Source organism: Hyperoodon ampullatus (assembly GCF_949752795.1).
Source record: "Hyperoodon ampullatus genome assembly, chromosome: X".
NCBI classification, from domain to species: domain Eukaryota; kingdom Metazoa; phylum Chordata; class Mammalia; order Artiodactyla; family Ziphiidae; genus Hyperoodon; species Hyperoodon ampullatus.
The window spans coordinates 105157292-105229380 of NC_136913.1; the positions used below are offsets into that span (position 1 = coordinate 105157292).

General features: G+C 35.2%; 1 pseudogene across 1 annotated transcript; it reads right to left on the bottom strand.

Annotated features, from left to right (window-relative positions):
- Positions 1-20437: 20437 nt before the first annotated feature.
- Positions 20438-34642, bottom strand: LOC307069784 (ferritin heavy chain-like; annotated as a pseudogene). Its single transcript has 2 exons — positions 34379-34642; positions 20438-21154 (listed from the first exon to the last, which is right to left on the bottom strand). The product of its transcript is annotated as a ferritin heavy chain-like (transcript).
- Between the last annotated feature and the right edge of the window lie 37447 nt (positions 34643-72089).

Below are 72089 nucleotides of genomic sequence, written 5' to 3' on the forward strand. Positions count from 1 at the left end.
GTTTTGGTAGAAAACCTTATGGGCTTGGTGTTTTCTCTTTTGGAAGGTTATTAATTATTGATTCAGTTGTTATAAGTAGATATAGGCCTATTTAGATTATCTGTTTCTTCTTGTGTTTTGTTGGTTTATGTCTTTCAAGGAATTGGTCTATTTCATCTGTTTATCAAATTGATGGACATAGAATTGTTCATAATAATTTTGGCATGACAGTTTGCCCTGCAGCCTCGGTTTTCTGCTGGGTCCAAGTAAAATTATTGATTTTCAGTTTGCTCAGCCTTTTTCTTTTAAGGACTAGAGTAAAACTGGAAGTCTATTTTCAAGTCTTTAAAGTACCAATCTTTACAACAGTGATTTGTGACAACTTTTTTGATGCCACAGTAATCTGATGACGTCTATAAACCCTCATTGCAGTACAAAATGAATAAAACTATTATCCCGATATTGAATACAATTCAACACTGAACCTGCCCTGAGACCCATTCTTGGTGTCCCTTATACTAAGGCAGTATTTTCCAAAATTTCATACCCATGGCCATTTGTAGCAAAATTGCCTGGGGTTCTTGTTAAACTTGTAGAACTATTGACCTGCCCTAATCCTACTGAATAAGAGTATTTTGGAGGGAGCTTGGAACTCTGTATTTAAATAAGCATTACAGATTTTGTGTGCCATAATAAAATATAAGGACTACTTCTCTCTCCAACCTGCTACACTCAATGTAGCATTATCATTGCACTCTTTCTCAGTAAAATTCTTGGCATTAATATCCTATCCATATTTTCTTTTCACATTGTTCTTTGCACATTTCTTTCTTGTCTCTGATCCCTAAGTTCTCCGTACTTTTCCCAACATCTCCATTTTCCCAATTTCTACCATTATATGAAGACTTCATTACCTTTCTGTTTTTTACAGGAAGTTGTCTTCTGTTATTCAAATGAAGTATCATCTTTATCTCCTCACAACCTTTAGTAGTGTAATAATATTGTGCTCTAGTTCTGTTTTTTTTTTTTGATATATCCAAGTATTTTTATCCCTGAACATTTTTAGCTGGGTATCAGGAATAATACGTTTTTCCTTCTGAAGGGATAGAACATCACCATCATTAATTTAGATTACCAGTCATGAGTACAAATATCTTTAGATATGGCAGATCTAATATCTAGGTTTACCTAAATATATCTAGATATAAATAAATAGGGTATATCTAAATATATATATCTGAATATCTTTAGATACTAGGTATCCAGCTCATATGTTGCAGCACTTTTGTACCTTCTTCCTAGACATTCAGTTCTCTCATAACATGATAGATTTCATTTTCCCTCTAGCATTCACTAAGAAGCACAGTTGGCTTTGCATTATTCTCTAGTTTATACATTTTCTTATAATTCCATTTTTGTATTGGCAATGTTTTTCCAGCATGTTTCAACAAAATTTAATTTGGGAGACCAAGATTTTAGTCATTCTGATTTAAAATGTAAACTAAAAAAATAGAGGCGTACTGTGTTTAGTACAAAGTGACTATATAAATTAGCTGGCAAGAACTAACTTTTATATTCAATATAATTTACACATAGAAAATCATGATGGGGTGAGTGTACCAATCAATGAAGTTTTACAAAGTGAATATGCCCAGATAAACATCACCTGGACCAATATATAGAAAATTGCCAGCATCTTAGACACTTCATCCCAGCCAACAGATCCTCTTTCCCAAAGTACTCTTTCAAATTGTATAATCTAAGATAAGGCTTTTATATTTTTGAATTTGATATACATGTTATCACACAATGCACTCTTTTGTGTCTGGTTTCATTTGCTCAATATTATATTTAAGATTCATCCATATTGTTGTATGTAATGGGTTGCAGTTATTTTCTCCCAATGCTGAAAAGGCTTGACTTTTCATTCTTTTCATGGAGATTTGTTTTATGAAATCATTTTTAAATCTTGTTGTCCAATTTATCAACTCTCTTCTTTATGGTTAGTGCTTATGACATCTTCTCCAACCCCAAGGTCATGAATATATTCTCATGATTATCTTTTAGCAAATTGGGTTATGTTTTAGAAGGCGTACTCCTTTACCTCTTTATGTTGCAATCTACAATCCACTTGGAATTTAATTTTGTGTATGCTGTGAGGTATGAGTCATGATTCTTAATTTTTTAAAATATATGGGTATACGATTGACCCAGCACCATTAATTTTTCCTTTTCTACTGTTCCACTATACTTTTTCCAGAAACAAACTGTCAAATTTAGCAATATCCCTGTTTTTTCTAGTTTGCTAACAGTTTTATTATTATTATTATTATTATTATTATTATTATGTGAGAATGTTGGTTTTTATTAAACATTTTGCTGCATCCAGTGAAAGGATCATATGATTTTCTCCTTTGTTCTATCGATGTGAGAAATTATATAATTACATGGATTGAATTTTTAATTGTTGTAAAAATACATAACGTAAAATTTTCCATTTTAACCATTTTTAAGTGTACGATTCAGTACCATTAAGTACATACACATTATTGTGCAGCCATCACCATTATCAATCTCCAGAACTTTTTATTCATCCCAAATTGGATTGATTTTTGAGCAATAGTTATACATTCTTTTACTATTTTTTAATTGCTATTGTAACAATTACAAGATGCATTCTTAGCTTAGTAAGCACAATATAAAGTAGAATATTTCAACTTTATTGACAATTAAAAACCATTAGAATAGGTGAACTCCATTTAGCACCTTCTTGCATTCTGTGCTATCTTTGTCACACATTTGAATTCTTCATAATCTCCAAGTATTTTGTACCCCACAGAATATCATTATTATTGTTTCATTTATACAATACGAATTTAGATTTTAACTCCACATTTACTTTTTATTTTTCATTCTTTCTTGCAATTCCTTGTTACCATCAAAGATCAGTTTTATTCTGTGTGAACTCCTCCCTTAATATTCCCTTTAATGCTGGTCTACTGATAGTGAATTTTCTCTCTTTTTTTGGTCTTAGAAAGTTGTTATTTTTACTTCATTTTAGAAACTACTTTTTAGATGTAATTTACATATGATTAGATGCAAAAAATTAAATACACAGTTTGAAGGCTTTAACAAATATACACACCTATGTAACACTAGTTAAGAGGTATAACATTTCCATCACTCAGGAAAGTTACCTCACACCCCTTTGCAAGATAACCACCCACCAAGGTAACCAGCATTCTGGTGTGTATCACAGCAACTTAATTTTATCTACTGTAGAAATTCATATGCATGGGATTGTACAGTAAGTACTCTTTTGTTTCTAGCTTCCATAACCCAAAATATTCTTTTGTTATCATCCATACAGTTGCATATTCAAATAGTTTGTAATTTTCGTACTGAGTACTTTCCCATTGTATGGATATATCATAGTTCATACAATCTCTTCTTAATAGATGTTTGTATTTTTCCAGATTTTAGTTCTAAATAGAGAACCTCTTCTAAATAGAGAAGCTATGAAATTCCTGAATAAGTCTTTCTGTAGATATTACTTTTTTATTTACCTTTGGAAAATAACTAAGAGTGATTAATAGGTTAGGTCTATATTTAACTTGTATAAAAATTGCAAAATCTGTTTCCCAAAGTGATTTTTACCATTTTACACTTACACCAGCAACATATAAGACCTCAAGCTGCTCTGCATCTTCACCCACACTTGAAATTGTCATTCATTTTAATTTTATTCTAATGAGTGCAGAGTGCTACCTTTCATGGTTTAATTTTCAATTTCCAAATGACTAATGATGCTGAACACCTTTTTGTGTTTTTTCAGCCATTGCTATGTCTTCTGTTACTTTCTAAGAAGATGTATTGCCTACTTTTAAATTAAAAATGTGTCTTTTAATTATTGAATTGAATTCTATATATATTCTGTATACAACCTCTTTGTCAAATTTATGTATTATGTTAATTATCTCCAAGTCTACGCTCTTTTATTTTCATAATAATGTCTTCAAAAGAGCAAAAGCTTTTAATTTTGATAAGGTCCAGTATTTTTCAAAATGTAACTTTTGTTTATTTATTGAAATAAAGTTGACATACAATATTATGTTAGTTTCAGGTGTAACTACATGATTTGGCATTTGCATACATTAGGAAATTATCACCACAATAAATCTAGTAACCATCTGTCCCAATGCAAAGATACTACAAAATTATTGATCACATTCTTTGTGCTGTATTATATCCCTATGACCTATTTCTCATATAACTAAAGGTTTATCCCTCTTAATTCCCTTTACCTATTGACACCCCGCCATGCCCTCCCCTCTGTCAATCGCCCATATTTCTCTGTATCTATGAGTCTGTTTTGTTTTGTTTGCTTATTTTGTTTTTTAGTTGCCAAATGTGAGATCATGTGGCATTTATCTTTCTCTGACTTATTTCACTTAGCATAATACCCTCTAAATCCATCCATGTTGTTGCAAATAGCAAGATTTTATTATTTTTATAGCTGAATAATATTCCATTGTGTGTGTGTGTGTGTATACATACCATGTCTTTTTTATCCATTCGTCTATTCATGTATATTTAGGTTGTTTCCATGTCTTGGCTATTGTGAGTAATGCTGCAATGAAAATTGGAGTGCATATATGTCACAGGATTAGTGTTTTTGTTTTCTTTGGGTAAATACCCAAAGTATTTTCACCAAAGTGAAATTGGTGGATCATATGGCAGTTTTATTTTAATTTTTTGAGGAACCTTCATACCATTTTCCATAGTGGCTACACCAATTTACATTCTCACACACAGTGCACCAAGGTTCCCTTTTCTCCACATAATTGGCAATACTTACTATGTGTTGTCTCTTCGATGACAGACATTCTGACAGGTATGAGGTGGTATCTCCTTGGGGTTTTGATTTTCATTTCCCTGATGATTAGTGATGTTGAGCATTCTTTTCATGTGTCTCTTGGCCATATGTATGTTTTCTTTGGAAAAATGTCTATTCAGGTCCTCTACCCATTTTTAATTGGGTTTTTCAATGTTAAATTTTATGAGTTTTTGTATATTTTCTATATTAACTTGTTATCAGATATATTGTTTGCAAATATCTTTTCCTGTTCAGTAGGCTGTCTTTCTTTTTGTTGATAGTTTCTTTTTCTGTGCAGAAGCTTTTTAGTTTGCTGTAGTCCCATTTGTTTATTTTTGCTTTTGTTTCTCTTGCCTGAGGAAACATACCCAAAAGAATATTGTTAACATCCACATCAAAGAGGGTACTGCCTATGTTTTCTTCTAGGAGTTTTATGGTTTCAAGTCTTAACATTGAAGTGTTTAACCTATTTTGAGTTTATTTTTGTATACACTATGAGAAAGTAGTCCATTTTGATTCTTTTCCATGTAACTGTCTACTTTTCTTAACACCATTAATTGAAGACACTATCTCTTCCTCATTGTATATTCTTGCCTCCTTTATCATAGGTTAACTGACCATATAAATGTGGGTTCATTTCAGAGCTCTCTGTTGTGTTCCATTGACCTATGTGTCTATTTTTGTGCCAGTCCCATACTGTTTTGATCACTGTACCTTTGTAGTATAGTTTGGAATCAGGGAGTGTGATACCTCCAGCCTTGTTCTTCCTTATGATTGTGTTTACTGTTTGGGGTATTTTGTGTTTTCCAATGTATTTTAGAATTATTTGTTCTAGTTCTGTGAAAACATATGTCATTGGTGTTTTGATGGGGATTGCATTGAATCTGTAGATTGCCTTGAGTAGTATGGTCATTTTAATAATGTTAGCTCTCCCAGTCCATGAGCACAATATATTTTTCCATTTGTGTCATCTTCTATTTCTTTCATCAATGTTTTATAGTTTTCTGAATATAAGTCTTTTAGTTCCTTTTATTCTTTTTGATTCAATTATAAATGGAATTATTTTCTAAATTTGTCTTTCTGATAGTTTGTTCTTAGTGTATAGAAACACCGCAGATTTCTATATATTAATTTTGTATCCTGCAACTTTGCTGAATTCATTTATTAGTTCTAATAGTTTTTTAGTGGCATCTTTAGGACTTTCTGTAGATAGTATCATGTTGTCTGCAAGCAGTGATACTTTTACTTCTTCATTTCCAATTTGGCTGCCTTTTATCTCTTTTTTCTTACCTGACTGCTATGGATAGGACTTCCAATACTATGTTGAATAAAAGTGGTGAGAGTGGGCATCCTTGTCTTGGTCCTGATCTTAGAGGACATACTTTCAGCTATTCACCATTGAATATGATTTTTCTGTGGACTTGTCATATATGGCCTTTATTATGTTGAGTTGTGTTCCCTCTATACCCACTTTGTTGAGAGATTTTATCATAAATGAATGTTGAATTTTGTCCAAAACTTTTTTCTGCATCTGTTGAGATGATCATATGATTTTAATTCTTTAATTTATTAATATGGTATGATATGTTGATTACTTTGTGGATATTGAAATGTCCGTTGCTTTCCTGGGATAAATACCCCTTGATCATGGTGTTTGATCCTTTTAATATATTGTTGAATTCAGTTTGCTAATATTTTGTTGAGGATTTTTACATATATGTTCATCAGTGATATTGGCCTGTAATTTTTTGTGATATTTTTGTCTGGTTTTGTTATTAGGGTGATGATGGCCTTGTAGAATGAGTTTGGAAGCATTCATTCCTCTTCAATTTTTTGGAATAGTGTGAAAAATATATGTTTTAATTCTTTAAACGCTTGGTAGAATTTATCTATGAAGCCCATGGGGTCTGGACTTATGTCTTGGGGGAGATTTTTTTATTACTGACTCAATTTAATTACTGGCAATAAGTTCATATTTTCTATTTCTTCCAAGTTCAGTCTTAGGGGATGGTACATTTCTAGCAATTTATTGATTTCTTCTAGGTTGTCCATTTTATTGGTGTATAATTGTTTGTAGTAATCTCTTATGATCCTTTGTATTTCTATGGGGTCAATTGTAATTTCTCCTGTTTCATATCTTATTTTATTTACTTGGGTTCTCCCTCTTTTTTTCTTGATGCATTTAACTAAAGGTTTATTAATTTCATTTATCTTTTCAAAGAACCAGCACTTAGTTTCATTGATCTTTTCTATTCTCTTTTTTTTGGCCTCTGTTTCATTTATTTCTGCTCTGTTCTTTATGATTTCTCTCATTCTACTAACTTTGGATTTTGTTTGTTCTTTTTCTTGTTCCTTTAGATGTAAGGTTAGGTTATTTATTTGAGATTTTTCTTGTAGATGCTTATGGTTTCCCTTATATATGCTTTATATATTTTTTATTAAGTTTTCCCTAAGTATTATATAGATCATTATTATTGTAAAGGCTATTTCTGACAACCTGGATCCCCTGTGGGTATCTTTTTGTTCATTTTTCTTCTTGATTTTAGATTGATCTTGTGATGTGGTATGCCTGTTAATTTTTAAAAATTCAGTGTCAGATGTTATATATAGAAATATAGAGATATTTTAAGGCTTTTGCATCTGGCCTCTAAGCTAGGGGGAGATCACTTTAATTCAGCCAGAGTTTGGGCTGATTATATAGGCTGAGTTTCGGTCTTTACAAAAGCTGATCTATTTTTGGTTCATCCTTACAACCCTGTAAAGATGATCTACCTGAAAACTAAATTATTTTATGAGGGCCGACCACTTTGATCAGTCCTAAACTCCAATTTCTATCTTCTTAGCTCCAAGAGAATGCTGAGAGCTATACTCAAATTCTTAGCTTTTTGGCTATCAGTCATGAATTTGTAAATGCCTGTAGAGGAAATGCAGTACCGAATGTCAGACTCATCTCTCTGTGTTTCACTTCTCTCTGGGGTGTTGACCCCTCAAGTCCTGCCTTTATTTGTAACTTTCTGATGCCTTCAAACATTTTTTTACAAAAAACTTTTTGTTTTAAAATAAATCATAGTTTCACCAGAAGTGACGAAGTAGTACAGAGAGGTACAGTGTACCCTTCATCCCAGTTTCCTCTAATAGTTACATTTTATATAGTTTTAACATAATATCAAAATAAGGATATTGACATTAGTACAATATGCGTGTATAGTTCTATGCCATTGTATCCCATGTGTACATCCATGTAACTACCATTTCAATCAAGCTGTAGTATTCCACATTAAAAAAATGCTTTAAAAATATTTTATCCAGCTTTTCTGTCGATTCTTGGAAGTAAGATTGATCTAACCTAGCTTTTCCATCATGACCAGAAGCAGATGTCCTAAAATTACCTTTATAATGTTTACTTTTCATATTTGCATTCGGAATTTTTCTGACTCTGAGATTGTGTATAGTATGTGAAAGTGTAAGATGTAGGTTTCAGAGTTCTCTTTTTCTTCTCCATAGTGCCTACCGTGGAGCTGGATATATGGTAGTAAAGCAAAAACAATTATTAGATGATATTTAACTAAATTTATTTCTATAGTCATAGTTATAAAGTCATTGTAGCAATGCGTTTGAGCCAAAGCCATTAGTTCTAGTTTACCTACATGGCAGAGACCTAGCTTAATTTACTTTTTTGGTACATTCAAGCTAAATGAATCATAGTTACCTTGTTCTTGCACAATTTTATCTTTGCGTATGCACACATCTAAGGTGTTCCTGTATATTTAAATACCACAACATTTAAGTTACACTGGGGTCTATTCTCCTGCTCCACTGTTGGAAGAACTTAAATTTCAAGTTAAAGAATATGGGCATTTAGTAGACAATGAATAGGTATTAGTGGCTACTTAGCAAAGTACTTTAGGAAACTGCTTCCTTTGTAAGTACACATAACGAATAAGACGTGAGAAGCAATATTTCAGGTGAAATGTCATGAATAGCCATGAAGTTGACCCAAGGGACCAGTGAGTTAGAATTTTGTATCTGTAAGAATATTAGAGTTTAAGTCCATGACTTTATATAATGGAAGGGAAAATAGAAGGAAGAGAGAAAGTGGAAAGGAAATATAGATAGCACAGTGTTAAAAAAATGAGTTCAGAGGCAAATAAATTATTTAAAGTACCAAGTTTTGGGCTTTCACATATTTTTTAATAGGAGTGTCATATAAAAACAAATCCAGGCTTAGATAAGGAGAGGCTTTACTGAGAAGAAAGACTGTTGCAGTAAGGAAAGGGCTCAGATCTCAGGAATGTGCAAGTGTCTCAAAAGCAAGCAAAAAGGCTTTTCTTTTATAGAGAGGGTCAGCTTATTCTTGGGATAAGCTGATAAGGGGATATTTTTGGCATTTCAGTGCTTGCTTAGGTTTGAGGACAAGCAGAATTCAGGGACCTTTAGTGAAGAGAAAAAACTGACAGAAATTTGGTCAAGACAAAGCAGAGGGTAAGACGTGGGCAACTGTGAACACCTGATCAGGAGCCAACACCACACAGGGATATACTGTTACTAAAGACATTCCAGTGAATAATAAATAGCCTCTTGGTAGTTATGCTATAGAAGAAATTTGTTGTTTTAATCTGGTAGGAATTTGGCCTAAGTGACCTTCAAAAATTTATTCTAACTTGAAGAACAATTCTTTGTATGATTCAGTGAGTTAGTATTTTTACAGAAAAACCAAAGAGGTCCCCTTAGTGTACATTCCTGGACAATTAGATTTGCTACATCATCTAGTCAATTCATATAGTATCATTCAATGAAAGTTAGTAAAATCCTTTAAAAGCAAGCTGTGTAATCATCATTTTGTAGATTGCATAAATGAATTATTCAGGACTAAGTATTTCAGAATACCTATTATTTCAGATTGAACAAAATTGCTGTGTACAGGATATGCATTTCTTCCCTAGGAATACAATAATAGTATGGAAAAGATGTGCAGTATTAACATTTAGATAGGTATCATTGGAAAAGCAATGCTTAAAATTTACCTAGTGTGGAGAGAAAAGAGGAAAAGTTTTGGTTAAATCTTATCAGACTTACCACTAGTCCATCAATTCAAAGTCAGCTTGGGGAGTGATGTTGCTTTTCAAGCTCTCATGAAAAGACTTCCTGATTTGTAAAGGAGGCAAATTTATTTATGTAAATTGACTATTTGGCAGTACTTCTGCTTCTTTTAGTGTTGACTAGTCCCACCTCTGATAAGACAGATCTAATTTCATTTCCATTAAAATGCAATGAAAGCACATTTATGAATTTAATAATTTCTTGCCTGAGTTTGATAGCTTAAAATGGTTAGCTATGGAGTATTATTAATAAATATTGCTTTTTAAAATTAAAATAGAAACACCTAGCTGGTCAGGGATTTTTTTTTCTATAGATTATGACAGAAATTAAGTTGGTAAAAGAAATAGTAATTTGCCAAAGGGTTTGTTTAATTGGACCCTCTTGCTTATCTCCTTGTCAAATTATTTTCAAACCTAAGCTTTTCTATGTAATTTAAATATTGGTGTACTTTGTTTTGCATAACTTATTCATCTTCCTGAAAGGAACATGAAGCAAATATAAATTTAGGCTTTTTAACAAAGCATGAAAAGAGGAATGTGACATCGTGAATTGTTATTCTAATTTGTCTTTCAGAAGGCTTTTCTAAAATCTTACGTTTTTCTCATACTTTCTGATCTTGGATGGCCTCGGCCTGTAGCAGCTTGAAGCATGGTTTTGGTTCCAGGCCAGAGATTGAGGTCAGGTCAAGGCAGTGAGAGCACCGAATCTTAGCCACTAGACCACCAGGAACAAGTAGCCAGTGACAAGGCCCTGGCCCTTTGGCTTTGCAGAAAAGAATTCCCACAAAGACGTAAAGTAGTGAAACAAGTGTCCATTAGGAGAAGAAAAGAGTACAATACGTGTGGATAGACACACGGGCAGACTCAGAGAGAGAGTTGCACCCTCATGGTAGTTTTAATCACTTATATGGGACATTTCTTCCAGGTTTCCTTTGACCAATCATTTTGATTTGCCTGGTTCAGAATCTGTATTTGGTATATCTCAGGATCCTCCCATGTGCACATGCATCTCTTAGCCAAGATGGATTCTACCGAAGAGGCCTATGGGTAGTTGGCATCACTTACTATGGGGTGGCGCCCCCTCCCTTTTTGACCTTAAGGAGCTTTCTAGTTGGGAAGGTTTCCTTGACTTTGAGAATGAGAAATATGTGGTCTCTTATCCTCTATCTGGGCAGGGCCCAGCCTCTTCTCTCAATTGCCCTGCTATTGTCACCTTGGAGTATTGGTCCACAGGGAATGAATCTTCAATTGCTTACCCTGGGGGGGGAGGGGCATCTACCTCCTGCCTCACTTTCTACATTTTTATATGAACTGCCTATGTAAATGTCATTATTTCTGATAACTTTGTGTGCCTACTTGATCCACAGTTCTTCCTGATGAAGTAACATTTAGCTGAAGTTCCTCTGCATAATCTGCATAGTCAACAACCATTTGTGCTTTAACAAAAAAGGGAAGATATGTGTGAAAATTCGAAAAAATACAAAAGGGTTTTTTTTAAAGGGTTTTAAAGATTATGAGAATCACTGGTAGCAGAGCTGATCCTATTTTCCTGTCTAAATTAAGTTTCTGACTTCCCCTTCCCAAGAGGGTGAGGGGAGGGGAAGCTTCCCTTTTTTCACTTAAAAATCACTTGATTGGGGCTTCCCTGGTGGCGCAGTGGTTGAGAGTCCGCCTGCCGATGCAGGGGACACGGGTTCGTGCCCCAGTCCGGGAAGATCCCACATGCCGCGGAGTGGCTAGGCCCATGAGCCATGGCCGCTGAGCTGCGCGTCCGGAGCCTGTGCTCCGCAACGGGAGAGGCCACAACAGTGAGAGGCCCGCATACCACAAAAAAAAAAAAAAAAAAAATCACTTGATTGAGTTGTTAGTTCATATGAAACAAACAACTTTCTTGACATCAAGAGACATGTATATTGGGGAAGAAGACTGAGAAAATCTATGTGACAAAGTAGAAACAGTGGGTTGCATGGATTCAGAATACTGAAACAATGTGGCTACAACTTAAGAGTTTCTTATGCATGGTTACTTAAAATAAATAAATGCTGAATTTACAAACTCGTAATTTCCTTGACAGTATTGCACACCTGTCAGTCATTTCCAGCCTATCCTTTATTAAATGACAAATAAATCTGGATTGGAGTAGAAAATATTATCTTGTGTCAAACATTTGTAGATGCCTTACTATGACTAGAACTAAAGACATAGACCTACTAGAGAATGGACTTGAGGATATGGGGAGGGGGAAGGGTAAGCTGTGACAAACTGAGAGAGTGGCATGGACATATATACACTACCAAACATAAAATAGATAGCTAGTGGGAAGCAGCCGCATAGCACAAGGAGATCAGCTCGGTGCTTTGTGACCACCTAGAGGGGTGGGATAGGGAGGGTGGGAGGGAGGGAGACACAAGAGGGAAGAGATATGGGAACATATGTATATGTATAACTGATTTACTTTGTTATAAAGCAGAAACTAACCATTGTAAAGCAATTATACTCCAATAAAGATGTAAAAAAAATTTTTGGGGTCTATTAATATTGCTATACTAGCTTCCCTTTTTATTTTATATATGTACATTAAATTTAAAATGATAGTTGTACCATTTTCTAAACACAATCTAAATTTATCATGCTATTTAAATTTCACAATCAGTTTTCTGTGCAGACCTGTGTAATGTTTTGTGTATGGAATGAAAATCTGTTTTAATCAAAATATATTGATTTAGATTATAAAAATAATATAAAATGAAATAAATTCAATAGCTATCAGTAAATATTTGAACTATCATCCTTATGCATATTAAAAATTCATAGCAAATTAAGAAAGAAGAAAACATCATTAGATAAATGTACCAAACCTACTGCAAAAGTCATACTTAATAGTAGAATATTAATAATTCATCCCAAATCAGCAATAACACCATTGGTGCTATTATTTATTATTTTACTAGAAGACCTAACCATTAAGACAAAGAAAGAGATATAAATATTGGAAATTGATACAAAACTGAGGATGCTTTCAAATGATTTGATCTGATTATCAAATAATTCTATTAGATTAGAAGCAGTGTTTTAATACATCAGCAATATCCAAATGATATATTGCCAACAGAAAAATAAAGATACATATTAAAATAGACAAGAGCTTTAATTTTATTTTGGAATAAACTTAACCAGAAATGTGAAAGACCTATACAAAAAAAATGGTAAAATTTATTGATAGACATTAAAGTTTCAACTAGGAAGACCAAACATTTTCCTTTTATTCTAAAGATTCATGAGTTTCAACTTTTGGAAATTTACTTATACTACTTCTTTAATAATCTTTTCTTCTTCATTTCCTCTATTTACTCTTTTTAATTTCTAATAGTAAAATATTGTCTCTATGAGATTGAATCCCTGTGTCGCCATCATTTCTTTCACATTTTCTTTCTCTTTTCCTTTCTCTCTACAAAAATACATTTATTTCTTCAGCATTTTTTCCCCAGTAATTCTATTGATATACTTTCATATAACAGTCATGTTTTGTTTTCTGATGCTTTTTTACAACATTCAATTTCAGTTTTTAGTTAAGTTTTTCCTTTTTGAGAAAGTTAAATTCACATGCAGTTTTAAGAAAGAATACAGATCCTGTATACACCTTACCGAATTTCTCTCGGTGATAATATCTTGCAAATCTATAATATCACAACAGAGATATGACAATTGATACAGCCAAGATATAGAACTTTTCTATCACCAGAAGGATCCTTCACATTGCCCTTTTATAGTTATGCCTATTTCCCTCCCACCCCACCCTTTCCTTAATCCCTGGTGACTGTCAATCTGTTTTCCATTTCTATTATTTTGTAGTTTCAAGAATTTCATATAAATCTTATACAAATATAGCATTTATATAGTGTGTATTTGGCTTTGTTCACTCAGCATAATTCTCTGGAGATTTATACAGGTTATTGCATGTATCATTAGCTCATTGCTTTTTATTGCTAATTAGTATTTCATGGTATGGATGTACCACAGTTTGTTTAACCAATCATCCATTGAAGGATATCTGCATTGTTTTCAGTTTGGGGCTATTACTATTAAAACTAGTATAAGCATTTATGTACAGGTGTTTGTATGAATATAAATTTTCATTTCTTTGGAGTGTAATTGCTGGTGTATGGTAGTTGCATGTTTAGTTACTCAAGAAATTGTCAAACTGTATCCCAGAGTGACTGTACCATTTTACATTCCTACCAGCAATCTATGATGTACTCATATTTCTCTGAGAATACTAATTAGATTATCTTAAAATATCTCTTCTCTTTCTTGAACTATATTTATTCTGGGCTCAGTATTCTGCTTGTTGTTTTTAAACTTACTGTCTTATTCTGTTGATTTTTATCGTATGTGTTAAATTTTTGTTGCCTGTTCATATACTTCAGAATGAAGTATTTGGTTGATTATTGTAGGTAAGTTGAAATTGGTTTTCTTTGCTATTGTATAGGCAGGTGTGTTTCCTGATAGGTTTCTCACCTGATTGGGAAGCCTAATGGAAGCTTTGTTTCTGGAGACTAGGCTGGACATTTTGAATGGCAAGCTTCATTTTAAGATGCCTATATGAAGAGTTAGAATGTTTGGCTTGGGAATCCCCAAATTCCAGCCTGTGGAATGCTTTAATTTAAGTGTTAAATTCAATATTTGAAGGCCTAACTACACATAGAGTTAAGCACTCTAGTTTTGGGGTGGTGTGTGTGTATATATGTGTGCATGCTCACGCACACATGTATATGTGAGTGTTTTGAACATGGAGCAGGAGACAGGGAAATGGCCTTCCCATCTCATCTCTCTGTATGGAGGATTAGGGAAGGATAGAATGAAGACAGAGACCGATCAGGATTCCATAGATGGTCCTTAAAATTAATACCCTTCTAGCCTCACTTTTTACCATCTCTCTGTGTGGAAGAATTGGACAGGATGGGCTGATGGCAGAGACTTGGCACAAGTTTTTGGTAATCATTCAAATTAACACCTCTATATCCCCCTGTAAATACTTACTTCAAGAATAGATCCTCACTGGGCTTTTCCCATGAATATCAGCTTGTACTTCTTTTCTAGGTACCATATTCATGTATTCGGCACCACATTTATAACAGGGCAGGAGAGTAACCTGTCCTGAGCTCCATGCTTTAGATGATCCCAATTATACACACAAAAAAATTAAACTTACTAAAGTACATATAGCAGCTTTTGTCCCTTAGCATCTGCCACTCAGACCTGCAACCCTAAGCAAGCTGTCTTGTGACGAATATTGTTTGGATCCAGGAGAAAACATTTTCCCACCTCTTGCCCTGTGCCCAAATACTAAGGAGTTTCATGTGTTGGATACTGCTTCAGGATACTGCTTCAGGATGTGAGAAACATTTAAATGCCTTATGTAACAGAAAACACAAATTAATTAACTTGTTCAATATCTTTTCTCTCAGATGATATAAATCCCATAGATTCTTGCTTAAGGAAGTATTATTTCACAGTAGTGACAGGCATCCCTTTCCTTCCTTTTCTTTATGTTCCAATATTGTTTCTGAAGAGACACACATGGTTTTTATAACCAGTACAAAATGCAGCTGAGAAATATTTTGCTACATTTAACAATTCGTATTCCTTTTAAATGTACATATATAGCTCTTTATGTTGGAAAGTAGGTGGGCATTAAAAGGTAGTATTGTGAATATCTTTATATTTATAATCATATTGATAAGATCTGAGTAAATTTTCAAAAAATACTATACATTTCAGCTTTATTTAAAATTTTAACTAAAATTTTGAAATTCAATAATTAAGGTATATATTTGGCTTTTAATTTTAAAAGTTTGAATATTATATAAGGTAACTGAAAGTATATGTGAACATAGCTATGTTTTAATATTTTATAGTAATTTAATTTTATCAATATAAATTCAAAATTTGTATATTTTGAACATGATCACCTTTTACATTTTAATCTTTTATTGCATTAATATGAAAATCTTTATTTTAACATTAAAGAAAAGGAAAAATAACTTGTATGGAATGAATATTCATAAATATGAATTATATATATCTATATTTTATTACTCAACCAAATATCACTGACATTAATAATTAACAATTTTTAATATTCTTCCAAAATTGTCATATAAAAACAGTCAACCAGGCTTTTAACTTTTTTCAAGGCAGGATAATATATATGTTTTATGTAACAGATTTTTAGCTTGACTCAGAAGTCTTATACTCTTGCCAGGTCCCCAAATTGTTAAAGGTGTGTCCAAGCTCTTATTTGATTTCTGGTTCCAAAAATGTGTTTAAATCTTTTTGCTATTTTTTCCTTACTCTTTTAGTTCAGATATTTACTATGATGTTTTTAGAAAATATCACACACAAACAATTCTGCCCAGTCTTCAGTAAACGCTTTCACCTCAAAATAAGTGCCTTCTTCTGTTGTGCACTTGATTGCTTTTTACTCCTCCAAGACTCCATGTTTTCCTATGGAACTCCTGTTGTATAAATGCTGTGTGTGTGTGTGTGTGTGTGTGTGTGTGTGTGTGTGTGTTGTATGTGAGAATAAAGATATTCTTCCATATTTGCTCTCTGTATCCTTGCTGTTTAAAGTAAGGTCTGCTGATCAGTAACTTACGCATCTCTTGGGAACCAATGAGAAATGCAGAATCGCAGGCCCTACCGCATATTTACTCATTCAAAATGTGCATTTTTAACAAGATCACCTGGTGATTTATATCCACATTAGTGTTTGAAGGACACTGCTCAGTATCTTGGCTATCATAATTTCTATGGTTTTCCTTTAATTCTGTATTTTGAGAAGATTCTCTGATACAGTAACTAAATTTTGCTAATTCAGATCTTTATTGTTATGTATGTGATTCAGTGCCACTAAGGGCTATTTTATTATTGTTATTATAATCTCTGATATATTTTTATTTCTATGGAAGTTATCTTCTATTTTTATTGTCTCATTATACTTGATTTCCCCTTTTACTTGTAATTCTATAAATTTATATATTTTTTTTCAGTTATATAAATATGTGCATAGATTTATAATTGTGATATATTCCTGAAGGATTGACCATTTTGTCATTTTATGAAATCTCCCTCGTTATCACTGGAAATGTTGCTTGCCTTAAAGTCTACTTGATTTAGTAACAGTCCTGTTAAAGTAGCTTTCCTCTTAGTATTTTCATACTGAATGTTTTCATTTTTTTTACCTTGAACCTGATTGCTTTTATTTAAATTGTGTTTTTTGGTAAATAGCAACCATTTCAAAATATGCCATAACTGTTGTCCAAAACAAAGGGAACTTTGTAAGGTCCTTGTATGACCTTGTTGTGTCTCCTTTGTTGACTCTAGAATTCCTTAATTATTCCTACTTGGATAAAGTCTTTGTTATTCAGCTCTTTTCACTGTAAGCCACTGTTACACCAATCCCTCTTGGTATGGTGGCAAGGTATGGGAGAAGTTTCTTTCAATTTATGATTGAATCGCAGTCGTTTAGTGGGCCCATGTCTCTGAGCTGTGACTGGCATCAATGTTTCTTAGCCTTAATTTCTCCTCTTAGGTAATACAGGAAGGATTTGGGGTCGGGGAGGGAGTAGAATTGGATAAATGCTCTTCTCCCTAGGGTGTAATAAGGCTCTGCTAAAGCCTTTTCTCCTGCAAAGTTCCCTTTGTTTTGGAGAACAGTCTTGGCATATTTCAAAATGGTTATGTTTCCTTTCCCTGTTTCAGAGCCAGCAGAGGATCCTTCCAAGCTTTTCACTGTGAGGATTGGGCTCCTGAAGGCAAAGTCCATGAAAGTGTACCCCCGACACACATGCCAAAACACAGCTCTTAGGAGTTCTCCCTCATGCTAGTATACTCAACCTCAAGCAGTTTGTCAAAATTAAAACTTAAGTGTTCCTAGGACTTTTTGTTTCCAGGTTTCAGCTGTGATTCTCTATTCACCTCTCTCTCCAGATTTCAAGAGTGGCAGTTTGCCCTGTGATCACAATTCTCTGATGGGTCTAAGAAGAGTCCTTAATTTTCATTTTGTTCAGTTTTCTTTCTGTAATGATGGAAATAACTATCTCCTAGCTGTTTACATGTCAAAGTTGAAACTGGGAGTCTCTTTTGGTTTGTTTATAACTTCTGAAACAGAAAATATTTTTAAGATCTGTTTTATTTCATAAAAGAAGTATATCATGCTGTAGGCAATCTTTGGAGACTCATTTGTCCTCAACATTTTATCACAAAGTTCTTTCATGTTTTTACATGTTGCTAGTTCATTTGTTTTGACTATTGTATAATACTGCATTTTACTGTACCACAGTTAATTCATCTACATTATTGTTTATGAGCATTTGTTTTTTTTTTTCCAGTTTGTCGATATTGTGAACAGTACTTGAAAATACACAAACCCTCTTTAGTATATATGTAGGAGGGGAATTTCTGGCTCATATATACGTCTATTGTCAACTTTAGGAGATAATGCTAATGCCTTATGAAGGTATACATATTTATATATACATATTTCATTCTGTTAGTATGGTAGATTAAAATGATTTTTTGTCAAATGGCAAACCAACTTTGCTTTTCTGGGATAAAGCCCAACAAGTCATGGTGTATTATTCTTTTTGTACATTACTTTAAATTATCTACTGATATTTTGAAAGGGAATTTGCATCTATATTTATGAGGGATATTGGTATAAATTTTATTTTTCCGTAATGCTTTTGTCAGTTTTTGGTATCAGGGTTTTAATGTCCTGGCTAGCTGATTTAGGAAGTGTTTCCTCCACTTCTATTTATGAAAACAGTTTATTTTAGATATGGCATTATTTATTGCTTAAATATTTGATTAATTAATTAATGAAACTGTGCCTGGAGGTTTTCTTCCTTCCCTCCTTCCTGCTTTCTTTCCTCCTTCCCACCCATTCATCCTTATGTTCTTTCTTTCTCTTTTTTTTCCTCCCTCTTCTCCTCTCTTTCTATTTCTCTCTCCTGATCTTGCTCTCTCCATTTTATTTTCTGCTTTTCTTAGGTGGTTTCTGATTATGAATTGAATTGCCTTAATGAAAAGTATTTTTCTAAATTTTTATTTCTTCATCTGTCAGTTTGGGTAATTTATGGTTTTCAATAAATATCTCCAGTTAGCTAGGTTGTTGAATTTAATGATATAAACAGAATTATAATATTATTTTATTACCCTTTTAATGTCTGTAGTCCTTTTAATATGTTTAGTGATATTCCCTTTTTAACTACTGCTCTAGGCAATATGTATATCTTTATTTCCTTAATCAGTCTGGTTAGTATCTACAACTTTTATTATTTTTCCCCCAAAACCCCATATCTTAACTTTATTATCTATTGTTATCTGTTTCCTATTTCTTGATTTATGATCTTATTTTTATTATTTACCTTCTATTATTTTAGGTTTAATTTGCTCTTTTACTAGTGCTCTTATGGTACAAGCTTAGGTCATTAATTTTTAAATCTTTTTTCTAGCAGTTATTTATATTTATAAAATTCTAAGCATTGCTTTGGATACATACCACAAAATTTGATACTTGGATATCCACTATTGATATATATGGTAGGTGTTCAGCTCACAATATTCACTATTTTTTCTTATGATTTCTTCTTTGACCCATGGATTATTAATACATGTTGCAGAAATTCCAAAATTGAGGGAATCTCTCCATACTATTTGGTATGGGTTGAGCTATGTTCCCACCCGAAAAAAAAGATATGCTGATGTCCTAACCCCCAGTACCTCAGAATGTGACCTTATTTGAAAGCAGAATCAATGTAGATGTAATTAGTTAATATAAGGTCATATTGGAGTCGGGTGAACCCTTAATCCTATACAACTGGTGTCCATATAAGAAGGCAGCCATGTGAAGATAGGCACAGGGAAAAAGTCATGTGAAGGCAGAGAATCAGAGTGATGCATGAACAGGCCAAAGAATGTCAAAGATTGCTGACAAACCACCAGCAGCTAAGAAAATGCAAGGAAGGATTCCACTACAGGTTTTAGAGGGATGTTGGCTCTGGTGACACATTGGTTTCAGACTTCTTGCCTCCAGAACTGAAACAATAAATTTCTGTTTTGTTTTAAACTCCCCAGTTTGTGGTACTTTGTTATGGCAGGCCTAGGAAACTAATACACTATTACTGTATGGTTTCAATTCTTTTAAATTTGTTGAGGATTTGGTCTTATGGCTCAGCATACCTTCTACCTTGGTGAATGTTCCCTGCACTTGTACATATATGCTGCACTTGTTGGTATAGCGTTCTTATTTTGGCGAGAGGAGTAACAAATTACTCTATTTGAAGGAATGATACTAAGGAAAGAACTTGTAGATGTTTTGGTACAACTTATAGAAAAGGTAAAGGTAACCCAAACATGCGTGCACTGCCTTGGTGACCAGGGAAGTCATCCCCGTGGCTATGGTAAGCCAGCCTAAGGCTTAGCTCTCATTATCACTGTTTCCCAGGATGTGCTTGTCAAAGCGATACTCTGCCATGCCAGATTTGGGGGCCCCCATCTTGCGTTAGTTGGTTACATGGTCACGCAATTCTTTGATGGATTTCACCTGCTTGTTCAGGTAAAGAGTCTCAATGAAGTCACACAAATTGGGGTCATTTTTGTCAGTGGCCAGTTTGTGCAGTTCCAGTAGTGACTGATTCACACTTTTTTCCAAGTGTAGCGCACATTCCATTGCATTCAGCCCATTCTCCCAGTCATCACGGTCTGGTTTCTTGATATCCTGAAGGAAGATTCGACCACCCTGTTGGTTCTGCAGCTTCATCAGTTTCTCAGCATGTTCCCTCTCCTCACGAGACTGGTGAAGAAAGTATTTGGCAAAGTTCTTCAAAGCCACATCATCATGGTCAAAATAGTATGACATGGATAGGTAGACGTAGGAGGCATAGAGCTCCAGGCTGATCTGGCGGCTGATGGCAGCCTCCGAGTGCTGGTGGTAGTTCTGGCACACCTGCGAGGGGGATGCGGTCGTCGTGGCTGGCGGCTGAGGAGAGGCGGTCGGAGGGCACTGTGAGGTGGTGGCGAGGGCTGGCTCTGAGTGGCCAGCCAGAGCGGGGGACGAGCGCGGGGTTCCGTCCAAGCACTGTTGAAGCAGGAAACCTCGGTGACTCTCCGCGAAGACTGTGGCCAGTATAGCATTCTTTAAATGTCAAATAGATCAAGTCGGTGGTTTTCAAATCTCTTGTATCTTCACTGATTTTTTTTTCTACATTTTTTATCAGGTACTGGGAGAGATGTTTATTCTCTATGAGTGCTGATTTTTCTATTTTAGTCTGTCAATTTTTACTTAATATAGCTTTTTACATCCACTTTAATATGATTCATATTCAATTTTTATAACTTTCCTTAACTATTTACTGTCACTCTGTGCCTTTTTTATTAAATTGTTTCTACCCAACACCATAGAGTTTAATCTTGCTTTTAAATCTAGTCTGACAATCTCTGCTTTTTGATTCTAGCGTTAGACCATTTATTAATTGAATCAGTACAAGTGTTTACTTTGTCTTTACTGCAGATCCAATTTTCTGTCATATATAATTTCTCTACAGTCTGATGAACTTCTTTTATCAGTTATTATATTGTATGTCCATTTGGGACAAATTCAGCTTTCCCTGCTGAGAAAGTTTTTATTTCATATTCATAGATTGCAAAGATATTCTTCTATGTTTTATTCCAGCAGGTATATAACGTTTTTACACTTATGTCTATGATCATCCTGAAATGAAATTTTGTGTGTGGAGTAAGATAGCATCCAAGTTAATTTTTTTCCCCATAATCATATCCTGTTGTCCCTGTACCATTTGTTGATAAGACAGACTTTCTTTTCCCCATTAAATTGTAGAAATATATTTGTGGAAAGTCAAATGACCATATAAGCTTAAGTCTCATTCTGAATTCCCTATTTTATTCCATTTATTGATTCATCTATCCGTATATCAATACCATTCTGTCTTAGTTAATGAAGCTTCTTTGTAAGTCTTGATATCTGGGACTAAATGTTGCACAATATTACTGTCCTTTTGAAAACTAATACTAGCTCATCTGTAGCATAAATTGTAGAATCCAACTGTCAGTTTCTTCAGTATCATAGCAATATTCTCTCAATTAATGAACATAAATAATCCCTCCATTTATTTAACCATTCTTTAATATTCCTTATCTATGTCATGGGGTTTTCAGTCGTGAGCTCTTGGAAAATTTCATTAAATTTATTCCTAACTCTTTAATATTTTCATGCCACTTTAATGATATTTCAGAATTAAAATTCTCAATATTTTGTTGCTAGTATATGTTAATGCAGTTGCTTTTTTATATTTTAACTTATATGAGTTAGAGTTCTAATATTTTTATTAATAGATTCCTGTAGATTTTTTCTAGCATATAACCATACTCTCTGAAAATAACAGTAGTTTTACTTCTTATCCAATATTTATGTATTTATTTACTCTTTTGTCTTATTGCTTGGTTAAGACCTACTTCTAATGTTGATTAGAAGTAATGAGAGCAGACACCCCTGACTTTTCCCTATTTTAGTTGGAAACTTCAATATCATAACAGTAAGCTTGATGTTAGCTATAGATCTTTGCTAGAAGCATTTTAGCAGACTGAGGGAGTTCCCTCCTACTTACAGTGTGCTGAAATTAGTTATTATGATTTAGTGTTGAATTTCTTTAAAAAAATATTTTCTATATCTATTGAGATCATTACTTTTGCTTCTTATTTTTTAAATAGATTTGTGGTGATTTAGATGGATTTTAGAATTTTAAACCAACCTCACATTCCTGAGATAAACCCACTTTGTTATAATCTATTTTCCTTTTTTTAAAATATTGATGGGTTCAATTCATAATGTTTTCTTAAGGAATTTTGATGCTATGCTCCTGAGTAGTTTTGAACTATAAATTAATTTTCTTATAATGCCCTTGTCAGGCTTTTGTATCAAGATCACATTGTCTCATACAATCAGTTGTGACATGTTCTTATTTTTGTTATTTTCTAAAAATGTTTGTGCGAGATTGGTGTTATTTCTTCCTTAAATGTTTGATGGTATTCACCAGTAAAATTGTCTGGGTGTGTAATTACCTATCATTATTGTGCACACTTCATGCCAGGGAGGGAAAGTGTAGCTTCATGCATCGGGACCCTGTCTTTTCCAAGGGGGTTTCTCAGATGACTGCCTTCTGTTTTGGAGCTCTGATGAATCTGGCACAATCTAGCCACCACAGGGAGAATAGAAGTGCACATTGGGATGGTAGAATGCCATTGATCTTATCTCCTGCTCTGCACAGTGAGCAGACAAAAAATCTCAGCTCTCAGCTTCCCCCTTGGGAGGGAAAGAGTTGATCCATGCATCCAGCAATCCATCCTCTCCAGGGCTGCACAAAGGAATGGAATCTGTACTGTATAGCACAGGGAACTATATTCAGTATCCTGTCATAAACCATAATGGAAAAGAATATAAAGGAAAGAATGTATGTGTACAACTGAGTCACTTTGCTGTACAGCAGAGATTGGCACAACATTGTAAATCAACTATACTATAATTGAAGAAAAATAAAAATTAAAAAAAGAAATAGCATCTGTTTCACTAGTTCTGAAGTTCTGATGGACCAGTGGCAGCTCGTGTGTAGATGCCATTGTTTCTCTCTCATGATCAACACAGGGTTAATGGATAAAAAATCCCAGTTTTCAGCTTGCCCCTGAGAAGGAAAAGAGTTGATCTGTATGTCCAATGCCCCCACTTTTCCAGGGCTGACCAAAGAACTAACATTGATCTCACTAGTCTTGAAGCTCTGATAGATCTAGCACAGTCTAGCCACCTGGTGAAGAATGGAGGTAGCAGCTTGGTCTGGTAGATGCCATAGCTACCCCTACCTCCTGGGCTCAGCATGGAGGGAACGGACAAAAGCCGCAGATGCCTGCTTTTCCCTGGGGAGGGTAAGAGTTGGTAGAGGTCCCCCAAATCTCTGGCCAGGCTGATTGGCAGGGGTCTTCTTCTGTATGAGGCAAGTCAGTGAAGACTGAAAGAGGTGTCTGCTTTGTCAAATGTATAGACACCAACATGGAAAACCTATGAAAATGAATCAGATAAAGATGTTCCAAACAAAGGAAACAGAGAAATCTCCACAAACCAACCCTAATGAAACAGAGTTATATGATTTTCCTTATAGAGAATTAGAAATAGCTCTTATAAAGATGGACAATGAGGTGGTGGGTAAATCACTTTTTAATTCTAGTATAAAAGTTAAAGACAAAAGGATTTTTAAAAACTATACCTAATAATGTGTTAAAGGATACACAATATGAATACTTTCAAATTGTGACATGTATTCATGACACCCACTCTGAAAGATTTTTTGAAAAAAAAAAAAAACTACAGTGAAAAGTTTCATTTAAATTCTTTCCAAACCCAAGGATCCTTAGGCAGTAAGCAAACTATAGCAGCATTATCAGAATCCTCCACAAGTTTGCAAATGTTTGAATGTCAGGCTTGAGACGTAGAGTCTCTCCACGTTAGATGCCTTCTCTTGCGGGAAGTAAGAGGAAACCTAGAGGTTGTATGTTGCCTGTCATGGCAGGAGAAAGCTGACTTCTGGAGATAGTAAATTCTGACGATGATAATATGGACTGGAGAGGGGAGAAGTTAAAGTGTAGAGCATTTGTATGCAGTTGAACTCTAGTTATCAGCTTAAAAAAAGACTGTTATAAGATATATCATATTCTTATAAAATATAATAATATTATATATGTATTACATAACCCCAAAGTAACCAAAAAATACCTATAGAAATTATACAAAAGAAAAAGAGAAAGGGATGAAAGTATATCAATTCAAAATATCAAAAAAACACAAAGCAAGATGAAGGGGAACAGACAGACGAATTAAAAGACTAACAGAAAACAACGAATGGCAATAGTAAATACTTTCCTAAGAATAATAATTTAAATGTAAATAGATTAAATTCTCCAATTAGAAGACATAGAATGGCTGAAGGGATAAAAAGCAGGACTAACTATATGCTATCTACAAGAAAATCACTATTTTTTTAAAATTGAAGTATAGTTGATTCACAGTATTGTGTTAGTTTTAGGTGTACAGCAAAGTGATTCAGTTCTATTCAGTTAAATATATATATGTATATTTCAGATTATTTTTCATTATAGGTTATTACGAGATACTGAATATAGTACCCTGTGAAAAAGGATGAAATATTGAAATATTGCCATCTGCAGCAACTTGGATGGACCTAGAAACTATCGTACTAAGAAAATCACTTTAGATTTAAGGACACGTATAGGCAGAAAGTGTAGGGATGAAAAGAGATAATATTCCATGTCATTGGTAAACAGTAGAGAGCAGGGTTGACTGATTTTATCAGGAAAAATAGATTTTAAATTACAAACTCTCACAAGAAATAAAGAAGGATATTATATAATGATAAAGGGTCAATCCACCAGGAAGATATTTCACTCAGTATCAGAGCATACACTGGTAGAACTGAAGGAAGAAATAGATAGCAATACAGTAAGAGTAAGAGATTTCAGTACCACACTTTCAAGAAGGGATGGAATATCCAGACAGAAGATTAGTAAGCAAACCGAGGACTTCAATAACACTATAGGCCAAATGTAACAAAGTTTCTATAAACTTTCCACTCAATACCACAATACACCACAATACACATTCTTCTCAACTGAGAATGGATCCTTCTCCAGGATAGATCACATGTTTGATCATGAAACAAGTCTTAACAAATTTAAGATTAAAATCATACCAAGTATCATTTCTGATCACAGTGGAATGAAAATAGAAATCAGTAGCAGAAGGAAAACTGAAAAATTCACAAATATGTGGAAATTAAACCATACACTCTTGAACAATGATTGGGTCTAAAAAGAATCAGAGGAAACTAGAAAATACCTCGAGACAAAAATAAAAACACAACATACCAAAACGTATGAAATTGAGAAAGAGAGTACTAAGAGGGATGTTCATAGTTAGAAAAGTCTACATTGTAAAAGAAGAAAGATCTCAAAAAATCTAACTTCATACCTCAAGGATTTAGAAAAAGAAAAACAAAGCCCAAAGTTAGCAGAAGGAATTAAAAAAAGACAGAAATAAACAAAATAGAAAATGGAAAAACAATAGAGAAAAACAGTGAAACTCAGAACTGTTTTTTGAAAAGATTTTTTAAAAAGCGAAGAAACCTTTGGATAGACTAAAGAAGAGAGCAATCAGTATCAGAAATGAGAGACATTACAACTTATGCCACAGAAATACAAAGAATCATAAGGACACTACTATGGACAATTATATACCAACAAGCTGAATAGTCTAGAAAAGATGAGTAAATTCCTGGAAACATACAGCCTACCAAGACTAAAACATGAAGAAAGTCTAAACAGACCTATATCTAATATGGAGATTGAATCAGTAATCAAAAGCCTCCCAACAAAGAAAAGTGCAGAGTCAGATGGCTTCACTAGCGAATTCTTAGGAAAAAATACCAAACTTTTCCACAAAATTGAAGAGGAGGGAACACTTCCAGAATCATTTAATGAGTCCCTCACTACCCCGATACTAAAGCCAGACAAAGACCTACAAGAAGGTAGGTGAGAGAATCATAAGAATGTATAACCTTATCAAAAATAAATTGATTGTAAAAGAAAATTGGAGATAGTAAGACAGCAAGAAAGGGTCAAAACTTTCAAGTATTATTTTTATTATTGCTTTCCTTAAACATTTGTAATATATGTTTCTTATATAAGAAAGCCTTTCCTAGCCTCTCAAATTTAACTATTTACTATATCTAATACAACTGAATTTTGCATACGTTGTGAGGAAGGAATAAAAACTTATTTTCCCCATCTGGAAAATTGTTCTAGCATCATCTATATCTATCTATCTATCTATCTATCTATCTATCAATCATCTATATCTATTTTTATTTTGACATATATTTTACATAAATAATAGTGCATAAAACACAATGTAAAGAATAATTATGAAGTATGTGTAATCTGTAACAACCAAAGTGAAAAAAATAGATCATTTTTAGTATCTCAGAAATCTCTCGTGTCTATCCTTTCCCCCATTCTAAATATTTTGACTTTTATGATAATTATTACCTTGCTTTTCTTTATAATTTTACTACTTATATGAATATGTCTATAAATATATTATTTTCCTTGATTTTGAGTGTAATGCAAAGTGAGCACACTACTGTATTACTTTCTTTTTTATTTATTGCTCAACATTGTGAGAATCTAACATCATTAAATATAGCTATAGTTATTTCATTTGTTTTGCTGTATACTATTCTATTGTATGAATATCTCCAAGTTTGTTCATTCTACTATTGATAGACATTTGAAGATTTTTCCAATTAAAACTCATTACGAACACTGCTGCTGCAAATATTTTTCATATCTACTAGCAAGCATGTACAAGATTCATTCTGCTTTATATACTTAGATGGGATATTGCTATATTACAAGTCAAGTGTTATTTAAATGAGTAGATAATGCTAATATTTTTTCCAACATAGTTGAACAACTTAAAATCTACCAGTCATGCATGAGATTCTCCTTTGCGTCACAATTTTACCAACAATTGGTGTCATTAGAGGTTTTAGTAATTGCCAATCTGGTATGTATACAATAATATTTCATTGAGATTTTAATTTGAATTTGTCTGATTTACTAATGAAGTTAAATGTATGTTTACATGTTTAGTGGTAATTGGTATATCCTCTTTTGTAAAGTATAGTAAAATTTATGGCCCATTTTTAAAAACTGGTATTTGGAGATTTTCTTAATGGCTTCTTGTAATTTTTGTTTGTTGGTATGTATTATATACATATACTTAGTTAAATATACATGTTGCAAACATCCTCTCCTTACTTTCTTTTACCTTCTCACAGTTTTATTGTGTCTTTAGACGAAGAGAGATTAAGTTTAATGTAATGGAGTTTATCAGTATTTCCTTCATGCATATGGCTGTTTTCATCTAGTTTAACACATCTTTCCCTCAAGATGAAATCATAAAAATATTGTCTTATGCATCTCCTAAAAATGTATAGTTTCCCCTTTCATGCGTTAGTAATTTTTTCTGCCTGGAATTGATTTTTATAGCATTTGTAAAATTTGGGATATATTTTATATAGCATATAATTCAGCATTTTAAAAATGTACACCTAAGTGGATTATAATATATTTACTGTTATATAGCCCTCACCACTGTCTAATTCCAGAGCTTTCCACTACCCCATAATGAAGCCATAGTCATTAGGAGTTAATGTCAATCACCCATCACTCCCATCCCCTGACAATCACTATTCTACTTTCAGTCTCTATGGATTTGCCTATTCTTCAAATTTCATATAAATGTTATCATAAAATGTGACATTGGAAAATTATAGACCTTCTAGATTCCCTTCTAGATCCCAGGAATATTTTGCAATTTTCCAAAGTTTTAGGGATGTTCCTCCTGTGTTAGTTGCTAGGGCTACCATAACAAAATATCACAGACTGTGTGGCTTAAACCACAGAAATTTATTTTCTCACAGTTCTAGAGACTTCAAGTCCTAGAGCAAGGTGTTGGCAGGTTTGATTTCTCCTAAGGCCTCTCTCACATGGCCTTTTCTCTGTGTGCACGCATCTTCAAATATGGTCATATTCTAAGATTCTGGGGTTAGGGTTTCAACATACGAATTTTGAGGGGACACAATTCATTCTATAAAACCTCCCAAACTTTTTGGTTAGTCTATTGTTTGCCACAGCTGTTACACAACACCTATCATCTCAGGTGGCAGGAACCTAAGATTGTTCTAGCCTGCAAGGTTTGCAGGAAATTCTGCCCCCAATTTGCAAGCTGTTTTAACACTAAACCTGCAGGTTACTAACATAAAAACTAACGTTTGAGCCAGTTTTCCAGGGAGATACTAGACAGGTCAGAACAAATAATTAATTACAACTCTATGTGAATAAGGTCTGTTCTTTTTCATTTGGTGCCAGGAAAGTGGTCCAGTGGTCTGTTATTTTCATGGCTACCATGGAGAAAGGGAGCTGGGTATGGGAATGGGGTAAGTTAAATGCCACAAGATTCTCAGTTCTTACTGAGAATCATTCTTTTCATTTTTTTTCTTTTTTTGAGCAAGTACATTCTCCAGATTGTTGCAAGCCTTGGTAAGTTTCCAGAATCTAAAACAAAGTTGATTCTGACAGTTTTTGCCTGTTTTTTCTTGCTTTTATGCATGGTAGAATTGGGGATCATTTATTCTGCCATTTTTGCTGATGTCAACCTGGAATTGATCTTTGCATATGATATACAGTAAAAGTCCTGTTATGATTCATCAGTTGTCGCCACATGACTTTTTGTAAAGTTCATCCTTTCTTGCTTTTCTTCAAGGCCATCTCTTTCATACATCAATTGTCCATACATAGGTTACTCAGTTTCTAGGATTTTTATTTTCATTCTGAGTGATTTATTTATGCATCCATGTCCAAATACCATGCTGTCTGATTATTTTACTTTAAAATAAGTACATTTTTAAACTATTTTTAATTTATTGTTTTAGTGAATATAGTTGATTTACAATGTGTGTTAGTTTCTGGTGTACAGTAAAGTGATTCAGTTTTATATATATATTCAGTTTCATATATATATATATATATATATTCTTTTTCCATTATGGTTTATTACAGGATATTGAATATAGTTCCCTGTGCTATATAGTAGAACCTTGTTTTTTGTCTATTTTATATATAGTAGACTGTATCTACTAATCCCAAACTCCTAATTTATCCCTCCCCCATCCCTTTTCCCCTTTGGTAACCATAAGTTTATTTTCTATGCCTGTGAGTCTGTTTCTGTTTCATAAATAAGTTAATTTGTGTCATATTTTAGATTCCATCCACATATAAGTGATATCATATGATATTTGTCTTTCTGACTTATTATTTCATTTAGTATAATAATTTCTAGGTACATCCATGTTGCTGCAAATTGCATTATTTCATTCTTTTATGGCTAAGTAGTATTCCATTGTATATATGTACCACATCTTCTTTATCCATTTATCTGTCAATGAACATTTAGGTTGCTTTCATGTTTGCCTGTTGTAAATAGTGCTGCTATGAACATAGGAGTGCATGTATCTTTTTGAATTACAGTTTTCTCCAGATATATGCCCAGGAGTGGGATTGCTGGATAATGCGACAACTCTATTTTTAGTTTTTGGAGGAGCCTGCATACTGTTTTCCATAGTGGCTGCACCAGTTTACATTCCCGCTAACAGTATAAGAGGGTTCCCTTTTCTCCACAGCCTTTCCAGCATTTGTTATTTGTAGACTATTTAATGATGGCCATTCTGACCAGTGTGAGGTGGTACCTCATTGCAGGTTTGATTTGCATTTCTTTAATAATTAGCAATGTTGAGCATCTTTTCGTGTGCATATTGGCCATCTGTTTGTCTTCTTTGGAGAAATGTCTATTTGGATCTTCTGTCCATTATATGATTAGGTTGTTTGGTTTTTTTGTTACTTACTTATATGAGCTGTTTTCATGTTTTGGAATTTAAGCCCTTGTCAGTTGCATTGTTTGCAAATATTTTATCCTGGTCCATAGGTTGTCTTTTTGTTTTGTTGATGGTTTCCTTTGGTGTGAAAAAGCTTATAAGTTTGATTAGGTCCCATTTGTTTATTTTTGCTTTTATTTCTGTTGCCTTGGGAGACTGACCTAAGAAAACATCGGTACAATTTATGTCAGAGAATGTTTTTCCTGTGCTCTCTTCTAGGATTTTTATGTTATCATGTCTTATATTTAAGTCTTTAATCCATTTTGAGTTTATTTTTGTGTATGGTGTGAGGGTGTGTTCTAACTTCATTGACTTACATGTGGCTGTCCAGCTTTCCCAACACCATTTGCTGAAGAGACTGTCTTTTCTCCATTGTATATTCTTGCCTCCTTTGTTGAAGACTGACTGTAGGTTCGTGAGTTTATTTCTGGACTCTCTCTTCTATTCCATTGATCCATATGTCTGTTTTTGTGCCAATACCATTCTGTTTTGATTACTGTAGCTTTGTAGTATTGTCTGAAGTTTGGGAGGGTTATGGCTCCTACTTCGTTCTTTTTCCTCAGGATTTATTGGCAATTCTGGGTCTTTCATGGTACCATATAAGTTTTAGGGTTGTTTGTTCTAGTTCTGTGAAAAATGCCATGGGTATTTTGATAGGGATTGCATTAAATCTGTAGATTGCTTTTGGTAGTAATACCATTTTGACAATATTAATTCTTCTAATCCAAAAGCATTGGATATCTTTCCATTTCTTTGAATCATCTTCAGTTTCCTTCCTCAATGTTTTATAATTCTCAGCATATAAGTCTTTCCCCTCCTTGGTCAGGTTTATTCCTAAGTATCTTTTTTTTTTCTGATGAGATTTTAGAAGGGTTTTTTTTTTTTTACTTTTCCTTTCTGATATATTATTGTTAGTGTAAAGAAACACAACAGATTTCTGTATTTTAATCTTGTATCCTACTACCTTGCTGAATTTTTTTATCAGTTCTAGTAGTTTTGTGTGGAGTCTTTGAGGTTTTATATATATTGTATAATGTTATCTGCATATAATGACAATTTTATCTCTTCTCTTCCTATTTGGATACCTTTTATTTCTTTTTCTTGTCTGATTGCTGTGGCTAGGACTTCCAATACTGTGTTGAGTAGAAGTGGTGAGAATCGGCATCCTTGTTTCCAGATTTTACTGTGAAGCCTCTCAGATTTTCACTGTTGAGTTTTATGTTGGCTGTTGGTTTATCATAAATAGCTTTTATTATGTTGAGATATGTTCCCTCTATACCCACTTTGTTAAGAGTTTTTATCGTGAATGGATGTCTAATTTTATCGAAGGCTTTTTCTGCATCTATTGAAATGATTATGTGGTTTTTGTGTTTTCCTTTGTTGATGTGGTATATCACATTAATTGTTTTGATTATGTTGAACCATACTTGTGACCATGGGATGAATCCAACTTGATTGTGGTGTATGATCTTTTTTTATGTGTTGTAGCATTCAGTTTGCTAATATTTTGTTGAGAACTTTTGTATCTATATTCATCAAAGTTATTGGCCTGTAGTTTTCTTTTTAGGTAGTGTCTTTGTCTGGTTTTGATATCAGGCTGATGGTGGCTTCATAGAATGACTTTGGGAGTGTTCCTTCCTATTCAATCTTTAGGAGGAATTTGAGAAGGATCAGTATAAATTCTTTGTATGTTTGGTAGAATTCCCCAGTGAAGCCATCTTGTTCTGGACTTTTGTTTGCAGGGAGTTTTTCTTATTACAGATTCTAGTTCACTTCTAGTGATTGATCTGTTCAAATTATCTATTTCTTCTTGATTCACTTTTGGTGGGCTGTATGTCTCTAGAAACTTGTCCATTTCTTCTAGGTTGTCCAATGTTGGCATATAATTGTTCATAGTATTCTCTTATGGTTTTTTGTAGTATTTCTGTGGTATCAGTTGTTATTTCTCCTCTTTCATCTCTTATTTTGTTTATTTGGGTCCTTTATCTTTTCTTCTTGGTGAGCCTGGACAGAGGTTTGTCAATTTTGTTTACCCTTTCAAGGAACTAGCTCTTGATTTTATTGATATTTTTCTATTTTTTCAATCTATATTTCATTTCTTTCCTCTCTGATCGTTATCATTTCATTCCTTCTGGTGACTTTAGGTTTTGTTTGTTCTTTTTCTAATTTTTTGAGGTGGTAGGTTAGGTTGTTTATTTTGAGATTTTTCTTGTTTTTTTGAGGAAGGCCTGTATCACTATGGACTTCCCTCTTAGGAATGCTATTGCTGCATCCCATAGATTTTGTATGGTTGTGTTTTCATTGTCATTTGTCTCAAGGTATTTTTTAATTTCCTCTTTGATTTCATTGTTGCCCCATTGGTTTTTTAGTAGCATGTTGTTTAGTCTCCTTGTAATCATTTTTTTCTTGTTTCTCTTTCTGTAGTTGATTTCTAGTTTCATGACATTGTGGTCAGAAAAGATGCTTAAATTGACTTACTTCCTCTTAAATTTGTTGAGGTTTGTTTTGTATGTAGGCAGTCCTAGAGAATGTTCCATGTGCACTTGAAAAGAATGTGTATTCTATTTTTTTTTGGATGTGATGTACTAAAAATATCAATTAAGTCTAACTGTTCTATTGTATCATTTAGAATATCTGTTGCCTTCTTGATTTTTTGTCTGGAAGATCTGTCCATTGATGTGAGTGGGTTTTTAAAGTCTCCTACTATTTTTGTTTTCCTGTTAACTTCTCCCTTTATGTCTGTTAGTATTTGTTTTATGTATTTAGGTGCTGCTATATTGGGTGCATATATGTTAATGAATATAATATCCTCTTCTTGTATTGATCCTTGTATCATTATATAGTATCCTTTTTTATCTTTCTTTATGGCCTTTGTTTTAAAGTCTATTTTGTCTGGTTTGTCTATTGCTACCCTGATTTCTTCATAGTTTCTGGTTCCTTTTTTAGAGTCATCTGCATTTCTGTTGGTAGCTTTTCTTAATTCCTTCAGTATTTTCATTACCTCCTTTTTGAATTTGAGGTCTAGTAGACTAGAGAGATCTGTTTCATTGTTTGTACTTTCAGGGTAATCCTCTTGATCTTTTAATTGGAAGTGGTTCCTCTGCTTCTTAGTTTTACTTATATTTCTCTGACTCTGTGAGTTTAGGAGAAACAGTTATCTACTATGGTCTAGGAGGGCTCTTATGTGGGAGCATCCCGATGTAGCCTGTGTGAGTCTCATATTTTTGGTGCAAGGGCTGTTTTTAGTATGGATGCCTGCCACATTTTCTCTCAGTGTGTGTAGGCTGTTATCCCTTTGTATGGGGTATGACTGGTGTTGTGGTGACCAGAGCCTGCACTGGATGTTGAGCAGGCCTCCTCTTTGCTCTGTGGTTGTCATAGCCCTGTTGGGTACAGGGTCTGCTCCCCAGTTGTTGGAGTAGATGCCCCCAGATCTGTTTCTGAACTGTGGTGTGAGGTAGGAGGAACTGGAGCACTCCCACTGGGAGAGGAGCCACTGAGTATTCCTCCACAGGAGCTGTCCACTAGGAAGTGCGCTCTGTGGTATCACCTGTCACCTGTTGTGCAGGCTCACCAACTACACTGTTTTGGCACTGCCCTCAGCCCTGCCTCAACCTTGGAAATTCAGGCAGTTGGCACAGGTGTCCCGCAGGTGCTGTGTTCACAAAGCCCTATAGCGCATATCTGTTGACACAGAACCACTGAGATTAGGCGCCAGGACCACCATAGTCCCACACTTGGACCTGCCCTCGGAGCTACCAAGTCAGCCCAGACCCTAGCCCTACCTCTACATCTGTGTGCTTGCAGAGCCTATAGCTTGCTATCACCAGACCTGCCCCAGCCATGGGAGCACCAGTAATTGGCTCAGATGTCCTGCAGGCAGTGAGTTTACAAAGCCACCTGTGGTGCATAAATCCTCCGATTGCAGAGTGACTGCTTCTGAAGTCTTGGGGCTCCTGGGGATCGGCTTGGATTTCAGCCCCACCTCTGCATGTGGGCAACCTGCAGGTGCTTATGTGCTCCCAGCACTCCACACCCACTGTAAGCATGCTGAAAATGAGGCTGCTCCAGTAAGCCCCACCCTTCCAGCATGCATGTTAACAATGGGGCTTCAGTGGCAGACCTGGGCTCCTTCCTGTGCACACCCCAGGTTGCAGCTTAGACCACAGTCCAGCCCCTTCAGGCTCTTTCCACACAGCCAATCCCTGTCTTTTCTCTGGGTCCGCTGAAGCCAGAGTTTCAGCACCCAGCCCCCATGCACACCAGAAGTGCATCTTGAGTTGGGGAGTGCAGGGAAGCAGCATGGACCCTCTGTGCTGGTCTTTCTCTGTTTTGCCTGCTGCAAGCTGGCTGCTGCACTCCCTTCTGAGCCTCGGAAGCTCCCTTTCTGTCCTGACTGATCTCCCCACCAGTGATGGGGCTTCCCAGAGTGAGGGAACCTTTCCTCTTTCACAGCTCCCTTCCAGAGGTGCAGGTCCCATCCCGATTCCTTTTTGTTGTTGTTGTTTTCTCCTACTTTGTTACGTGGTGATCTTCCTTGGGGTTTTGTTTTTATGAGATCTTCTGCCAGTGTTCAGCAGGTATTCTGTGAGAATTGTTCCACGTGTAGATGTACTTTTGATGTGGGAGGAGGTGAGCTTCATGTCCTTCTATTCTGCCACCTTGATCTGGCCCCTTATTTTTTTAACTATTAAAGCAAGTTATTCAACCCTTGTATTTTCTTTCAGGAATGGCTTGGGTATTCTTGATCCTTTCTGTTTCCATATAAGATTTAAAAATCAGTTGTGAAGTCCCACGGTATAATCTGTGTTTTTTTTATTGGAGTTCTATTGAATCTAAAGTTGATGTGGGGGTAATGGACATATTTAAAATATTAAGTCCATAAATTCATTAACATGATATATCTCTATATTCAGGAAATCTTTAATCTCTCCTATTAAAATTTTATAATTGCCTCCAAAGACAATTGCAATACTCTGATACATTTGTTCTTACTTCATGATTTTGACAGTATTGTGAATGGTATACTTTATTTTTGTGTGTGCTACTGGCATGTTGAAATACAATTGACATTTTTTAAAGTTAATGTTGTATATAGCCAGTAAACCTACTAAACTGCCGTATCTTTTAGCTGCCTTATTAATACTAAAATATTTATCAGTTGATTCTTTTAGATATTTTTACATATGCCATTGTGGTAGGCAAAAATATGCCCCCTCCCTGCAAAAAATCCACATGCTACTTCACAGACCCGATCTCCCAGGACCCTGTGAATATGATGAGATTATCCTGAATTGTTCAGATGGTCCAAATGTAAACACCTGAGCCCTTAAAGGTGAAGAGAAAGGCTTAAGAAGAAGTAAGAGAGATCTAAGGAATGGTAAGGATTTAACACACTGTAATTGTCTTGATGAAGAAGGGATTCCTATGTCATAAGAATAACATATCATTCCTACAACCACAAGGAATTGAATTCTTTTAATGTAAGTGAGCTTGGCAGAGGAGCCTGAGCCCCAGACAAGAACTGAATCTCTGGTCAATATTTTTATTTTAGCTGTGTGGGACCATAAGCAGAGTATCTAGCCATGTTTTGCGTTATGAATTTTATAATTTTAACTATTACATTTTTGTCCTTGATCTATTTTGAGTTAAGTTTCGTATGTCATGGAATGTAGGGTTCCAACTTCATTCTTTTGCATGTGGATATCCTATTTTCCCAGCACCATTTGTTGAAGACTGTATTTCCCCCATTGAATGGTTATGGCTCCCTTCCTCTCTCTAATTTTTAATATATTTTTTTCTGCCTTAATGTTCTTGTTACCACCTCTGGTATAACGTTGAGTAGCATGGGAAACTTTTCAAACTTTCACTATTATGTATGAGATTGGTTGTAGTTGTTGTCATTGTTGTTCTTGGGGGAGATTGTAAATACTCTTGATTAGAATAATATTTATGATAAAAACCCTCCAGAAAGTAAGCATAGAGGGAACTTACCTCAACATAATAAAGGCCACATATGACAAATCCACAGCCAAAATTGTTCTCAATGGTGAAAAACTAAAACCATTTCCTCTAAGATCAGGAACAAGACAAGGTTGTCCACTCTTATCGCTATTATTCAACATAGTTTTGGAAGTTTTAGCCACAGCAATCAGAGAAGAAAAAGAAATAAAAGGAATCCAAACTGGAAAAGAAGAAGTAAAGCTGTCACTGTTTGCAGATGACATGATACCATACATAGAGAATCCTAAACATGCTACCAGAAAACTACTGGAGCTAGTCAATGAATTTGGTAAAGTAGCATGTACAAAATTAATGCACAGAAATCTCTTGCATTCCTATACACTAACGATGAAAAATCTCACAGAGAAATTAAGGAAACACTCCCATTTACCATTGCAACAAAAAGAATAGAATACCTAGTAATAAACCTACCTAAGGAGACAAAACACCTGTATGCAGAAAACTGTGACACTGATGAAAGAAATTAAAGATGATACAAACAGATGGAGAGATATACCATGTTCTTGGATTGGAAGAAGGAACATTGTGAAAATGACTATACTACCCAAAGCAATCTACATATTCAGTGCAATCCCTGTCAGACTACCAATGGCATTTTTCACAGAACTAGAACAAAAAATTGGCACAGGGAGATTAGCTCGTTGCTTTGTGTCCACCTAGAGAGGTGGGATAGGGAGGGTGGGATGGAGATTCAAGAGGGAGGAAAAATGTGGATAAATGTATATATATTGCTGATTCACTTTGTTATACAGCAGAAACTAACACACCATTGTAAATCAATTATACTCCAATAAAGATGTTAAAAGAAAAACAACCTATTTTGCATTTCAAAGAAAGAATGTATATTCTGCTGCTGTTACACACAGTAATCTATACATGACCATATGTGTATGTTAATTTTGTTTTTCAAATCTTGTCTAGCTTTATTTTCTGTATGTTCTGTCATTTACTGACAAAATTCTTTGTCTAGGTATGACATTTATAACATTGAAATAAATCTCCCACAGAACTATGGAGATATTGCTCTGTTCTCTAGTCTGATTCTTGTTTTGTTTTAGGGATTGCTTTTATATTTTCTTTCTGAAGTTAAAAAAATTGAATATTTGTGGTTCAAAAGTTTCACCCAATTGTTTCAGATTTTTAAACTTAAAAATATTCCCTTTTGGACTTTTCATAATGACACTTAGTTCATTCTTCTATTCAGAGATATTTTACACTATTTATTTCCCTCCTACTCTTCATTGTCTATAGTCTGTTTATTTTCATCCCTGTTAAAAGGATATTGGAACTATTGCACCCATTTTATGTATCTCACTTATTTTTCTTCTCATCTTTTTATACATTTTCACTGCACTCCTGGAAAATACCTGAATTTAATCTTATGTTTATTAATTAGATCTTCAGCTTGGGTCATTCTGTTATTTAGCCCAAATATTAACTTTTAATTTCAATAAAGTTCATGGACATTAAAAATGACTGCCTTTGAGAGATTCGAGAAAGTATGGCATTATAAAAAGTAGAGGATGAGGATGCAGCAATAAGGGTGCAACTTCAATGTTAGAATTAATAGGAAAATATAAAATATTAATTATAAGATTACCTAATGTGTTCATTTTGCAGAATTTTAATGCTTTCAGTTACATCATGTTGATTTTCTTCACTAGTTGATTTTTGATTGTATATCCATATTTACCTATAATGGTTAAGATTGATTCAGATTGGCCACTTTCTTTAGACATAAATAATTCACCTTTTCTCTTTTTATGAATGCAGGTTTGAATTAACAGGTTACCCTTGGCTTGAATAGTTGTTGAGGGGCATATTGTGGTTACTAGGATTCCTTTAGAGTTTAGTTTTTCTTGGGGTTCTAAATTTAGGGAATCTGTGTCCTTTGTGATGGTTGACAGGAAATTATAGCACTCCGCTTATTCCTATGTAAATTGTCATATTTTAGGGTACCCTACTTGTGTTTTTATCCTGCGGTCAAAACACTGAAAATAGCCACTTTAAGAAAGAGGGAATGAAATTTTTTTACTGATGTTTAATTACATGGGAAAAGTACCCTTGTTCCTTTCAATTCCTGTTGTGATTGTTCTTATACACAGTTTCTGCTCAGAGTAATATTTGTGGGGCCCCCTCTTTCTCTCAGTGAGACTGAAAGTTCTTCAGCTCTTTTTGTTTTCATTATTAATCTGTTCTGTCTTTTTTATAATTTTAAAAGTTTCTTTTTTTGTCTGCTGGAGATGTACTTTCTTTCTTAGTGTTATTATTCTTCTATTTTAATAAAATTTTGAGAAGGTGGTAAGGTGAATATATGTATTATGTTTTCAAGTAGAACTATATTTCCTATTTACTAATGAATATTTTAAATTCAAAGGCCAACTGAACTCATTGTAACAAGTGGAATAATACAAAAATGCATAAATTAAATCTTAAACTCCCTGCTCACATAGAAAGCACTGATAGACCAGGCTTGACTGCTATCCTTTGTAAGTCCTGCTTACAAGGTTGATCTTCACTAGCATCTGAGAACTTGGATTTAGGGAAGGTTCCCATCGTTCTAACTGGTAGGAGTGGCTCACTGTGCCTACACTATTTATATGAATAATGTGGCTTATCCTGCCTTCCTTCTGCGAGTATGCAGTTTTGACACATGATAAGCAGACAGTGCCTAATATGATCAGCCCCCAATATAATTCTGGGAACTAGGTCTCTAATGAGCTTATTTATAGACAACATTTCATTTGTATTTTCACAACTCATTGCTAGGAGATTTAAGCATGTTTTGTGTGACCCCAAAGGGAGAGGGCTTGTGCCTGGTTTTCTCTGCACTTTGTCCCCTTTGACTTTTCCCTTTGCTAATTTTGCTTTATATTCTTTCACTGTAATAAAACATAGTGATGGGTGACATTTTATACTAAGATCTCTTAGTCCTCCTAGCAAGTCATCAAACTGTGTGTGGTCTTGGGGACCTCTGACACACTGCTCTAATTTATTACTACCCTCTTGATTTGTGTATGTTGAGCCATACTTGCATCCCAGGGATAGATCCCACTTGGCCATAGTGTATAATCCTTTTAATGTACAGTTGAATTTGGTTTGATAATGTTTTATTAAGGATATTTGCATTTATGTTCATCCAGGATATGAGCCTGTGCTTTTCTTTTCTTTAGTGTCTTTGTATAGCTTTGCTATCACTGTGATGCTGGCCTTCTTAAATGTTTCTATATGTTCCCCCTTTTGTTTTTTGGAAGAGTTTAAGAATGTTTGATATAATTTACCCATGAAGTCCTCTGGTCCTGGGCTTTTCTTTGTTGGGAGGTTTTTGACTACTGATTCAATCTCCTTATTTGTTATTCATCTGTTTAGGCTTCCTATTTCTTCTTGATTCCACTTTAGTAGATTGTACGTTTCCTAGAAGTTTATTTTTTCCCAGGTTATCCAATTTGTTGATATATAATTGTTTATAATAGTCCCTTAAGATAATCTTTATTTCTGAAACATTCATTAGAATGTCTCTTATTTGTTTCTGATATTTTGAGTCTTCTCTCTTTTCTTCTCTTTTTTTCTTGTACAGGGGAAGCCATGATGGAGGGGATTTCCTCTTGGCATTGAGTTGTACTGGCAAGGGGGATGGAATGATGCAGGTAAAATCTTTCTACTCTTTCTATGCTGTAAATGAATATCTGAGTATGTGATTCTTGCATTACCATCTGTAGAAGCTGTTCCACTATCTCTTAATTTTCAATGCAGCAGATTAAAATTTGAGATTACATTGATACCTGAAATTTCAATACTGAAGGGTATATGCTAGTCTTTTCTGATTCATATGTTTAACTCTCTTTTCCAACAATGGTAAAAATGGCTCTCATTATTTATGCATTTACTTAAGCAAGTATACACAGAGATAGTTTCAGATTAGTGAATCCATTAACACTTCAGAAAGAAAATCTATTAACTTAGAATTCAATATTTCTTTTTTTAAATTAAATTTTTAATTGAATTATAGTTGCTGTACAATCTTATATAAGTTACAGGTGTACAATATACTGATTCAAACGGTCTACTCCATTTATAGTTATTATAGTTATTTATAGTTATTATAGTTATTTATAGCTATAGTTATTATTTATAGTTATTATAAAATATTTGCTCTGTTCCCCATGTGGTACAATATATCCTTGTAGCTTATTTTATGCCTAATAGTTTGTACCTCTTAATCCCCTACCTCTATATTGCCCCTCCCCCTTTCCTTTCCCCACTAGTAACAACAAGTTTGTTCTCTACATCTGTGGGTTTCCTTTTTTGTTATATTCACTAGTTTGTTGTATTTTTTAGATTCCACATATAAGTGATATCATACAGTTATTTGTCTTTCTCTGTCTGACTTATTTCACTTAGCATAATACCCTCCAAGTCCATCCATGTTGCTGCAAATGACAAAATTTCATTCTTTTTTATGGCTGAGTATTATTCTATCGAGTGTATACACACACACACACACACACACACACACCACATTTTTATCCATTCATCTGTTGATGGACACTTAGGTTGGTTTCACATCTTGGCAATTATAAATAATGCTTTTATGAACATTGGGGTGCATGTATGTTTTTGAATTAGTGTTTTTGTTTTTCTCAGCTATATATCCAGGAGTGGAGTTGCTGGGTCTTATGGTAGTTCTGTTTTTAGTTTTTTTGAGAAGGCTTCATACTGTTTTCCACAGTGACTGCACCAATTTATGTTCCCACCAACAGTGTACAAAGATTCCCTTTTCTCCACATCCTGGTCAAAGTTTGCTATTTGTGTTCTTTTTGATGTTAGCCATTCTGACATGTGTGAGGTGATATTTCATTGTGCTTTTGTTTTACATTTCCCTGATGATTAACAATTTTGAGCATCTTTTCATTTGCCTCTTGGCCATCTGCATTTCCTCTTTGGAAAAACGTCTGTTCAGTTCTTCTGCTCATTTTTTAATTGGGTTGTTTGTGGGGTTTTTTGATATTGACTTGTATGAGCTGTTTATATATATTGGATATTAACCCCTTATTGGTCATATCATTTGCAAATATTTTCTCCCTTTCGTTAGGATGTCTTTTTTTTTTTTTGCGGTATGCGGGCCTCTCACTGTTGTGGCCTCTCCCGTTGCGGAGCACAGGCTCTGGATGCGCAGGCCCAGCAGCCATGGCTCACGGGCCCAGCCGCTCTGTGGCATATGGGATCTTCCCGGACTGGGGCACGAACCCGTGTCCCCTGCATTGGCAGGCGGACTCTCAACCACTGCACCACCAGGGAAGCCCCATTTGGTTGTCTTTTTATTGATGGTTTCTTTTGCTGTGCAAAAGCTTTGAAGTTTAATTAGGTCCCATTTGTTTATTTTTGCTTGTATTTCCTTTGCTTTATGGGACAGATCTAAAAAATATTGCTATGATTTATGTCAAAGTGTGTTCTGCCTATGTTTTCTTCTAGGAGTTTTATGGTATCTGGTCTTACATTTAGGTCTTTAATCCATTTTGAGTTTATTTTTGTAAATGGTGTTAGAGAATGTTTTAATTTCATTCTTTTACAAGTAGCTGTCCAGTTTTCCCAGTACCAGTTATTGAAGAGGCTGTCTTTTCTCCATTGTATATTCTTGCCTCTTTTGTTGTATATTAATTCACCATAAGTGCATGGGTTTATTTCTGGACATTCTATCCTCTTCCATTGATCTATGTGTGTGTTTTTGCACCAGTACCATACTGTTTTGATGACTGCAGCTTTGTATTGTAGTCTGAAGTCAGGGAGCGTGATTCCTCCAGCTCTGTTCTTCTTTCTCAAGATTGTTTTGGCTGTTCAGGGTCTTTTGTGATTCCATACAAATTTTGACATTATTTTTTCTAGTTCTGTGAAAAATGCCTTTGGTATTTTGGTAAGGATTCCTTTGAATCTGTAGATTGCAATTCAGTATTTTTTATATCTGTTTAATAGATAAAATTACCATACAGTGAAATGTTCACATTCTTAAAGTTCATTTTGATGAGCTTGATATATGCTCCAGAAAGTTTCTTCATATCCCTTCCCAGTTAATCTACTACAGAGGAAATCTTGTTCTTATTTTTTTTTACCTTGGATTAATTTTACCTAATCTATAGTTTTAAATGAAATGAATGCTATACTATGAACTCTTTGTGTCTATTTCTGCTCAGCATGTTAGCAGTGAGATTCTTCCCCATTTATGTATCAACATTTTTCCTATGTATTGCCAAGTAGTATTCCACTATATGAATGTTACAATTTGTTTTTCCGTTCTCCTGTTGAAGTATATTTGGATTTTGTCTCATTTTTAGCTATTTTGGATAAAACCTCTATGAATATTCTTGTACAAATCTTTTTAGGGAGATATTTTTACATATCTCTTTAGTAAAGTTTCATCTCGTATAAAAAATATAATCCTGATGGAATTATGATGGATATTATTTTGAAAGAGTCTGTTCTGTTCTGCTCTGTTCTCAGTCAGACTCTATTTTGATCCACTGACCTATTTATCTTTGTGCCACAACCACACTGTCTTAATTAGTGTTGTTGGAACATAAACTTAAATTCAAGCAGTTTGTCCTCAAAATGTGTACTTATCTTTCAATATTGTTTTGGCCATTGTAACTCTTTTGTATTTCTACATATAATTTAGAGTCAGGTTTCAGAGTAGATGTGTTGGGTATATTTTGATTTTTACTCTTAAATATTTTACATTATTCAAAATAAAATTTTAATTTCATTTTGTTTGCTGATAGTATGCAGAAATAGAATTTATGTTTTGTATTGACCTTATATTTTTGAATTGTTAAATTAACTTATAACAGTAGCTTTTAATTTGTTTAGGAACTATTACATAGAGAGTCATATTTTGTTGCACTAAAAGAACAGTTTTGTTTCATCCTTTTCAATATTTAGGCCTTTTATTTCTATTGTCTTATTGCAATGACTTGGATATCCAGTACAGTGTTCAGTAGAAATGGTTAGAGCAGGAGGATCATAGTCCTTTTCTGGATCTTAAAGGGGAAGCATTCAAATTTTTATTATCATTATGTTAGCTCTAGGTTTTTCATTGATACTTTTTTCAGATTAAATAATTTCCATTATATTCCTAGTTTGCTGAGAGTTTTTATCATGGATAACTGTCAAATTTTGTCAAATAATTTTCTTGCATATATTGAGATGATCATATGGTTTTATCATTCATTCTGTTAGTGTGGTGAATGACATGGATAGATTTTCAAATGTGAAACCAACCTTGAATTCTTTGAGTAAACTCTACCTAGTAATGTTGTATAATCCTTTTGGCATATTACTAGATTCAATTTATTAATGCTTTGCTAAGTATTTTTTGTCAAGTTCATGAAGATATTGATCATTTGTTTTCTATTCTTGTAATGTATTTTTCAGATTTTAGATCAAGATTATGTTGTCTCTTTTGGAAAGCACCTAAGGAGGGGGGCTGGTTGTCACAGAAACCAACCTTGATTAGATGGTGGGAACTATAAGTCCCACCCACTGATTTCCAGGGAGGAGAGAAGGGCTAGAGGTTGAATCAGTCACCAGTGGTCAATGAGTTAATCAATCTTGTTTGTATAATGAAGCCTCTATAAAAAACCAAAAAGATGGGATTTGGAGGGCTTCTGGATTCGTGAATATGTAGAGGTGCTAGAAGAGTGGGGCACTCGAAGAGGGCTTGGAAATTCTGCTGCCCCCCCTTCTCCATACCTTTCCCTCTGCTTCTCATCCATTTGGTTATTCCTGAGTTATATCCATTTATAATAAACCAGCGATGTAGTAAAAAAAAATAGAGTATGTAATCCTCATAAAATGATTCAGGAAGTATTTCCTCCCCTATTTTCTAAAATAGTTTTGTAGGATTGGAATTATTTCTTATATACATGTTGGATACAATTCATGTGGAAACATCAAGGTCTTGTTTTCTTTGTTGGTAGATACTTAACTGATGATTTAATGCTTTTAATAAGTAAAGGGTTATTCAGTTTTCTATTTCTACTTGGGTCCATTTGATAATTTGTGTCTTTAAAGGATTTTGTCCAGTTTATCTAAATATTTGAATTTATTGGCATACAATTGTTAATAATACCATTCATAATTTTAAAGCTTAAATGATTTGCAGTAATAGTCCGTCTTTTTTTCCCCTGATACTGGAAATTTGGTGCTTCATTCATTGTTCTTATCTATCTAAGATTGCATCAATTTTATGGATCCTTTAAAAGGACCAACTGTGCTTTAATTGATTTTCTTCTTTGTCCATTTTCTATGTCATTGATTTCTTCTTTTATCTTTTTTATGTTCTTTCTTGTACTTTGGGCTCAATTTGTTCTTTTTGTAGTTGTGTAAGGTAGAAACTTAGATCATTTACTTGAGGTAATTGTTCTTTTCTAATCTAAGCATTTAAAGCATAGCTTTCCATCTAAACACTGTTTTAGCTTTACTCATGGGTTATTTAGAAGTATGTTGTTTAATTTCCAAATAATTATGAAATTTCTAGATATCTTTTATTGACGCTGGTTCCTAACTTAGTTTCCTTGAGTCAGAGAACATAGCCTGAAAAATTATAAAATTTGAAATTGATTGAGACTTGTTTTACGGCCCAGTGTATGGTCTATGGTGTTAAACATTACATGTGCACTTGAAAAGAATTTGTTTCATGCAGTTTTGGGGTTAGTGTTTAATATATGAAAGCTAGGTGAATATGTAGTTTTACTATCAATAACTGAGAGAGGAGTGCTATAATTTTGATGTATGATGATGGATTTTATCTGTTTCTGCTGATTTTTGTCAGTTTTTTATGCATTATTAGGCACATTTAAACTATGGTTATATTTGTTTCTTCATGAAGTGATGGGTTTTGTTATTGTGAAATATCTCTGAGAAAGTGCTCTTGTCTTGAGGTATTCTTTATCTGCTGTTAGTATAACCCTTCGACCTTTCTTATCTTTGATTCTCACATTCATTAGCTCTCTTTTTTTTTCTTTTCTTATATTTAACGTGAATTTCTTGTAGACAGCATATATTTAGTCTTTTTTATCCAGACTGGCAATATCTGCCTTTTAAATGGAATGTTTAAACTACTGGCATTTGATCTAATTACCTGTATGGTTGGATTAAGTTTACTGTTTTGCTACTTTTTTATTTGTCCTGTATGTCAGTGTTCTTCTTGTCTTTCTTTACAATCTTTACTTTGGATTTTAAAAATATTTTTTAGTATTCCATTTTAATTCTTCTTGTGACCATTTAGGCACAAATCTTTGCCTTAATTTTAAAGTTGCTGCTTAAAAAATTAAAATATACATTCTTTACTTATAGTATACTTAAAGTTAATATTGTTTCACTTCATGGTAAAATATAAAAACCTTGCAATAGTATAATTACATTTCATCCCTTGTTATCTGTGCAATTGTTGTCATATATATTTCACTTACATATTTTTAAACCACACAATATAGTGTTATCATTTCTGCAAGAGAATTTTGTCCCCATTTTCATAATGAAAAAATGCCAAATAATCTATAAAATCATAACTCTTCTTGACACCACCGGAGAACTGAACTCACAAGACAAATGCAAAAATCTTATTTCCCCAAAATGACAAGACTCTCTCAAGAGTCTTGTGACAAGAAACATTTCATGGGAGGAAGAGGAAGCTGGCATAGACGTGCTTAAGAATAAACAGCTGTAATTGTAACAAATTCTAAATGGTTGAGTGTGGACTAACATCAGTTTGGAATAACCTGGAGCCCCCTACACAAGGGAAATGAGATTGACTTAACAGTCTTCTACATGGACCTCCACTGGTTACTCACAAGAAAGGTTGGGGGCTGGGCAGAAGACAACAGTGAGAGTAATTGTTGGTGCAGGGGTACAGTCTCCAATGCCAGGCCAGTAAAACCCTATAGTCTTTCTTGAATCCTTCTCTTGTGTGAAAAAATTGCCTTAAACCACTGGGGGAGGAAAAAACAAACTGTCTTTCCCCCAGTACTCAGGCAAAGATTCAGTTCTTCTGAATCAGGGGTAGAACCACAACTCTTCTGATACAGGGTTCAGGTATAACCGCACATTTTAGGGGAAGGGCACAGGAAAGTCCCATCTACCCTTTGAGAAAGGGTAGGGAAACTTCTCTCTAGCCTGCACAGTGCAGACAAAGATTCTCTGCTTCTGGAGGAGGGGGTAAAAGCAAAAGTCATCTGCCAGTGGGGGAGGGACATAAAATGTCTCTCATAAAAAACGTTACCCAGCTGCAGGGCAGAGTTTGCTCACACAAGGTGAGAGGGATAGGCATGATTAGACCTTATCCACAAAGGCAAAGTGCGCAGGTCCTGCCTAAAACATGAGCTTTGACAAGAAAAACTGAGAATCTCTTTTGCCAGCTTTACAAGCCTAGCACCAAATAACAAACAAGAACACTCTGGGTGTGGCAAGAGTGCATAGGAAGACCCCTCTTGTGACACAAGTGGGAAGGCATTGCTGAAAGCTGAGCAGGAATGCTAAATATTACTCCTCAGTAACCAAGCCTCACACTAAGTAAAGAGTAACCACTGCTTACCATGGAGAATAAAATGGAAGACTGCGTTATACTGAATGTAGCAATACAACAACCCAACTCAATTACTAGCTACCTTTACTCAACTCCATCAACTAGTGGCCAGGCAAAAGAAGTGTAACCATTTGTGGCAACAAATACCACTTGACTCAGTCTTTGTTGTTTTTCTAGATAGTAATTATGGTACTCAATTAAAAGACACATAGCAAATTCAGGAAGAAACATTCATTTTTATGAGATAAAGCAATACATAGAAACAGACTCACATGAGCCAGAATTTGGAACTATCAGGCAAGAATTTGAAAATAACTACCACATGATAGATATGTCACTTAGCTTGATTGTAGTAATCATTTCACAATGTATGTGTGTATCAAAACATATTGTGCATCTTAAATATATACAGTTTTCTATGTCAACTATACCTCAATAAAGCTGAAAAAATAAAACAACTACTGTTATATGTAAAAGGATCGAGTGGTAAATGTGGACAGCATGCATGAAGAGATGTGGAATTTTAGCAGAAAGATAGAAGCAATGCATGTGCTACAACAAACACAGAATTTATAATCAAACTGCTTAATAACAAAGGTAAAAATAAATTTGGGGGAAGGCAGGTAGGGAAAGGAAACTCAATATAGAGAAACAACAAAAAAAATTTAACTTACTTCTCATGAGACACTTAGAAAACAAAAAGACAGCGGATTGAAATTGTTAAAATACGGAAGGAAAAAAGTCAGCCAAGAATTGTATACTTTTCAAAAATGAAGGTGAAATGAAACGTTTCCAGTGAAACAAAAGCTGGTAGAATTTTTTTTAACCAGCTTGCCTGCTCTGTGAAAAATTAAAATCACACAAATTAAGTTCTCTCACCATAACAGAATTAAATAAGAAATCAATAACAGAAACAAATTTGAAAAATCCCCAAACATTTGGAAATTAAGCAATATACTCTTAAAAAAACTGTATTATATAATAAGTTCTATACTCATACAACAAATTCTGTCTGTACATAATTACAATGGGCTGTTGAAATTATATCCATGATTATATTTATGATATATGTATATTTATATACAGTATCTTAAAATATATTTGTAAGTATCTAAATATATTTTTGTTTAAATAAATATATATAAAAACATATTTAATTGTATATTTATATAATTTCAACCAAATTTCTATGAGTCCCATTTGTTTCTTTGTCAGATATGTCTGGTCATTCCTGATAATTTCTTATTGCTTGCTCATCTTTGTGACCCCAATCTTTACTTCTTTAAATGTTTCTTACATATTCTGTATCTAAATCTGTTGTTTATAGTTTCTGCTTATTCTCTGTTATGGTGGTTTACCTCCTCATGGTCTTGTTGATCTTTGATTTTGAATTTTTGTCTACTTGGTTTCAATCTGTTGGGAGTCCTTCAGTTTCTAAATTTTGGACATTTTCCTCTAAACAGAATCTGTGTCTACTTCAGCCAGGTGTGAGGTAGAAATAAGTACTTTATTCTTCCTTGAGATTCCTAAATTAATCTAGATGTCTTATATTTCAGCTTCTCCACCTTTTGATACATCAAGGTTTAGTGTCACAATAGCAGTGCTTCCATTGGCATTTTCCATCATGGTAATCCAGTTTCCCCATTCTTGCTAACTGATCACCCCCAGCTCAGACTTATTCTTGTGATTTTTACCTTTTTCAAAGCTTGGTAAATTGTTAGGTTTTTGGAGATCTACCTACATCTTGTAAATCCTGTGATATTTTACTAAGTATCTTCTTTCTAAGATAAAATCGTTTTATAGTAGAATTGTCTTCCAAATGATCTAATCTACCATACTACTGGAAACAGAAGTCTCCATCCTCACCCCTTTTAAAACTTTTGTTGAATATTTGCCTGATCTGTGATCTCTCTGTGATCCTTCCGACCAGTGTACCTTCAGTGTTAGACCTAGGGCTTAGATTAGAGTAATAAATCTATACCAGTAAGGGCTAGAAGCTAGAGACTAGAAATACCTGCTAAGGTATGGCAGGCTGAGAGCCTGCCTGAGATATCAAGAAACAATTAGCCCAATCAAGTAAGTGTTGGGTCTTTGTCAACATGAAATTGACTGAAATCTTGTTCAGCAGATGGTTAGTGAGAAGGTTAAATGCCACCTGCAGTCATACTGGGGAAAGATAAAGGCAATCTATTTCCATCAAGGAACTGTGGGAGGATTGGCACTCCTGGGGTACCGGCAGTTCATGACAAATGTTCCCTTTAATGATCCTTATCATTTGGTTTATGCTAATGCAACTACAGTTTCTGCTTTTTCCCTGCCAGACTACAAGCTCCATGAAGGCCAGGACCATATCTGCTTTATTCATTACTATTTTTCTCATAAATATTTCCATATTTTTGAATGAATGGTTATCAGAGCACTGACTATGCAGAATGCGTGACCAACAGCTATTTTGATAATATATCCAAAGTGACAGATAATATAATGTTCAAAGTCAATTAATATAGTAAGAAGTTTCTAGAAAATTCTTTATTTGAAGCTATAGTTCACTCTCTGAAATAGATTACTTATTGTAGAATGAGAAGGGGCCTCATATTTTGAATATTCTTTAAAGAGGTCTTTAATTTAGAATAATAATTAATAATAAATAATAAACTCAGTGAAATGGCGATATAATATCCACCCTGCTTACTTTTATTGCTGCTACATCTACAGTCCTATTGTTGTCAGGGAAGATGAATAAGAAATTGAACTACCTATATAGAGGAGGGAGATTTCAGAGGGAGGTATAGATTGGGAGGATCAATATAAGAAAGATCTTACTTGGAAAGTAGTCAGTACTCTAAGCCTCAGAAGCAAAGGTCTAAGTTGAAGAGAAGTCCACTGTGAAAATTCAGAGAGACTAGATCATGTTTGCATGGATTTTAAAGCATTGTTAGTTTTTTTCTTGAACTACCTAATCTCACCTATTTTATACCTCACTTCATAATTTGTCCATTGTGTCCCCATCACCAAACAGCAATAAATTTTACTACATCTAGGAACACATTCCTTTCATACAGACCTTGCTGCTTACTTTCATATGGAAGTGACTTGATACCAATTCTTAGGGTTGTTGGAAGAACTGAAAAAATAGATTTATGACTCAAATTTATATTAACTTCAAATTTGCTCAGAATTTGCAAGTACACAAAATATGTGTTGAACTTTATATAAATTAATCTAACCTGGTGTGAGGTGCAATATAATTTTTTTTCTGGGGGACTATTATAGGCACAGTGTTCTAGTAATAAATAATATGTAACAACAGTTAAATAAGTAAATTATATATGTATATATATGTGTGTGTGTGTGTATATATATATATATATATATATATATGATTTTAATATCTGTTAACAGTTGAGAAAACCATTTAATCCCAATTATCCCAAGTAAGAAATGCAAACATAGCTATTTTTCATTATACTTTATTTATTTACTAAACAAAACTACATCTTAATTTGCTCTGAACTTCTGAATCTCCAGTTTTGAAAAGGTTGAATCTTGGATCCAAAATTTTAATAGCAAAGGTGGCTCACCTGTACAGACATGTATAGAGACCAGAGGAGAAGGATAAGACAAGTTGAGGTCATGGCATTCTTTTAAACTTAATTGTATATGAGAACTAGCCCCCAACTTCATCTCCTTCTTAAAGAACAAAGAGACTGACAGGGATAGCTCTCTAGGGTTATTTCCCAATTATCTTATTTATCAGAAATAAAACACAAGCAGAGAAAACTGCATATTTCTAAAACACAGATGACAAAGACAGAGAATTTTGTAGAAGTACAGAATAAAGAATGGACATTTATTTCTGCCTTCCAAAGCACACATATAGATCATCCGAGATCTCTTTTCTTCAAATAAAAATTGCATAAAGGCTATTGTATTGTAAATAATGGATTAGAGATAAGGCTCACTGCTTTAAGGTTCATAATAACTTTAAAATAATTTTTAAATGAGTACATATACTTAGTAAGAGATAAACAATGTTAAAATCATCTGGAGACTCTGCTCTACCAACCAAGGTAGAGCATAGGGCTGACAGGTCGCTTTCAAGAGAGTGGGAAATAATTATGTTTAGTTTTGATGGTGGAGTAGAGGCCAAGGTATCTAGAAAACACAATCAAGACTGGGATTCTGAGTAGATGGTCTTGGTTTGGCTTTCAGATACTGAAACTGGCTATGGTCAACAGATTTAGATGTGAATTATGTGTAGAGAGGGTGTGTGTGTGTGCAAGACAGAGGGGGACAGAAGAGAGAATTGGGGTTCAGTGGGGGTGGCAGTAGTCACAGTATCCTGAGGTTGCAACCAAGAAGAAATTAGTTACAATAATTCATGATTGTTATCAGGATTCACAACTGTAACCTGGGCAGAAGGTATAGAGTTGAGTTAGGACCTGTGGTTTAGGCCAGGCATAAAGATACAGGTAGGGGCAGTTTCAGTTCAGGTGACTCAGGGACCAGGAAAGGAGGCATATAAATATATTTTCCAGTCATTATATGCCCACAGAGTTAAGCTCCATGAGACCAGAACAGGAACCAGGTAGTACTTCACATTGTGGGTAATGTAGGGTGATTATAGCAGAGGATTAAGGCTATACCTGGGCCTTTTAAAGAGGAGTGGGTATTGCTCCTATCTTCATATTGGAAAAGGCCTAACATTCAAAATCATAAATTTTCTAACAACCTATGAGATAATGGTTCCCATCACACAAAGGATTTTTTTCTCTTTTCTTTACAAAATTTACCACAGGATTCATTTGAATATTATATATAGTTTTTTAGTTTTGCTAAGCAACTTTTCACCAGTAATCCTCTGTTTTGAACTTTGATAGAGCTTTGTAATTTTCTTGTAATACTTGCATTCTGATATGTAATAAAGTTACTTGTTTATCAGTTTGGTCTACAAAAAAATAGTTATATGAGCTCCATGAGAAAATTTATTTAGTTATTGTAAAGGAAATATGTTTGTAAACAGTATATATTAATAAATTTTCATAAAAATTGAGACAGTACTATAAATTAGTAACCATAAATAACATCACCACCAAGAAAAAACAACTGAAATAAAGGAAGTCTTGAATATGTAGACTGAGATGTCTTACCATATATGAGGAAAAATTAAACAAGAATGATCCCTATATGTCAAAACCTGATGAATTTGTTGGACTACAAATGTAAATAATTCCACTGGCATCCAAAGAGAATAAAAAATAATTTACTAAGTGAGGAGAATCAAGAATATCCCCTAATTTGTATCTTTTCATTTTTTTTCTCCTGGTTAGACTACGGTCATTTGTTTCTGTTAGGACCACAGGGATAAGGTACCATTTTACCACATAATATCCAGGGAATTATATGAATTGCATTTGCCTAGTGTCTAAGGCTGTTAAGAATCTTTTTATATGCTTATTGGCCATTTATGTATCTCCTTTGGAGAAGTATCCAAGTCCTTTTTCCATTTTTTAATTGTGTTGTGTTTTCTTGTGGAGTTGTAGGAGTTCTTTATATATTCTAGATATTAAACCATTATAAGATGCATGCCTTGAAAATATTTTCTCCCATTCTGTAAGTTGTCTTTTCAACATGGATTATGTTTTTCCCTTTTGGCAATATGATATTGTTTCTCTTTGTGGATCCGTGAGTTTATCTTACTTGGAGTTTGATGAGCTTCTTGGATATATAGATATATGTCTTTCATCACATTTGGAAATTTTTCATCCAATACACTTTCAAATATTTTTTCTGCTCCTTTTTCTCTCTCTTTTCTCCTTTTGGGACTCCTATAATGTATATGTTGTTCCATTTGATGATGTTCCATTGTTCTTTTAGGCTCTTTTCACTTTCCTTCATTTTTTCTCTTTCTGCTCCTCAGACACAATAATTTCAACTGCCCTGTCTTCAAGATTGCTGATTCTTTCTTCTGCCTGATTAAATATGCTGTAAACACCTCTAGTATTTTTTTTTCACTTCAGTCATTGTACTTTTCAGCTCGAGAATTTGTTTGGTTACTTTTATAATTTGAATATCTACTGATTTTCCTATTTTGTTTTTACATCATTTTCCTGATTTCATTTAGATTTTTGTTCTTTTCATTTGACTATTTGGGCATATTTAAAACAGTTTTTATAAAATCTTGTTCTAGTAATTCCAGTGTGTAGGTTTCCTCAGGGATGGTTTCTGTCAGTTTATTTTGTTCTGTTGAATTGGCTATGTGTTCTTGATTATTTGTTGCCTTGTTATTTTTTTGTTGAAAACTGGACCTTTGAATATTATAATATGGTAATTCTGAAAATCAAATTCTTTCCCACCCCTCAGCTTCACTGTGTTTTTTAATTGTTGAAGATTGTAGTAGTCTAATTGATTAATAACTTTTCAAGATTATTTTTGAAAATCAGTATTCCTTTTTGTGTGTGATTACTGAAGTGTCTGCTCATTTTGGCTGTGTTCAGCTAGTAGTCATAGAAGTGTCCTATGGAGCTAAAAAGAGAAAAAAAGCACCTCGCTCATTCTTTGCAGACTGTCACTTTGAGTTCTCTAATAGTTATTCAGGCTTGTGCTGAGCCTAGGGATTAGCCTGAGGTAAAAGTCTAGGGTCTTCTAAGATTTTAATGTATGCATGTGTCTTACCCTGTTCTTGCTTGTGGCTTTCTAAATTTCCCAATAAACATGGGTATTTTTGAATGACCTAATTTTTCAAAGAAATTCTCCCTAGCTTTTCCTTCCAGACTTTAGGTGGTCTGTTATATGTCTCAGCTTTAATCTTTCTTTGCAGGCTTCTGAGGGTTCTTTGTTCACCTTGCAAAGCTTTCAAGAAATGACTGCTAGTTTTCTGGCCTGTTAGTTCTGAGTTTGGTGAAACAGAGACAAATGCCTAGTATCAGTACTTCATGTAGCCCCTAGACAGGTCAAAGCCAACATAAACAATAATTTGTGAGTAAGGCCTGATCTGTTCCTTCTGTAACTTGAGAGAGGATGCCACACTGGGAATGCAGGCTGTCATCTTCAAGACTGCTGTCAAGCCAGGGAGGGATGGGGAGGGGCAAGTAACATGCTACAAAGATTTCCTACCATTGTTAAGTTGCTTTTTTCTTGATTCAATGTTTGTTTGATTACTGTAAACCTTTGACTCTTTTCCAGGATTATGACAAAGTTGGCTCTGATGGTGCTTGTATTTTGGTCTTCCTGTGGAGGATGAGAGCTTGGAGCTGTCTACTCTGCCATTTTGCTAATGGCAGTCCTATATAATTTGATTTTAAGTAATGGGAATATGTTCACAAATTTCCTGAAAATTTACCATTCAATTCTCATGAACTGATTTGAACTAGCTCTAACACATTTCTGAGTTTAAATTCTTTTAAAGATGTATTATCTGTACTTTGAATTACATCATGCTATCCAAGCAGAACCATGACTTTTGCCCTCAGAGAATTTCTACTCTGAAGAAAGTTACTCCAAGTAGGACAGTGTGATACATGCATTGAAGAGAGATTTCCAGGACATTCGGTCTGGTTTTGATATTTTCATAAACCAAAATTCTCATGATGATAGCATTCTGATCCCTGGTCCCATCTTTTTTATTTTTTATTTTGAAAGGTTTTTTAAAATATATTTTATTTATTTATTTATTTATGGCTGTGTTGGGTCTTAGTTGCTGTGCGCAGGCTTTCTCTATTTGTGGTGAGCGGGGGCTACTCTTTGTTGTGGTGCACAGACTTCTTATTGCAGTGGCTCCTCTTGTTGTGGAGCACAGGCTCTAGGTGCACGGGCTTCAGTACTTGTGGCTCGTGAGCTCTAGAACACAGGTTCAGTAGATGTGGCACATGGGTTTAGTTGCTCCACGGCATGTGGGATCTTCCCAGACCAGGGCTTGAACCCGTTTCCCCTGCAGGTGGATTCTTAACCACTGTGACACCAGGGAAGCCCCCTGGTCCCAACTTTATTGTGTGTGTGAGTGGGGGGGGGTCTGTGTAATGGTTCTGTCATCTCTTCCTAATTATGGCTTTGTCTCTCCACTGTAAGAATTTAAATGGTTCCCTAGGTTTTGCAGTGCTTAGCTAGCTAGATGCTGCTAATCCTCTGGTCAAATAACACAATGCTTCTGAGCATAGCATTGAACTTTCTTTCAATTTTTGTACTCTTACTGAAATCCAGTAGCCCTACTTTTATATCATCTCTAAAATTAACCATTCTTAAATGGCTGAAATACACCCTACTGCAATTTTCAGTCAACAAAAAAGTTTAATAAAATCAGTTATATATTTAAAGAATTGCTGTCTGATTATACCAAAATACTAATTGCTCATAGTGGGAGATTTATAAAGTTAATTTATATATTGTTACATTGAAAAATAGGATCCTTTAATTTTTAAAATAAACACTTCCCATCTGTTATATGAATTCCTCTGCAACTTACAGGAAAAAACAAAGCTGTCTCTCCTGTACTGTTCACATTCCAGTGCTACAGTACAGATATGTTACATAACAGGAGGAAATGATTCTTGAGCTGAATTTGAATCAGATGCAATCAATTATCCATTGAATATGTAAAGCTTGGCTATGTAATAATTTTGGTTTTCTAGTTAATTCGACATTGCAATAGAAAAAAATAAAATATTATATAAAAGTAAAGCTACTTACCATAGAACCAAGTTTAGGTTCTCATATGATTTCAAAACTTATATTAAATAGGTTGATTTATATAATACATATATAAAAGTCTAAAAATAACTGTAATTATTTCCTTCCATCCTCCAATCACTCCTGTCACTATGCTTTTGATTCAGAGACTTGCCAAAATTTACCCATTGTCACAAGCTTTATTTTTAGGTGTGTTCTTTCTCAACTAAAAGTCATTGATGCATAGAAATTTTGCATTTATTCACTGATGTGAAAATAATAATACATGGTATTTAGCGGCATGTCAAAGGAGAATACAATGCAGGCATTCTCTAAGCTGTAATTGCAGGCAGTGGCTTAGTATAAAGTAATTTTCTTTTAAACATGAGAGAACATATGGCCTGAGGAGAGAGAGTCAGTACTAGAAGGTATTATTTCTATTATTTATTTTCGAATTTCTCCAAAATCTTCTCTATATTGCTTAAAACAAGCAAGACATTGACCACAAAGTTACTATAGATCAATATGTCCAAGTCTACAAGATCACCTCAAAATGCATTGGAAAATAAAAAATATAAAGGGTTTGTGATATCAAGTGGTTGTAAAAACAAACACAGGAAGAATATTTTGGGTCATAGGAGTTTGAACACTTGCTCAAATGCCCAGGACACACATAACTACTCCTATTCAGAAATCTCCCAAACGGGGGGGAGAACTTCAAGATGGCGGAAGAGTAAGACGTGGAGATCAGCTTCCTCACCACAGATATATCAGAAATACATCTACATGTGGAACAACTCCTACAGAACACCTACTGAATGCTGGCAGAAGACCACAGACTCCCCAAAAGGCAAGAAACTCCCCATGTACCTAGGTAGGGCAAAAGGAAAAAAAATACAGACTAAAGAATAGGGATGGCACCTGCACCTCTGGGAGGGAGCTGTGAAGGAAGAAAAGTTTCCACACACCAGGAAGCCCCTTCACTTGTGGAAATGGGGTGTGGGGGGAAGCTTCAGAGCCATGGAGGAGAGCACAGCAACAGGGGTGCAGAGGGCAAAGCAGAGAGATTCCCGCACAGAAGATCCATGCGACCAGCACTCACCAGCCTGAGACACTTGTCTGCTCACCCGCCGTGGTGGGTGGGGGCTGGAAGCTGAGACTTGGGCTTCGGAGGTCAGATCCCAGGGAGAGGACGGGGGTTGGCTGTGTGAACACAGCCTGAAGGGGGCTGGTGTGCCACAGCTAGCTGGGAGGGAGTCTGGGGAAAAGTCTGGACCTGCTGAAGAGGCAAGAGACCATTGTATCAGGGTACGCAAGGAGAGGGGATTCAGAAAACCACCTAAATGAACTCCAGAGATGTGCGTGAGTCGTGGCTATCAGCACGGACACCAGAGACGGGCATGAAATGCTAAGGCTGCTGCTGCAGCCACCAAGAAGCCTGTGTGCAAGCACAGGTCACTGTCCACACCTCCCCTCCCAGGAGCCTGTTCAGCCTGCCACTGCCAGGGTCCTGTGATCAAGGGACAACTTCCCCCAGAGAACACACGGCGCACCTCATACTGTTTCAATGTCATGCTGGCCTCTGCCGCCACAGGCTCGCCCCACATACAGTACCCCTTCCTCCCCCTGGCCTGAGTGAGCCAGAGCACCCTAATCAGCTGCTTCTTTAACCCCATCCTGTCTGGGTAAAGAACAGACGCCCTCAGGCAACCTAAACACAGAGGCGGGTCCAAATCCAAAGCTGAACCCCAGGAACTGTATGAACAAAGAAGAGAATGGGAAATTTCTCCCAGCAGCCTCAGGAGCAGCAGATTAAATCTCCACAGTCAACTTGATTTATCCTACATCTGTGGAATACATGAAGAGACAATGATCCATCCTAAAAATGAGGCAGTGGACTTCGGGAGCAAAGATATATATATTTTATTCCTTTTTCTCTTTTTGTGAGTATGAATGTGTATGCTTCTTTGTGTGATTTTGTCTGTATAGTTTTGCTTGTAGCACTTGTCCTATGGTTCTGTCTTTTTTTTTTTTTTTGGATAGTTCTTAGCACTTGTTATCATTGGTGGATTTGTTTTTTGGTTTGGTTGCCCTCTTTTTCTTTCTTTTTTTCTTTTTTCTTTTTCTAATAATTTTAAAATATTTTCTTTTCTTTTTCTTTTTTTTTTTTTCTGCGGTACGCGGGCCTCTCCCATTGTGGAGCACAGACTCCGGACGCACAGGCCCAGCAGCCATGGCACACGGGACCAGCTGCTACGCGGCACAGGGGATCCCCCTGGACCAGGGCACGAACCCGCGTCCCCTGCATCGGCAGGCGGACTCCCAATCACTGCACCATCAGAAAGCCCTAAATATTTTACTTTTTATAATTATTTTTATTTATTATTTTAATAACTTTATTTTATTTTTCTTTCTTTTTTTTCACTTTCCTTCTGAGCTGTGTGGCTGACAGGGTCTTAGGGCTGTGACTGGGTGTCAGGCCTGTGCCTCTGAGGTGGGAGAGCTGAGTTCAGGACATTGGACCATCAGAGACCACCCAGCTCCATGTAATATCTAACAGCAAAAGCTCTCCCAGAGATCTCCATCTCAACACTAAGACCCAACTCCACTCAACGACCAGCAAGCTACAGTGCTGGACACCCTAGGCCAAACAACTAGCCAGACAGAAAAACAACCCTGCCCATTAGCAGAGAGGCTCCTTAAAATCATATTAAGAGCACAGACACCCAAAAACACACCACCAGATGCAGACCTACACAACAGAAAGACAAGATCCAACATCATCCAATAGAACACAGGCACTAGTCCCCTCCACCAGGAAGCCTACAAAGCCTACTGAACCAACCTAAGCAACTAGAGGCAGCCATCAAAAAAAACAGGAATTACGAACCAGCAGCCTGCAAAAAGGAGACCCCAAACACAGTAAGTTAAGCAAAATGAGAAGACAGGGAAACATACAGCAGATGAAGGAGCAAGATAAAAACCCACCAGACCAAACAAATGAAGAGGAAATAGGCAGTCTACCTGAAAAAGAATTCAGAATAATGAGAGTAAAGATGATCCAATGTCTTGGAAATAGAATGGAGAAAATACAAGAAATGTTTAGCAAGGACCTAGAAGAACTAAAGAGCAAACAAACATAGATGAACAATACAATAAATGAAACTTAAAATTCTCTAGAAGGAATCAATAGCAGAATAACTGAGGCAGAAGAACAAATAAGTGACCTGGAAGATAAAATAGTGGAAATAACTACCACAGAGCAGAATAAAGAAAAAAGAATGAAAAGAATCGAGGACAGTCTCAGAGACATCTGTGACAACATTAAATGAAGCAACATTCAAATTGTAGGGGTCCCAGAAGAAGAAGAGAAAAGAAAGGGACTGAGAAAATACTTGAATAGATTATAGTTGAAAAGTAACCTAATATGGGAAAAGAAATAGTTAATCAAATCCATGACGCGCAGAGTCCCATACAGGATAAATTCAAGGAGAAACGTGCCAAGACACATATTAATCAAACTATCAAAAATTAAATACAAAGAAAAAATATTACAAGCAGCAAGGGAAAAGCAACCAATAACATAAAAGGGAATCCACATAAGGTTAACAACTGATCTTTCAGCAGAAAGTCTGCAAGCGAGAAAGGAGTGGCAAGACATATTTAAAGTGATGAAAGGAAAAAACCTACAACCAAGATTACTCTACCCAGCAAGCATCTCATTCAGATGTGACAGAGAAATTAAAACCTTTACAGACAACCAAAATCTAAGATAATTCGGCACAACTATCCAGCTTTGCAACAAATCCTAAAGGAACTTCTCTAGGCAGGAAACACAAGAGAAGGAAAAGACCTACAATAACAAACCCAAAACAATTAAGAAAATGGTAATAGGATCATACATATTGATAATTACCTTAAATGCAAACAGATTAAATGCTCCAACCAAAAAACAGAGACTGGCTGTATGGATACGAAAACATGACCTGTATATATGCTGTCTACAAGAGACCCACTTCAGACCTAGGGACACATATAGAGTGAAAGTGAGGGGATGGAAAAAGATATTCCATGCAAATGGAAATCAAAAGGAAGCTGGAGTAGCAATTCTAATCAGACAAAATAGACTTTAAAATAAAGACCATTACAAGTGATAATAAAGGACACTACATAATGATCAAGGGATCAATCCAAGAAGAAGATATAACAATTGTTATTATTTATGCACCCAATATAGGAGCACCATAATACATAAGGCGAATGCTAATAGCCATAAAAGGGGAAATCAAAAAGGAATAAAATCATAGTACGGGACTGAAACACCTCACTTTCACCAACGGACAAATCATCCAAAATGAAAATAAATAAGGAAACACAAGCTTTAAATGATACATTAAACAAGATGGACTTAATATTTATAGGACATTCCGTCCAAAAACAACAGAATACACATTCTTCTCAAGTGCTCATGGAACATTCTCCAGGACAGATCATATCTTAGGTCACAGATCAAGCCTTTATAAATTGAAGAAAATTGAAATCATATCAAGTATCTTTTCCTACCCTTAATGCTATGAAATTAGATATCAATTACAGGAAAAAATCTGTGAAAACTACACACACATGGAGGCTAAACAATAAACTACTTAATATCCAAGAGATCACTGAAGAAATCAAAGAGGAAATCAAAAAATACCTAGAAACAAATGATAATGGAAATACGATGACCCAAAACCTATGGGATGCAGCAAAAGCAGTTCTAAGCAGGAAGTTTATAGCAATACAATACTATCTCCAGAAACAAGTAATATCTCAAATAAACAACCTAACCTTACACCTAAAGCAATTAGAGAAGGAAGAACAAAAATCCCCAACTTTATTTCTTTTTTTTTTTTTTTTTTTTTTTTTTGCGGTACACGGGCCTCTCACTGTTGTGGCCTCTCCCGTTGCGGAGCACAGGCTCCAAATGCGCAGGCTCAGCGGCCATGGCTCACGGGCCCAGCCGCTCCGCAGCATGTGGGATCTTCCCAGACCGGGGCACGAACCTACGTCCCCTGCATCGGCAGGCGGACTCTCAACCACTGCGCCACCAGGGAAGGCCCAAAAATCCCCAACTTTAGAAGACGGAAAGACATCATAAAGATCAGAACAGAAATAAATGAAAAAGAAATGAAGAAACAATAGCAAAGATGAATAAAACTAAAAGCTGGTTCTTTGAGAACATAAACAAAATTGATAAACCATTAGCCAGACTCAAGAAAAAAAAAAGGGAGAAGACTCAAATCAATAGAAATGGAAAAGGAGAAGTAACAACTGACACTGCAGAAATACAAAGGATCATGAGAGATTACTACAAGCAACTATATGTCAATAAAATGGACAGCCTTTAAGAAATGGACAAATTCTTAGAGAAACACAACTTTCCGAGACTGAAACAGGAAGAAATAGAAAATATAAACAGACTAATCACAAGCACTGAAATTCAGACTGTGATTAAAAATCTTCCAACAAACAAAACCCCAGGACCAGATGGCTTCACAGGCGAATTCCATCAAACATTTAGAGGAGAGCTAACACCTATCCTTCTCAAACTCTTTGAAAATATAGCAGAGGGAGGATCACACCCAAACACATTCTACGTGGCCACCATCACCGTGATACCAAAACCAGAAAAAATATGTCACAAAAACAGAAAACTACAGGCCAATATCACTGATGAACATAGATGCAAATATCCTCAACAAAATACTAGCAAACAGAATCCAACAGCATATTAAAGGATCATACACCATGATCAAATGGAGTTTATCTTAGGATTGCAAGGATTCTTCAGTATAGGCAAATCAAGCAATGTGATACACCATATTAACAAATTGAAGGAGAAAAACCATATGATCATCTCAATAGATGCAGAGAAAGCTTTTGACAAAATTCAATACCCATTTATAATAAAACCCCTCCAGGGGCTTCCCTGGTGGCACAGTGGTTGGGAGTCCGCCTGCCGATGCAGGGGACGTGGGTTCGTGCCCCAGTCCGGGAGGATCCTGCATGCCGTGGAGTGGCTGGGCCCGTGGGCCATGGCGGCTGGGCCTGCGCGTCTGGAGCCTGTGCTCCACAGCGGGAGAGGCCACAGCAGTGAGAGGCCCGCGTAGCACAAAAAAAAAAACAAAAAAACAAAACCCTCCAGAAAGTAGGCGTAGAGGGAACTTACCTCAACATAATAAAGGCCATATATGACAAACCCACAGCAAACATCGTTCTCAGTGGTGAAGAACTGAAACCATTTCCACTAAGATCAGGAACAAGACAAGGTTGCCCACTCTCACCACTCTTATTCAATATAGTTTTGGAAGTTTTAGCCACAGCAATCAGAGGAGAAAAAGAAATAAAAGAAATCCAAATTGGAAAAGAAGCAGTAAAGCTGTCATTGTTTATAGATGACATGATACTATATATAGAGAATCCTAAAGATGCTACCAGAAAAGTACTAGAGCTAATCAATGAATTCGGTTTAGTAGCAGGAGACAAAATTAATGCACAGAAATCTCTGGCATTCTTATACACTAATGGTGATAAATTTGAAGGAGAATTTAAGGAAACACTCCCATTACCATTGCAACAAAAAGAATAAAATATCTAGGAATAAATCTACCTAAGGAGACAAAAGACCTGTATGCAGAAAACTATAAGACACTGATGAAAGTAATTAAAGCTGATACAAACAGATGGAAAGATATACCATGTACTTGGACTGGAAGGATCAACATTGTGAAAATGACTATAGTCCCCAAAGCAATCTACAGATTCACTGCAATGCCTATCAAACTGCCAATGACATTTTTCACAGAACTAGAACAAAAAATTGCACAATTTGTATGGAAACACAACAGACCCTGAATATCCAAAGTAATCTTGAGAAACAAAAACAGAGCTGGTGGAATCAGGATCCCTGATTTCAGACTATACTACAAAGCTACAGTCATCAAGACAGTATGGTCTGGCACAGAAACAGAAATACAGATCAGTGGAATAGGATAGAAAGCCCAGATAAACCCAGACACATATGGTCACCTTATTTTTTATAAAGGAGGCAAGAATATATAAGGGAGAAAAGACAGCCTCTTCAATATGTGGTGCTGGGAAAACTGGACAGCTACATGTAAAAGAAAGAAATTAGAACACTCCCTAACACCATAGAAAAATAAACTCAAAATGGATTAAAGACCTAAATTTAAGACCAGACCCTGTAAAACTCTTAGAGGAAAACATAGGCAGAAAACTCTATGACATAAATCACAGCAAGATCCTTTTGGACCCACCTCGTAGAGAAATGGAAATAAAACCAAAAGTAAACAAATGGGACCAAATGAAACTTAAAAGCTTTTGCACAGCAAAGGAAACCATAAACAAGACGAAAAGACAACCCTCAGAATGGGAGAAAGTATTTGCAAATAAAGCAACTGACAAAGGATTGATCTCCAGAATTTATAAGCAGCTCCTGCAGCTCAATATCAAAAAGAAAACAAGCAACCTAATCCAAAAATGGGCAGAAGACCTAAATAGACATTTCTGCAAAGAACATATACAGATTGCCAACAAACACGTGAAAGGATGCTCAACATCAGTAATCATTAGAGATATGCAAATCAAAACTACAATGAGGTATCACCTCACACCAGTCAGAATGGCCATCATCAAAAAATCTAACAACAATAAATGCTGGAGAGGGTGTGGAGAAAAGGGAACCCTCTTGCACTGTTGGTGGGTATGTAAATTGATACAGACATTATGGAGAACAGTATGGGAGTTCCTTAATAAACTAAAAGTAGAAGTACCATACAACCCAGCAATCCCACTACTGGGCATATACCCTGACTAAACCATAATTCAAAAAGGGTCATGTATCACAATGTACATTGCAGCACTATTTACAATTGCCAGGACATGGAAGCAACCTAAGTGTCCATCGACAGATGAATGGATAAAGAAGATGTGGGACATATATACAATGGAATATTACTCAGCCATAAAAAGAAACGAAATTGAGTTATTTGTAGTTAGGTGGATGGACCTAGATTCTGTCATAGAGAGTGAAGTAAGTCAGAATGAGAAAAACAAATACCGTATGCTACCATATATATGAAATCTAAAAAAAAAAAAAATGGTTATGCAGAACCTAGGGGCAGGACAGGAATAAAGACGCCGATGTAGAGAATGGACTTGAGGACACGGGGAGGGGAAGGTTAAGCTGGGACGAAGTGAGAGAGTGGCATGGACATATATACACTACCAAATGTAAAACAGATAACTAGTGGGAAGCAGCCACATAACACAAGGAGATCAGCTCAGTGTTTTGTGACCACCTAAAGAGGTGGGATAAGGAGGGTGGGAGGGAGACACAACAGGGAGGAGATATGGGGATATATGTATATGTATAGCTGATTCACTCTGTTAGAAAGCAGAAACTAACACACCATTGTAAAGCAATTATACTCCAATAAAGATGTTAAGGAAAAAAAGAGAAATCTCCCAAACGAAATTTGTTCAAGGCTGGAGTTGTCAATGTAATGGTCTTTTTTCCCTGTGGTCTGAGGTTTTATGGAATCATAGAGGATGATCAAGATAAGCCACAGACTATTACATAGTCTTCAATTCCTATGGTTTTAAGTGAGTGTAGTACAGTTTGAGGTAATTCCAGATAGCCAGTTACGTTATAGTCATGAAAATTCAGGCCAAAAAGGACATATATGAGCAGTGACTTTTACCCTGTGTAAAGGAAATTTTTATCAAAGCATGTTTTATTTTAATGACCAAAGAAGTATTGACGTTGCTTTTTTTCTATCGCAGTAAGTTTTGGAGTTATCACTTAGATGTCTCCAAAGAAATGAGGAGCAGGTTGGTCATAGAAAATAATTTTTGTGAAGAAATGTTCTAAAATACTTTATTAATGTTATCACATCTGTCTAACCAAGCTGGAGCCGCATATCTCTTTTTCAACTAGACTCAGAGTAAAACATGAAGAATCATTTGACTCAAGTAATGAAATTATAAATATCACTCCATTGTGTGAAAATTATCACATTGCCTGGCTGACTTAGTTTTTTTCTTTTTCTATCACTTGTTAAGCCGTATGAGTGACATTATGCAAAACAAACTAGAAGACATGGGCCACAGTTTCCCAAAGTGTTGTTTACATGATAGCAGCAAAGTGCTTCGCAACTGAATTATTGATGAATTTGTAGTTCATTGGTGGATAGAAAGCCCAAAACATTGGCTCTGAAGATGGAGGTTTCCATAATACAAAAGCACAGGAATGAAAGAGTAGGCAATAAAACTGGCAAAAATAGTTTGATCTGCTGCTTAGAGAATCCTACCACACTGAGTTTGCCCACAGCTGTTGATCAATTCCCAGTATACTCTAAAGGGAATGAATTATGTGGGAATATGATGATGAATCTCAAGCACTCTCTATGTAACTAAAAGTACCTCTGCCTGAGAATGCTCCACTTATGATTTGATCCTAAACAACTAGTTTTCAAACTACAAATGAACTCATCTATCAAATAGTGTCTTGTTCTTTAGCTTACCTTTCTTGTTACGTTATAGATGGAGGCAAAAATCTGTTCGAATCCTTTAGTTTGAATTATGGCCTGTATATAGGCATCTTTACTCTGAAAACGGGCATTTTCTTCATTGTTAATAAGAAATGCCACAGTTCATACAACTGATGACTAGAAAGCACTTGACCTTTGCTATGATCACAGTTATGTATCTCCAAAGATCTCCCCTAAAGTGTCAAAAAAAATTAGCATTAAATTGCCTAACTTGCTTTCTTTTTCAGCTGGTATGACATAACCTTTAAATAAAATGGTGTTTGTTTTAGAAATAAATTAATAAATATTTATTTCATTTCTTCACAAAATGCACAGTGTTTTATATTTATCAAGCACTATGCTAAGTCCTTTCATATGCATAATGTCCTAATTCTCACAAAATCCTTTTTTAAAGAGGAAACAAAGATATAGGTTCTGTAACCTAATTAAGGTCACATATCTAGTAAACAGGCAAAACAATTATATGAACGTATTATCTAAATTTTTAAGTCTGAATATTTGCCACTATTTTTTCCATTTTTCATCCAGATTTTCAAATTTATTTCCATACCATTATTCATAGTGTTCTCTCATTCTATTGTATTACTATTTTATCATGAAAAAAGTACCACTATTTTTTATTATTTTCCTCATTATAAAAATCTATCCCAGTAAAATTACAATATTTTAAATATACTGTTAGTTATGAAGAAGTAAAAGTAATACAGAAACTTCTAAACCAGGGTCTCTCAACCTGGTCACTCTCAACATTTTGTACTAGATACATTTTTGGCAAGGGAGCATCATCAGTGGAGGACTGTACTGTGCATTGTAAGACGTTTAGCAATATCCCTGGTTCTAACCATTTAGATGCCAGTGGCAAACACTACCTACTCCTAGTGTCTCCAGACAGTGTTAAGTGTCCTGGGGGAAGGAGGGAAAATAACCCCTCCTTCTGTGAACTGCTTCCCTAGAGAAATCAATGTCATGTTTCCTCTTTCAGTCATTAAGTTTATTATCTAGTTTTATAGTTTTCAATAGCCTTGTAGAATCAGAAGTCCATTAAAAAATAGATACACTTATTTTCTTTAATGTTATTTCCATGGAAACTAGGAGAAGGTCGACTTCTATTGCTGTAGTCTCTTGGCGGAAGTTTTAAGCTTAGTCCTGTGCAATTATAAGACTTTTTTGAACAAGATAAATTTAATAACTTGTTATTGTGACAAATTCTAAGCTCCTTTTGAAAAAATTAAATACTGCCATATTCCTATAGGTTTTCAATTGTGATCCTGGGCAAACAGTTATCACACTGCTGAAGTTTTCTTCAAAGGTGGGATCTGAAAGCAAGTCTGTAGAAATCTCAGGCATTAGAGCATTCTTGAAGTTCATGATATAATCTAAAAGGTAATAATAAAACTCTGCTATATTTAATTTTTTATTCTACAAGCATCAGTCTTGATTTAACCTTAAAAGATCTCAAATATTTACCTATAAATTATAACAGTATGGGGTTCCATGAAGTAACAATTCATACACATAGAGATATAAGTGAATGTGTATATTAAAAGCTACCTGGGTATTATAATTAGAATAGTTCCTTCTCCCTCAAAATTTGCATATTTCCTTTAGGCGTCGTCAACTGTTAACCTTATGCCAAATCCATAGCATAGTTCAGCTATTTTGATTATGCAGTATCCATTCTATCTTCACTTTGAAAGTTATTCCTTAGTCTCAACACTCATCAGATATCCCTCTGCCCCAAGGAGGTCAGTCTGCTCATGAGTCTCCCAAATGCCTTTATGAAAGCCCCAAAATGTTTTGAAATGAAACAAATTTCTAGACAAATAACTAAGTGACCATCTCTGGTAAATTATAATATTTGGTATTTATTCAAAGACCACTTGCTCCATTTTTAGTAAAATAAGCACAGTCCTAGTTTTATGGTACCCAAGGCTGCTTCATTGCTTGGCTAACTTATACATTCAGAATAAAAAAAGGTACAAAGATTGTGTTTCTAAAATAAGATGCCATCAGTAAAACATATTTTTGAGCCATTAGTCTTATATAAAAAATTTTAATCTCTACTCAATCCAGATCTACCTCTCTTAACTACTTCTACATGGAAGAAGACTTGTTTATATTTTACAGTAAGAGAAATATGAACCAAGGAAACTTTCTGGAAATATAAACTTGACCTACATTTTATTTTTTTTAATTTACTTTTTTTAGTTGTTTTTGAGATATATATTTTAAAGTAATAACTAGAACTATGACTTATAACATTATACAAAAACATATAAGATTTTTAGAAATTTCATGTAATGTCTGAAACATTTATATTAACATATTTCCATACAAACAACCCAAAGAATGTTTAGTATTAGTTGATTTTTGTTTGTTTTTTTTATACTGCAGGCCCTTCTTAGTCATCAATTTTATACACATTAGTGTATACGTGTCAATCCCAATTGCCCGATTCACCACACCAACATGCCCACCCCACCGCGATTTTCCACCCTTGGTGTCCATACGTTTGTTCTCTACATCTGTGTCTCAAGTTCTGCCCTGCAAACCGATTCATCTGTAACATTTTTATAGGTTCCACATACATGCGTTAATATACGATATTTGTTTTTCTCTTTCTGACTTACTGCACTCTGTATGACAATCTCTAGATCCATCCACATCTCAACAAATGACTCAATTTCGTTTCTTTTCATGGCCGAGTAATATTCCATTATATATATGTACCACACCTCTTTATCCATTCGTCTGTCGATGGGCATTTAGGTTGCTTCCATGACCTGGCTATTGTAAATAGTGCTTCAGTGAACATTGGGGTACACGTGTCTTTTTGAATAATGGTTTTCTCTGGGTATATGCCCAGTAGTGGGATTGCTGGATCGTATGGTAGTAATATTTTTGGGTTTTTTTGCACAAAATTTTTAACTTTATTAGCAGCTACTGAGCCATGACATACAAATCAATCAAAAACATTAAAGAAAAGTTGCTTGAAACAAGTGTGTACAGATACACCACATAGAAGCCGAAGTCTTATTTTCCGATCCCAAAGCCATCCTTGTGGGGAAGGATGGCCTTAGCTAGGGGGCAAAACAGTAAGAGTCTCATCCGTCAAGGGAAGGAGCAAAACACCTACAGCCACATGGGCACCAAAAATCTATCTGAGATCAGCTTTTAAAGGTTCTCTTGATCATAACGTTTTCAAATGAAAACAGGAACCCCTCTTCACCTGTAGGCTTCCCAGCTCACTACTCAAGAGACTTGAATATTTCTATTAAGGCTACTGGAAGCCCACCTTAGCCTTGAATGGTGACTTCTGCCCAGTATGTGGCCAGCAATGCAAGCCAACAGAACATGCCATGGGGAAAAACAGGAATTTATATACAGTGCTGCCCTCTATTAAAAGGGAAACACAACACTCAAAATAAAGCAAAAGGCCACAAAGGGCTCCCTGAGAATCCAGTAGAACTAAGAGAGGCCTTCAACTTTCCAAAGTTTGCAACTGGATCCAGGTGGAACAGGGCCCTGCAGCAAGGAGTAGTGTATATGTCAATGAGAAGACCCAGCTTCTAAGAATTGTTACAATGGCTTCCTGAGCCATTTTCTCTCTCCTATTCATATTAGAGCAAGAAAATAGACAACTTGGCCTTGAATCTCACTCACCACCAGTCCCTCTGTATGGAGGGGTTTGTTTCTAAGTCTAGAACCTCAGCACAGAGCTGAGACACTTCATGAAGTACTCTCCTCCACCATCCGGCCATCTTTGACAGCTCTCCCCTGTGGAGGGATGGTGGGACAGGAAGGAGAGAAATGGGGTCACACTGACAGGAAACAGACAAGCAAGGCTGCCAGGAGCCACAGCTGCTCCAACCTCACCATCTCCAGCTGTTAGTCTCTCAGGAGCAATGGTTTTCTCTGGGTATATGCCCAGTAGTGGGATTGCTGGATCGTATGGTAATAATATTTTTGTTTTTTAAGGAACCTCCATACTGTTCTCCATAGTGGCTGTATCAATTTACATTCCGACCTACAGTGCAAGAGGGTTCCCTTTTCTCCACACCCTCTCCAGCATTTGTTGTTTGTAGATTTTCTGATGATGCCCATTCTAACTGGTGTGAGGTGATACCTCATTGTAGTTTTGATTTGCATTTCTCTAATAATTACTGATGTTGAGCAACTTGTCATGTGCTTCTTGGCCATCTGTATGTCTTCTTTGGAGAAATGTCTATTTAGGTCTTCTGCCCATTTTTGGATTGCGTTGTCTGTTTCTTTAATATTGAGCCGCATGAGCTGTTTATATATTTTGGAGATTAATCCTTTGTCCGTTGATTCGTTTCCAAATATTTTCTCCCATTCTGAGGGTTGTCTTTTTCATCTTGTTTATAGTTTCCTTTGCTGTGCCAAAGCTTTGAAGTTTCATTAGGTCCTATTTGTTTATTTTTATTTTTATTTCCATTACTCTAGGAGGTGGATCAAAAAAGATCTTGCTGTGATTTATATCAAAGAGTGTTCTTCCTATGTTTGCCTCTAAGAGTTTTATAGTGTCCAGTCTTACACTTAGGTCTCGAATCCATTTTGAGTTTATTTTTGTGTATGGTGTTAGGGAGTGTTCTAGTTTCATTCTTTTACATGTAGCTGTCCAGTTTTCCCAGCACCACTTATTGAAGAGACTGTCTTTTCTCCATTGTATATCTTTGCCTCCTTTGTCATAGATTACTTGACCATAGGTGCATGGGTTTATCTCTGGGCTTTCTATCTTGTTCCATTGATCTATGTTTCTGTTTTTGTGCCAGTGCCATATTGTCTTGATTACTGTAGCTTTGTAGTATAGTCTGAAGACAGCAAGTCTGATTCCTCCAGCTCCGTTTTTTTCCCTCAAGACTGGTTTGGCTATACGGGGTCTTTTGTGTCTCCATACAAATTTTAAGATGATTTGTTGTAGTTCCGTAAAAAATGCCATTGGTAATTTGATAGGGATTGCATTGAATCTGTAGCTTGCTTTGGGTAGTAGAGTCATTGTCACAATACTGATTTTTCCAATCGAAGAACATGGTCTATCTCTCCATCTGTTGGTATCATCTTTAATTTCTTTCATCAGTGTCTTATAGTTTTCTGTATACAGGTCTTTTGTCTCCATAGGTAGGTTTACTCCTAGTTATTTTATTCTTTTTGTTGCAATGGTAAATGGGAGTGTTTCCTTAATTTCTCTTGCAGATTTTTCATCATTAGTGTATAGGAATGCAAGAGATTTCTGTGCATTAATTTTGTATTGTGCAACTTTACCAAATTCATTGATTAGCTCTAGTACTTTTCTGGTGGCATATTTAGGATTCTCTATGTATAGTATTATGTCATCAGCAAAAAGTGACAGTTTTACTTCTTCTTTTCCAATTTGTATTCGTTTTATTTCTTTTCCTTCTCTGATTGATGTGGCTAGGCCTTCCAAATATATGTTGAATAATAGTGGTGAGAATGGACATCCTTGTCTTGTTCGTGATCTTAGAGGAAATGCTTTCAGTTTTTCACCATTGAGTATGATGTTTACTGTGTGTTTGTCCTATATGGCCTTTATTATGTTGCAGTAAGTTCCCTCTATGCCCACTTTCTGGAGAGTTTTTATCATAAATGGGTGTTGAATTTTGTCGAAAGCTTTCTCTGCATCTATTGAGATGATCATATGGTTTTTTTTTTTATTTATTTATTTTTATTTTATTTTTTTATTTTTTTTATTTATTTATTTTTATTAGTTTCTGCTTTATAACAAAGTGAATCAGTCATACATATACATCTGTTCCCACATCCACTCCCTCATGCATCTCCCTCCCTCCCACCCTCCCCATCCCACCCCTCCAGGCGGTCACAAAGCACCGAGCTGATCTCCCTGTGCTCTGCGGCTGCTTCCCACTATCTATCTACCTTAAGTTTGGTACTGTATATATGTCCATGCCTCTCTTTCCCTTTGTCACAGCTTACCCTTCCCCTTCCCCATATCCTCAAGTCCATTCTCAAGTAGGTCTGTGTCTTTATTCCCGTTTTACCCCTAGGTTCTTCATGACATTTTTTTTTTTTAATTCCATATGTATGTGTTAGCATACGGTATTTGTCTTTCTCTTTCTGACTTACTTCACTCTGTATGACAGACTCTAGGTCTATCCACCTCATTACAAATAGCTCAGTTTCGTTTCTTTTTATGGCTGAGTAATATTCCATTGTATATATGTGCCACATCTTCTTTATCCATTCATCCGATGATGGACACTTAGGTTGTTTCCAGCTCCGGGCTATTGTGAATAGAGCTGCAATGAACATTTTGGTACATGTCTCTTTTTGAATTATGGTTTTCTCAGGGTATATGCCTAGTAGTGGGATTGCTGGGTCATATGGTAGTTCTATTTTTAGTTTTTTAAGGAACCTCCATACTGTTCTCCATAGTGGCTGTACCAATTCACATTCCCACCAGCAGTGCAAGAGTGTTCCCTTTTCCCCACACCCTCTCCAGCATTTATTGTTTCTAGATTTCTTGATGATGGCCATTCTGACTGGTGTGAGATGATATCTCATTGTAGTTTTGATTTGCATTTCTCTAATGATTAATGATGTTGAGCATTCTTTCATGTG